The sequence below is a fragment of the Amblyomma mixtum genome, chromosome 1, assembly GCF_055824585.1.
Source record: "Amblyomma mixtum isolate Tamu chromosome 1, ASM5582458v1, whole genome shotgun sequence".
NCBI classification, from domain to species: Eukaryota; Metazoa; Arthropoda; class Arachnida; order Ixodida; family Ixodidae; genus Amblyomma; species Amblyomma mixtum.
This window is the reverse complement of record NC_143012.1, coordinates 162853631-162925719: the sequence shown is the minus strand read 5'-3', so window position 1 is coordinate 162925719 and position 72089 is coordinate 162853631. Positions and strand designations below refer to the sequence as shown.

The following is a 72089-nucleotide window of genomic DNA, read 5'->3' as shown; positions in this document are numbered from 1 at the left end:
TGCATTGAATTGACAGAACAGGTGCACACATCTTTTCTGAGAGTGATTTCTATACATTGAGAACTGTCATCCACTTCTACTTTGTGATGATGTGTCTGTAGCAGAAGCAAAAGTGTGAAGTGTTGGTGGCATGGTTTCCATGATTCACGTATGCTTGCAACAACTTGGACATCATGCTCGTGTGACGCATCACAGTACTGGAATAGAATATCAATGCACGCTCCTATATTCAGGCTTGGCTTATTGGGGTTTAACGTCCCGAAGCGACTCAGGCTCAATTGTGCATGACTGTGATATATTCTGTTTAACTGCTATATTTTCATTACGTGATCTATGATTCAGTGCATAATCTGTATAACTGTGATCTTGGCATCATATGATCTACAATTCAGTGACATAATCAGCATAACTGTGATCTTGTCATTATGTAATCTAGGACTCAGTATTATAATTTGTATAACTGTGATATTTTTATCATGTGATCTATGATTCAGCACCCAATTCCACGTTTTGGTTTGCAATAAACAGGTTTATTTTAATCATCATGACTTATAAACTTTATGACTTCTGCAGAATCTGCAACAGTCTAGACAAGTAGGCGAGTCTTGTTTTGCCAGAACAGTATTTATAGTCACTTCACTGCTAAAGCATTTTTTGTTATCAGAAACAATTAATACTGAGAAATGCCAGTAAACAATTCAGCAGTGAAATAGTTGCAAAGAGACCACAGAGTACAGCAATGAAAACATGGATACAAATATTCAGCAGCCTTAATACTCCAAAATCATGTTCGGTGCCTAAAAATGATAGCTCTTTTATCACCAGTCCTTCAAAAATGCAATCACACTTTAAAGATCGGTGCTTGCATGTTTGCCAGAACGCAACACATGTGCACCATCTTATCAATATGCACTCTCAAGTCCCATGACAACCGAGTACTCAATATTTTGTACACTTTAATCCTCTGGATGCATCGCTCTACACTGATGCGATGTGATGCCACCTTGTATGTCTGCTCAACTTCAGCAGATGTGAACTGCTCGTTCATGTGGGCAAAAGGCGACATTTCAAGGTCAACCTTGCGTGCATCTAAATCACACCTGATGTGAGGGAACACTTTGTCTGCCATCACCAGGTCATCTGGCTCAAGAAGTTCCAGCAGACCACAATTAGTGGCAATGTAGGTATCAGTTGACCTCCCACCAAAGAGATTTGAAACAAAAGTTATGAAGCCTGATGGAGTTTTGCCAGTTAGGAATTTCAATGTGAATGTGCTCTTATAGCTGCTACAGCAGTTGACTTGCTCGTGTACCTCAGCCTGTTTTTCGATGGGGACATCAGTGCAATCGATAATAACCCTGCACATGGAAAACTCATTGCTGAATGAAGAAGGCATAGTCTCCTGCACCACATCCCGCGAAAACCAAACCAGCCATCCCTGTGGCTTGCTGTACAAGGTATTCAAAATGGCATGGAATATACGTGAGGCAGTTGTGCGATCCGTGCCAAACAAGGCTCCCACCGCTGTAAAAGTCAACCCGTGCTTCATATCCATTACCAATAGCAGAAGCCGGCTTCCAGCAGTGATGTCAGTTGCTAGTGATGCTTTGGCCTGCATGATGTGAGAAAATCATGTCCCAAAATTATTCTTTTCAGTCATTAAACAACTTTGGTGTTTTAGAGCCAGTGTTACATTTACAGCTAGAGATTTTAATTCATTTCGCATCCAGAGCCATGCACTAAGTGTTGTGCATGTGTCAGCTGCTGTGCACGGTGAAATGTGGTTAACCTGCTCGCACTGGTTAGTACGAGATTCAGAACGCACCTGTGTCAGCATACCCAGAAGAACCGAAAAGCTGGCAACTGCAACACCAGTCAAATCCCTGAGGGCTTCACCATCTCCAGATTACACGGATTCATAGCCATTGACTCCTCTTGGCCTGATCTCATTCACGTTGATGGTTCCTACACTTTTGGCATATTTTATCGTGCCTAAAGGCTGAATATGACAGCACTGTACAGACGCTTCGAGTTCTTCTGAATATAAACAACAACTCAAAACCACACAGGATGCAGATGCGCCTAAGCTGCCCTCATCCGCCTGTGTAGAAGCCTGAAAGGGCAAAACATATGATACTATAGTTTTTGTAGTAAGACAAGTAAAAATGGAAGGTAACATTTTAAAGCAAACAGCATGCTACCTCTTGTTTACCTCCAGCATACATGTCAACATGTGACGACTCTGGTTGTGGCGACTCTGCGGCCACCTGCGCACCTTCATCAACTGGACAGTCTTCATTGCCAGCTGCCACACTGTATGCCCGTTTGGTCCACCTAAGTCACAAACATGAAAATGCCATTAATAGTGCACCTTAAACTGTTACACATCGTGTTCAGTAACGAAAATGCAGCTAGAATTCAGGCCAATAAAAAGCCCTTGACTGGTAACTGCAGTGAGAAAATTTCAGTAAGCAGTTGCATATTATGCTGCTAAACATAACTCATGGGCAAATATGCAATGCCTGCCAATAAGTAATAAATTAGGCACTGGCATCAAATTCATGAAAATAAATATGCTTAAAATATTTCTAGAATACTTAATGGTTTCTCTAACCTATCAGAAGGCTCATAAATGGGCACTCAAATGTCAATTTCTTCTCGGACAACTTTATGTAGAAGAGGCCTTTTCCCGAACATGTAGCTTCTGAATAGAAAAAAAAGAGGAATATGCATGGGGCAATTCGCGAGCAGGAACAAAATGTGTGCGCAAACAAATTCGATCAGTTCACCATAAGAGCTCCCAAAAGCTACACGCATGCAATCAACTCTTATGCTGCTATCGCGCGCGCCGTGCGGTCATTAGACTTTTCCAACTACTCAAGTAGCTCGGCGATTAATAGAGGTAAAGAATGCATCGCGAAAAACATCTTGCGATGGCGCGCGGAGCCGAGTTCTGCGGCAACATCTCCGCGCCCAAACCCGCAGCATTGCCGACACGGCAGCTTCCGTAACCAAGAGACGCGAGTTTTCCCGTCGTGAACAGTCAAGGGCTGCGTTTATGAACAGACACATGAGTTCTGTGCCAACGCCTCCGCGGGAGAAAACAGCAGCATTGCCGACACGGCAGCTTCCGTAACCAAGAAACGCGAGTTTTCCCGTCGTGAACAGTCAAGGGCTGCGTTTATGAACAGACACATGAGTTCTGTGCCAACGCCTCCGCGGGAGAAAACAGCAGCATTGCCGACACGGCAGCTTCCGTAACCAAGAAACGCGAGTTTTCCCGTCGTGAACAGTCAAGGGCTGCGTTTATGAACAGACACATGAGTTCTGTGCCAACGCCTCCGCGGGAGAAAACAGCAGCATTGCCGACACGGCAGCTTCCGTAACCAAGAAACGCGAGTTTTCCCGTCGTGAACAGTCAAGGGCTGCGTTTATGAACAGACACATGAGTTCTGTGCCAACGCCTCCGCGGGAGAAAACAGCAGCATTGCCGACACGGCAGCTTCCGTAACCAAGAAACGCGAGTTTTCCCGTCGTGAACAGTCAAGGGCTGCGTTTATGAACAGACACATGAGTTCTGTGCCAACGCCTCCGCGGGAGAAAACAGCAGCATTGCCGACACGGCAGCTTCCGTAACCAAGAAACGCGAGTTTTCCCGTCGTGAACAGTCAAGGGCTGCGTTTATGAACAGACACATGAGTTCTGTGCCAACGCCTCCGCGGGAGAAAACAGCAGCATTGCCGACACGGCAGCTTCCGTAACCAAGAAACGCGAGTTTTCCCGCCGTGAACAGTCAAGGGCTGCGTTTATGAACAGACACATGAGTTCTGTGCCACCGCCTCCGCGGGAGAAAACAGCAGCATTGCCGACACGGCAGCTTACGTAACCAAGAAACGCGAGTTTTCCCGTCGTGAACAGTCAAGGGCTGCGTTTATGAACAGACACATGAGTTCTGTGCCAACGCCTCCGCGGGAGAAAACAGCAGCATTGCCGACACGGCAGCTTCCGTAACCAAGAAACGCGAGTTTTCCCGTCGTGAACAGTCAAGGGCTGCGTATATGAACAGACACATGAGTTCTGTGCCAACGCCTCCGCGGGAGAAAACAGCAGCATTGCCGACACGGCAGCTTCCGTAACCAAGAAACGCGAGTTTTCCCGTCGTGAACAGTCAAGGGCTGCGTTTATGAACAGACACATGAGTTCTGTGCCAACGTCTCCGCGGGAGAAAACAGCAGCATTGCCGACACGGCAGCTTCCGTAACCAAGAAACGCGAGTTTTCCCGTCGTGAACAGTCAAGGGCTGCGTTTATGAACAGACACGAGTTCTGTGCCAACGCCTCCGCGGGAGAAAACAGCAGCATTGCCGACACGGCAGCTTCCGTAACCAAGAAACGCGAGTTTTCCCGTCGTGAACAGTCAAGGGCTGCGTTTATGAACAGACACATGAGTTCTGTGCCAGCGCCTCCGCGGGAAAAAAACAGCAGCATTGCCGACACGGTTGCTTCCGTAACCAAGAAACGCGAGTTTTCCCGTCGTGAACAGTCAAGGGCTGCGTTTATGAACAGACACATGAGTTCTGTGCCAACGCCTCCGCGGGAGAAAACAGCAGCATTGCCGACACGGCAGCTTCCGTAACCAAGAAACACGAGTTTTCCCGTCGTGAACAGTCAAGGGCTGCGTTTATGAACAGACACATGAGTTCTGTGCCAACGCCTCCGCGGGAGAAAACAGCAGCATTGCCGACACGGCAGCTTCCGTAACCAAGAAACGCGAGTTTTCCCGTCGTGAACAGTCAAGGGCTGCGTTTATGAACAGACACATGAGTTCTGTGCCAACGCCTCCGCGGGAGAAAACAGCAGCATTGCCGACACGGCAGCTTCCGTAACCAAGAAACGCGAGTTTTCCCGTCGTGAACAGTCAAGGGCTGCATTTATGAACAGACACATGAGTTCTGTGCCAACGCCTCCGCGGGAGAAAACAGCAGCATTGCCGACACGGCAGCTTCCGTAACCAAGAAACGCGAGTTTTCCCGCCGTGAACAGTCAAGGGCTGCGTTTATGAACAGACACATGAGTTCTGTGCCAACGCCTCCGCGGGAGAAAACAGCAGCATTGCCGACACGGCAGCTTCCGTAACTAAGAAACGCGAGTTTTCCCGCCGTGAACAGTCAAGGGCTGCGTTTATGAACAGACACATGAGTTCTGTGCCAACGCCTCCGCGGGAGAAAACAGCAGCATTGCCGACACGGCAGCTTCCGTAACCAAGAAACGCGAGTTTTCCCGTCGTGAACAGTCAAGGCCTGCGTTTATGAACAGACACATGAGTTCTGTGCCAACGCCTCCGCGGGAGAAAACAGCAGCATTGCCGACACGGCAGCTTCCGTAACCAAGAAACGCGAGTTTTCCCGTCGTGAACAGTCAAGGGCTGCGTTTATGAACAGACACATGAGTTCTGTGCCAACGCCTCCGCGGGAAAAACAGCAGCATTGCCGACACGGCAGCTTCCGTAACCAAGAAACGCGAGTTTTCCCGTCGTGAACAGTCAAGGGCTGCGTTTATGAGCAGACACATGAGTTCTGTGCCAACGCCTCCGCGGGAAAAAAACAGCAGCATTGCCGACACGGCAGCTTCCGTAACCAAGAAACGCGAGTTTTCCCGTCGTGAACAGTCAAGGGCTGCGTTTATGAACAGACACATGAGTTCTGTGCCAACGCCTCCGCGGGAGAAAACAGCAGCATTGCCGACACGGCAGCTTCCGTAACCAAGAAACGCGAGTTTTCCCGTCGTGAACAGTCAAGGGCTGCGTTTATGAACAGACACATGAGTTCTGTGCCAACGCCTCCGCGGGAGAAAACAGCAGCATTGCCGACACGGCAGCTTCCGTAACCAAGAAACGCGAGTTTTCCCGCCGTGAACAGTCAAGGGCTGCGTTTATGAACAGACACATGAGTTCTGTGCCAACGCCTCCGCGGGAGAAAACAGCAGCATTGCCGACACGGCAGCTTACGTAACCAAGAAACGCGAGTTTTCCCGTCGTGAACAGTCAGGGGCTGCGTTTATGAACAGACACATGAGTTCTGTGCCAACGCCTCCGCGGGAGAAAACAGCAGCATTGCCGACACGGCAGCTTCCGTAACCAAGAAACGCGAGTTTTCCCGTCGTGAACAGTCAAGGGCTGCGTTTATGAACAGACACATGAGTTCTGTGCCAACGCGTCCGCGGGAGAAAACAGCAGCATTGCCGACACGGCAGCTTCCGTAACCAAGAAACACGAGTTTTCCCGTCGTGAACAGTCAAGGGCTGCGTTTATGAACAGACACATGAGTTCTGTGCCAACGCCTCCGCGGGAGAAAACAGCAGCATTGCCGACACGGCAGCTTCCGTAACCAAGAAACGCGAGTTTTCCCGTCGTGAACAGTCAAGGGCTGCGTTTATGAACAGACACATGAGTTCTGTGCCAACGCCTCCGCGGGAGAAAACAGCAGCATTGCCGACACGGCAGCTTCCGTAACCAAGAAACGCGAGTTTTCCCGTCGTGAACAGTCAAGGGCTGCGTTTATGAACAGACACATGAGTTCTGTGCCAACGCCTCCGCGGGAGAAAACAGCAGCATTGCCGACACGGCAGCTTCCGTAACCAAGAAACGCGAGTTTTCCCGTCGTGAACAGTCAAGGGCTGCGTTGATGAACAGACACATGAGTTCTGTGCCAACGCCTCCGCGGGAGAAAACAGCAGCATTGCCGACACGGCAGGTTCCGTAACCAAGAAACGCGAGTTTTCCCGTCGTGAACAGTCAAGGGCTGCGTTTATGAACAGACACATGAGTTCTGTGCCAACGCCTCCGCGGGAGAAAACAGCAGCATTGCCGACACGGCAGCTTCCGTAACCAAGAAACGCGAGTTTTCCCGTCGTGAACAGTCAAGGGCTGCGTTTATGAACAGACACATGAGTTCTGTGCCAACGCCTCCGCGGGAGAAAACAGCAGCATTGCCGACACGGCAGCTTCCGTAACCAAGAAACGCGAGTTTTCCCGTCGTAAACAGTCAAGGGCTGCGTTTATGAACAGACACATGAGTTCTGTGCCAACGCCTCCGCGGGAGAAAACAGCAGCATTGCCGACACGGCAGCTTACATAACCAAGAAACGTGAGTTTTCCCGTCGTGAACAGTCAAGGGCTGCGTTTATGAACAGACACATGAGTTCTGTGCCAACGCCTCCGCGGGAGAAAACAGCAGCATTGCCGACACGGCAGCTTACGTAACCAAGAAACGTGAGTTTTCCCGTCGTGAACAGTCAAGGGCTGCGTTTATGAACAGACACATGAGTTCTGTGCCAACGCCTCCGCGGGAGAAAACAGCAGCATTGCCGACACGGCAGCTTCCGTAACCAAGAAACGTGAGTTTTCCCGTCGTGAACAGTCAAGGGCGGCGTTTATGAACAGACACATGAGTTCTGTGCCAACGCCTCCGCGGGAGAAAACAGCAGCATTGCCGACACGGCAGCTTACGTAACTAAAAAACGCGACCTTTCCTATCGTGGGTAGTCAAGGGCTACGTTTACGAACAGCCACAACGTATTTAATTGGCAACAAGACAAGCCTCACCGTTGAAAGCGCGATTTTTTCTCGTCGGCTGTAGTAGTGCGGTGACGGTATGCCTACGGAAAAATTGTAGGTGTGTATGAAGGAGATGCCGGGTTAGTTGACGGCTGACCGCTAACGAAATGCACGCTGCAAATATTCGACCACTCCTGTGGCTTCCACTCGCTCCCGTCGGCACTGAACGTCGTCAAATGCACGTGAAATGCAGAAGGAACGTCGTCAAATGCACCACCGCGCCTACGCCACACGTGAAAGACTCATTTCATGCGACGCACGCAGGAAATCCATTGGTCTCGCTGGTGTTGAAGGCATGACCTCGTAGAAAAACGGTAAAACCTTGTTCCAGGAGGGCAATTCCGGTATGTATTGTGGCAGTTTACGACACAGCAGTTTGCGCGCGACATTGCGCCGCCTCGAACGCAGCCATCACAACGCTCTCGTCTGTTATGGGGATCACACTGCCTGCTTCACTTGCCGAACGTCTGGCGGCGCCACCGTCGACCCTCTGAGCACCTGAACCCACGGTGCCAACACATCGCGAGACACCACATTGGAGAGGTAAGTAGTCTTGGAGAACATTCTCCTCTTCAAGTTGACCACTATGCTCTTATCTCCTTCAATATTGCGAGGCAGCTGTTTCAGCATCACATCGGTATCCACAGGGACGTTGATAACTCGTCCCTTTATACCGAACTGTCCGTTCCTCCAATTTAGAAGTCACCTGATGTGCACAAATGGTATACGTGGCGATATCAAACGTTCCGCCACAGCATTTAGCACCGGCAAAATCAACGGCTTCGGTGGGTAGCGATACCCGTTAGTCACAGTGTATAAAGGAATTTTCTTCCAAGAGAATTTTACTGGACCCCATGGTTACACGATAAGGGACCACAGTCCCTCAAAAAATACAAGAGTACAGTTCGCGACTAGTGTCGCTCGATTACGGAAAAGCGATCACTCAAGACACGACGGCGACTCCTCTCGCCCTGAAAACAAAAGTCATGTACTGCACGTAAGAATCTCCACAGTGTCCATAATGTCCGGATGCCGCGGGGGAAGCACGCTCCCTAACTAAATAAGAAACGCGCAACAACACCGCGCACTGCACACACTCAATAAGGCAGGAGCCGTACGGTCACGCGGCCCCTGTCGACGGCGATGAAGCGAGTGCTCCAACGCCGAAGGAACTCTTCCTCGGGGAGCATCACTCGGTCCAGGCACGCCTGTTGGAAGAGGCGCGCCCGAACCCGCTGGAGCAGGGGGAACATGGCTCGCTGCGGTCGGCCCTGTAGAGACACGACGCCACGCTGGCGCCACAACACAAAAGCGCCCACACAAAGGAGCACGCGCTCAAAAAAGTCGCGCGGCCTAGTGCGCGCGTCGAGAGTTACAAAAAACATGCGGGACAAAAGTCTCCAAAAAGTGCGCGCCACGACGCACTCGAACATGGCGTGCTCAAGGGTCTCGGTCGCACCGCACTGGGGACACCGCGAAGAAGGAGCGATACCCCACGCGGCGATGCGGACCCCCGTCGGAAGGACACTCCAGCCTCGCAGCCAGCCGAAGTCGCGGACGTCTGGTGGTAACGTGTGTGACGTCAAGTCCCGCCACCGTACCCGCCTGCTCCGCTGTAGCTGGTCGGGTGTAGCCTCCTGAATTGCCAGGAGCTCGCAAACGCGGGAGGCCTGCGTCTCAGAGACGTCGACCTCGGGCAGGGTGGCGGTGAGGGACTCGGCCGTCCGGCAGACATACCGGAAGAACCCCGGCTGCTGTTCGGCTGAACGACCTGTGCAATTACCAAAAAAGAGACGCCGCGAAGTCCCGAGAAGGTAGTCGGGGAGCCCTCTCCCCGGGTAGTCGGTGGCGTTGACTAGGTCGCGGACGCCTCGAACAGCAAGGACGCTGCACATAGTGCGCAGGTTGGGCAAGCTAAACCCGCCCATGCTCGTGGGAAGACGGAGGAGCGCGCGAGCGACGGACTCCATCTTTCCCGCCCAGAAAAAACTGCCACATAGTGTGGCCAAACGACGCGTAAAAGTGCGCGGCGGGCAAGCGACGCGGGAGATGTAAAAGAGCGACGCGCACGCGGACGATCTTATCACGAACGCGCGCTCTGACAGCGAGAGATGGAAATTCGCTGCAACTGCCAGACGTCGCTCTGCGTTCGCTCTCAGCTCGGACCACGTTTCTCGAGCCACCTCCCCTGAGGAGAGGAACAGGACACCTAACACCTTTACCGCCGATACCCACTCTACGTCGCCCAGCAGGTCAGACGAAAAGGAGCCAAAGCGCAAAGCTTTGCTCTTGCTCCTGTTAAGCAGGGCACCAGACAGCTCGCTATAACTCGAGAAAAGCCGTAAACACGCTACGTAGCTGTCCTCGTCCCGCAGAAATAGGGACACGTCGTCGGCGTATGCGGAAACCTTGACCTGACCTTGACCTGGTAGGGGGAATCCGCGCACCGATGGACTCGCTGCTATGCGGCGCAGGAATAGGTCCAAGCATAGGACGAACAACATTGGCGACAGGGGACAGCCCTGTCTAATGCCGCGTTCTATACTAAACGGGTCGCTGAACGAGCCGTTAAAAAGCAAACGGGCTGAGGCCCGAATACAGCTGCTCTAAACGCTCCACGAACTCTGGCGGAAAGCTGAAAGCCCCGAGGACGCCGAATAGGTAGCGGTGCTCGACACGATCAAGCCTGATCGAGCGAGACGAAACAACCCGGGATTCCCGTTCTCGAGGTGAACGTGAACAAGTCACGCGTTAGTGCGAGAGACGAGAAAACCGAGCGTCCGGGCACACTGCAGGTCTGCGCAGGGCTTACAAGCACCGCTAAAACCTTGCTCAACCTTTTGGCCAGCAGTGACGCTACGATCTTGTAATCTGCGTTAAGCAGAGTGATCGGGCGCCACGCTTGCGGGTCAGATGGGCACCCGCCAGGCTTCAGGATGAGCGCTACACGGCTCTCTCTAAAAGACTCCGGCCTCTCGCCGTCCCTGACAAAGGCGTTCACCATCCGGAGAAGGTGAAACTCCAAGACGGTGTAGAACCTCGCATAGAAGCTGGTGGGTATGCCTCCAGGGCCTGGAGCTGAGGCGGTGTTCATGCCTTTCACCGTGGCCAACAGCTCGTCGGGGGTGACCGGGGCGCTAAGCTGCGCGCCTAAATCGTCCGGAACTTGTGGTAGAGTGGTGCAAAAGCTACGGAGGGCGTCCGTGTAAGGGCTGGTGGCTCGCCTTTCGGTCCCAGAAGCAAAGAGCAGCGAAAAGTGGCGCGTAAATGCGTCACGGATGACAGACGCGCTGCTGCTCCTGGTCGATGATCGCTGATGCGCTGCGCGGGGTGCCCGGGGGAAACGCGAGCACATCACACGCTACTAAACAACACTCAAGTTCGCGCGGGAACAAAAATTTATCAATTCGACTGCCAGACATGCCCCGCTCCCAGGTGCCACCAAAACTGTCTCCGTGTAACTTAACCCACGCGTCTGTTAAACAAAACTGAATACAAATGTCCCGCAGAGACCGGGCCCCGGCGTAGGGTCGCCCCTGGCCTGGACCGCGAACGTCTCGAACGGGATCCAAAACACAATTGAAATCGCCGACAAGAAAACAAGGGTAACTGTCTAACAGAAAAGTATCTAACAGATCGAAAAAACTAGAAGAATCAGAGCGGCGGGCTGGCGCGTAAACCACCAACGCTCTGACGCGCATTCCACCCAGGAAGAAGTCGACCGCGAGGGTACGGCCGTCGACGCCGTAGGTGCAATGCGCGCCACCTACGCATAGAGGAATAGTGTATAGAGGAATAGTGGTGTATAGAGGAATTTTCTGCTTAAGTAAAGACCCCTTGCACGACATGCACACCCTAGTCACGGCTCCACTCATCTCGACAGATGCCAAACTCAATGTCTCACGGGTGGCGTCACTTATTGGCGTCAAATCCTTGAAGTGCCAGAGTCTCTCGCACACATCACACACATAGCCGGAGGGATTGTTCACAAAGTCAGGAAGAAGTCGACCGCGAGGGTGCGGCCGTCGACGCCGTAGGTGCAATGCGCGCCACCTACGCATAGAGGAATAGTGTATAGAGGAATAGTGGTGTATAGAGGAATTTTCTGCTTAAGTAAAGACCCCTTGCAGGACGTGCACACCCTAGTCACGGCTCCACTCATCTCGACAGATGCCAAACTCAATGTCTCACGGGTGGCGTCACTTACTGGCGTCAAATCCTTGAAGTGCCAGAGTCTCTCGCACACATCACACACATAGCCGGAGGGATTGTTCACAAAGTCAGGAAGAAGTCGACCGCGAGGGTGCGGCCGTCGACGCCGTAGGTGCAATGCGCGCCACCTACGCATAGAGGAATAGTGTATAGAGGAATAGTGGTGTATAGAGGAATTTTCTGCTTAAGTAAAGACCCCTTGCACGACATGCACACCCTAGTCACGGCTCCACTCATCTCGACAGATGCCAAACTCAATGTCTCACGGGTGGCGTCACTTATTGGCGTCAAATCCTTGAAGTGCCAGAGTCTCTCGCACACATCACACACATAGCCGGAGGGATTGTTCACAAAGTCAGGAAGAAGTCGACCGCGAGGGTGCGGCCGTCGACGCCGTAGGTGCAATGCGCGCCACCTACGCATAGAGGAATAGTGTATAGAGGAATAGTGGTGTATAGAGGAATTTTCTGCTTAAGTAAAGACCCCTTGCAGGACGTGCACACCCTAGTCACGGCTCCACTCATCTCGACAGATGCCAAACTCAATGTCTCACGGTGGCGTCACTTACTGGCGTCAAATCCTTGAAGTGCCAGAGTCTCTCGCACACATCACACACATAGCCGGAGGGATTGTTCACAAAGTCAGGAAGAAGTCGACCGCGAGGGTGCGGCCGTCGACGCCGTAGGTGCAATGCGCGCCACCTACGCATAGAGGAATAGTGGTGTAGTAAAGACCCCTTGCACGACATGCACACCCTAGTCACGGCTCCACTCATCTCGACAGATGCCAAACTCAATGTCTCACGGGTGGCGTCACTTATTGGCGTCAAATCCTTGAAGTGCCAGAGTCTCTCGCACACATCACACACATAGCCGGAGGGATTGTTCACAAAGTCAGGAAGAAGTCGACCGCGAGGGTGCGGCCGTCGACGCGGTAGGTGCAATGCGCGCCACCTACGCATAGAGGAATAGTGTATAGAGGAATAGTGGTGTATAGAGGAATTTTCTGCTTAAGTAAAGACCCCTTGCACGACATGCACACCCTAGTCACGGCTCCACTCATCTCGACAGATGCCAAACTCAATGTCTCACGGGTGGCGTCACTTATTGGCGTCAAATCCTTGAAGTGCCAGAGTCTCTCGCACACATCACACACATAGCCGGAGGGATTGTTCACAAAGTCAGGAAGAAGTCGACCGCGAGGGTGCGGCCGTCGACGCCGTAGGTGCAATGCGCGCCACCTACGCATAGAGGAATAGTGTATAGAGGAATAGTGGTGTATAGAGGAATTTTCTGCTTAAGTAAAGACCCCTTGCAGGACGTGCACACCCTAGTCACGGCTCCACTCATCTCGACAGATGCCAAACTCAATGTCTCACGGGTGGCGTCACTTACTGGCGTCAAATCCTTGAAGTGCCAGAGTCTCTCGCACACATCACACACATAGGCGGAGGGATTGTTCACAAAGTCGGGAAGAAGTCGACCGCGAGGGTGCGGCCGTCGACGCCGTAGGTGCAATGCGCGCCACCTACGCATAGAGGAATAGTGTATAGAGGAATAGTGGTGTATAGAGGAATTTTCTGCTTAAGTAAAGACCCCTTGCACGACATGCACACCCTAGTCACGGCTCCACTCATCTCGACAGATGCCAAACTCAATGTCTCACGGGTGGCGTCACTTATTGGCGTCAAATCCTTGAAGTGCCAGAGTCTCTCGCACACATCACACACATAGCCGGAGGGATTGTTCACAAAGTCAGGAAGAAGTCGACCGCGAGGGTGCGGCCGTCGACGCCGTAGGTGCAATGCGCGCCACCTACGCATAGAGGAATAGTGTATAGAGGAATAGTGGTGTATAGAGGAATTTTCTGCTTAAGTAAAGACCCCTTGCAGGACGTGCACACCCTAGTCACGGCTCCACTCATCTCGACAGATGCCAAACTCAATGTCTCACGGGTGGCGTCACTTATTGGCGTCAAATCCTTGAAGTGCCAGAGTCTCTCGCACACATCACACACATAGCCGGAGGGATTGTTCACAAAGTCAGGAAGAAGTCGACCGCGAGGGTGCGGCCGTCGACGCCGTAGGTGCAATGCGCGCCACCTACGCATAGAGGAATAGTGTATAGAGGAATAGTGGTGTATAGAGGAATTTTCTGCTTAAGTAAAGACCCCTTGCAGGACGTGCACACCCTAGTCACGGCTCCACTCATCTCGACAGATGCCAAACTCAATCTCTCACGGGTGGCGTCACTTACTGGCGTCAAATCCTTGAAGTGCCAGAGTCTCTCGCACACATCACACACATAGCCGGAGGGATTGTTCACAAAGTCAGGAAGAAGTCGACCGCGAGGGTGCGGCCGTCGACGCCGTAGGTGCAATGCGCGCCACCTACGCATAGAGGAATAGTGTATAGAGGAATAGTGGTGTATAGAGGAATTTTCTGCTTAAGTAAAGACCCCTTGCAGGACGTGCACACCCTAGTCACGGCTCCACTCATCTCGACAGATGCCAAACTCAATGTCTCACGGGTGGCGTCACTTACTGGCGTCAAATCCTTGAAGTGCCAGAGTCTCTCGCACACATCACACACATAGCCGGAGGGATTGTTCACAAAGTCAGGAAGAAGTCGACCGCGAGGGTGCGGCCGTCGACGCCGTAGGTGCAATGCGCGCCACCTACGCATAGAGGAATAGTGTATAGAGGAATAGTGGTGTATAGAGGAATTTTCTGCTTAAGTAAAGACCCCTTGCAGGACGTGCACACCCTAGTCACGGCTCCACTCATCTCGACAGATGCCAAACTCAATGTCTCACGGGTGGCGTCACTTATTGGCGTCAAATCCTTGAAGTGCCAGAGTCTCTCGCACACATCACACACATAGCCGGAGGGATTGTTCACAAAGTCAGGAAGAAGTCGACCGCGAGGGTGCGGCCGTCGACGCCGTAGGTGCAATGCGCGCCACCTACGCATAGAGGAATAGTGTATAGAGGAATAGTGGTGTATAGAGGAATTTTCTGCTTAAGTAAAGACCCCTTGCAGGACGTGCACACCCTAGTCACGGCTCCACTCATCTCGACAGATGCCAAACTCAATGTCTCACGGGTGGCGTCACTTACTGGCGTCAAATCCTTGAAGTGCCAGAGTCTCTCGCACACATCACACACATAGCCGGAGGGATTGTTCACAAAGTCAGGAAGAAGTCGACCGCGAGGGTGCGGCCGTCGACGCCGTAGGTGCAATGCGCGCCACCTACGCATAGAGGAATAGTGTATAGAGGAATAGTGGTGTATAGAGGAATTTTCTGCTTAAGTAAAGACCCCTTGCAGGACGTGCACACCCTAGTCACGGCTCCACTCATCTCGACAGATGCCAAACTCAATGTCTCACGGGTGGCGTCACTTATTGGCGTCAAATCCTTGAAGTGCCAGAGTCTCTCGCACACATCACACACATAGCCGGAGGGATTGTTCACAAAGTCAGGAAGAAGTCGACCGCGAGGGTGCGGCCGTCGACGCCGTAGGTGCAATGCGCGCCACCTACGCATAGAGGAATAGTGTATAGAGGAATAGTGGTGTATAGAGGAATTTTCTGCTTAAGTAAAGACCCCTTGCAGGACGTGCACACCCTAGTCACGGCTCCACTCATCTCGACAGATGCCAAACTCAATGTCTCACGGGTGGCGTCACTTACTGGCGTCAAATCCTTGAAGTGCCAGAGTCTCTCGCACACATCACACACATAGCCGGAGGGATTGTTCACAAAGCCAGGAAGAAGTCGACCGCGAGGGTGCGGCCGTCGACGCCGTAGGTGCAATGCGCGCCACCTACGCATAGAGGAATAGTGTATAGAGGAATAGTGGTGTATAGAGGAATTTTCTGCTTAAGTAAAGACCCCTTGCAGGACGTGCACACCCTAGTCACGGCTCCACTCATCTCGACAGATGCCAAACTCAATGTCTCACGGGTGGCGTCACTTATTGGCGTCAAATCCTTGAAGTGCCAGAGTCTCTCGCACACATCACACACATAGCCGGAGGGATTGTTCACAAAGTCAGGAAGAAGTCGACCGCGAGGGTGCGGCCGTCGACGCCGTAGGTGCAATGCGCGCCACCTACGCATAGAGGAATAGTGGTGTATAGAGGAATTTTCTGCTTAAGTAAAGACCCCTTGCACGACATGCACACCCTAGTCACGGCTCCACTCATCTCGACAGATGCCAAACTCAATGTCTCACGGGTGGCGTCACTTATTGGCGTCAAATCCTTGAAGTGCCAGAGTCTCTCGCACACATCACACACATAGCCGGAGGGATTGTTCACAAAGTCAGGAAGAAGTCGACCGCGAGGGTGCGGCCGTCGACGCCGTAGGTGCAATGCGCGCCACCTACGCATAGAGGAATAGTGTATAGAGGAATAGTGGTGTATAGAGGAATTTTCTGCTTAAGTAAAGACCCCTTGCACGACATGCACACCCTAGTCACGGCTCCACTCATCTCGACAGATGCCAAACTCAATGTCTCACGGGTGGCGTCACTTATTGGCGTCAAATCCTTGAAGTGCCAGAGTCTCTCGCACACATCACACACATAGCCGGAGGGATTGTTCACAAAGTCAGGAAGAAGTCGACCGCGAGGGTGCGGCCGTCGACGCCGTAGGTGCAATGCGCGCCACCTACGCATAGAGGAATAGTGTATAGAGGAATAGTGGTGTATAGAGGAATTTTCTGCTTAAGTAAAGACCCCTTGCAGGACGTGCACACCCTAGTCACGGCTCCACTCATCTCGACAGATGCCAAACTCAATGTCTCACGGGTGGCGTCACTTACTGGCGTCAAATCCTTGAAGTGCCAGAGTCTCTCGCACACATCACACACATAGCCGGAGGGATTGTTCACAAAGTCGGGAAGAAGTCGACCGCGAGGGTGCGGCCGTCGACGCCGTAGGTGCAATGCGCGCCACCTACGCATAGAGGAATAGTGTATAGAGGAATAGTGGTGTATAGAGGAATTTTCTGCTTAAGTAAAGACCCCTTGCACGACATGCACACCCTAGTCACGGCTCCACTCATCTCGACAGATGCCAAACTCAATGTCTCACGGGTGGCGTCACTTATTGGCGTCAAATCCTTGAAGTGCCAGAGTCTCTCGCACACATCACACACATAGCCGGAGGGATTGTTCACAAAGTCAGGAAGAAGTCGACCGCGAGGGTGCGGCCGTCGACGCCGTAGGTGCAATGCGCGCCACCTACGCATAGAGGAATAGTGTATAGAGGAATAGTGGTGTATAGAGGAATTTTCTGCTTAAGTAAAGACCCCTTGCAGGACGTGCACACCCTAGTCACGGCTCCACTCATCTCGACAGATGCCAAACTCAATGTCTCACGGGTGGCGTCACTTATTGGCGTCAAATCCTTGAAGTGCCAGAGTCTCTCGCACACATCACACACATAGCCGGAGGGATTGTTCACAAAGTCAGGAAGAAGTCGACCGCGAGGGTGCGGCCGTCGACGCCGTAGGTGCAATGCGCGCCACCTACGCATAGAGGAATAGTGTATAGAGGAATAGTGGTGTATAGAGGAATTTTCTGCTTAAGTAAAGACCCCTTGCAGGACGTGCACACCCTAGTCACGGCTCCACTCATCTCGACAGATGCCAAACTCAATCTCTCACGGGTGGCGTCACTTACTGGCGTCAAATCCTTGAAGTGCCAGAGTCTCTCGCACACATCACACACATAGCCGGAGGGATTGTTCACAAAGTCAGGAAGAAGTCGACCGCGAGGGTGCGGCCGTCGACGCCGTAGGTGCAATGCGCGCCACCTACGCATAGAGGAATAGTGTATAGAGGAATAGTGGTGTATAGAGGAATTTTCTGCTTAAGTAAAGACCCCTTGCAGGACGTGCACACCCTAGTCACGGCTCCACTCATCTCGACAGATGCCAAACTCAATGTCTCACGGGTGGCGTCACTTACTGGCGTCAAATCCTTGAAGTGCCAGAGTCTCTCGCACACATCACACACATAGCCGGAGGGATTGTTCACAAAGTCAGGAAGAAGTCGACCGCGAGGGTGCGGCCGTCGACGCCGTAGGTGCAATGCGCGCCACCTACGCATAGAGGAATAGTGTATAGAGGAATAGTGGTGTATAGAGGAATTTTCTGCTTAAGTAAAGACCCCTTGCAGGACGTGCACACCCTAGTCACGGCTCCACTCATCTCGACAGATGCCAAACTCAATGTCTCACGGGTGGCGTCACTTATTGGCGTCAAATCCTTGAAGTGCCAGAGTCTCTCGCACACATCACACACATAGCCGGAGGGATTGTTCACAAAGTCAGGAAGAAGTCGACCGCGAGGGTGCGGCCGTCGACGCCGTAGGTGCAATGCGCGCCACCTACGCATAGAGGAATAGTGTATAGAGGAATAGTGGTGTATAGAGGAATTTTCTGCTTAAGTAAAGACCCCTTGCAGGACGTGCACACCCTAGTCACGGCTCCACTCATCTCGACAGATGCCAAACTCAATGTCTCACGGGTGGCGTCACTTATTGGCGTCAAATCCTTGAAGTGCCAGAGTCTCTCGCACACATCACACACATAGCCGGAGGGATTGTTCACAAAGTCAGGAAGAAGTCGACCGCGAGGGTGCGGCCGTCGACGCCGTAGGTGCAATGCGCGCCACCTACGCATAGAGGAATAGTGTATAGAGGAATAGTGGTGTATAGAGGAATTTTCTGCTTAAGTAAAGACCCCTTGCAGGACGTGCACACCCTAGTCACGGCTCCACTCATCTCGACAGATGCCAAACTCAATGTCTCACGGGTGGCGTCACTTACTGGCGTCAAATCCTTGAAGTGCCAGAGTCTCTCGCACACATCACACACATAGCCGGAGGGATTGTTCACAAAGTCAGGAAGAAGTCGACCGCGAGGGTGCGGCCGTCGACGCCGTAGGTGCAATGCGCGCCACCTACGCATAGAGGAATAGTGTATAGAGGAATAGTGGTGTATAGAGGAATTTTCTGCTTAAGTAAAGACCCCTTGCAGGACGTGCACACCCTAGTCACGGCTCCACTCATCTCGACAGATGCCAAACTCAATGTCTCACGGGTGGCGTCACTTATTGGCGTCAAATCCTTGAAGTGCCAGAGTCTCTCGCACACATCACACACATTGCCGGAGGGATTGTTCACAGTCTGACGCGAACACTCTGGTTGCACTTCCACTCTCACCATGTTTCAACATGTAGTCGGTGTAGCGGCGAGTCTTTACCTCCTCTTGCGTAGTTGTTTCGTCGTTTTCACTCATTTGGCTGGTGACACTGGCTGTGGACGCGGCCCAAAGCCGCTTTTGAGCTTCTTTTCTGAGTCGTTAAGCAAGACGCTCCTCTCTTTCTGCGGGTGTTTCGGCAGCTCGTTTGGCTTTGGCCTTTTCATTCTTTCTCCGCAGCTGTTCAGCAAATCCCAGTTGAGAAGTTGTTTCTCCGTCTTAGCTCATCTGGCTACTCTCAGTTGACGCGGCCAAGAAGAGCCGCCGCTGCGCCTAACAGATGGTGTGACATCAGCCGCTCCCTTGCTATAGCGACGCGTAACGTCAGCTTGCTCTCCGCAGCCACGCGTTCTCCATCGCCTCGCCGACATTCTTCCTTTCCCTCTCTCTCCCTCTCTGATGCGCAGTAGCGATTGCGCATAGCCATCTGCGTGGTTTGTGGTGTATATAAAATTCGCAGCGGCTTAGCTCTGCTATGCCAGGATATACGTAGCGTGAGGTGAGGGCGAAGTGTTCACATCTCGGTAGACACCTGAACAAGAGGAAAGGGGCATAATTGCCCTCTTGGAAATGTGGACACCTCAACCATCCTTTAAGCTAAGTGGCGATAGTGACAGGCGTGCGCTGCAGCGTTCGCATTTACAACGTTGTGACAGAAACGCGGCGCTGAAGCCACAGACCGTCGGCGTTCGTCGTGTTCATTGGCGTTGGCATTGACCATGTTTTACACTCCGATCATTATAAGCAAAGGAAGTGCGCATAATGGCTCCACGGGTCAACAGACGCCTGAATCGTGCTTATAGGTACGTGGGGTAATGAGAGAGTTGAGTTGGGTTCAGTGGCGCATAAGCAACGGCGGCTATCATGCGCCAAACGCAGGGTTAAAATTTGAGAAAAGTTGGGTCGCCTCGGCGTGTCCTTGTCGGTGCAGAGCGCCGAGGATCCCAACGAGTTAGATGAGAACCTCAGCCTTCTTCTCAGTCTTGGAATGTTGAGGCGTGTCAATGAATTGTAAAGAACGGGTAGGCATTCAGTTTTTTTCGAGTACATTGGCTTCTTTTAAAAAGTAATAACGCTTCACTTATCAATAAGAGCTTCTTCACCTAAAATCAATGACGGATGAAAAGGGATGTGTTGGTTGTAAAGAGAGAGAGAGATAACTTTTATTTTTCAGCTCAAGTCCGAGCCTTCTTAGTTGCCCGTTTGGTGGGCGCTATTTATCGGCGGTGGCAGAGTAGGGCCACGTGTCCCTTGGATGCGTCGGATGTGGGCGGCGAGGAGCGGCCAGAGGGTGGGCTGCAGAGAGGTTGGTGGAGCGGTCCATCGGGCCCACGTGAGGTGAAAGGGGGGAGGCAAGGTATGCGAGGAAGGTATGGTGGGAGAGTTAGTTGCGCGGGGGCATAACCAATATGTATGAATGTTGGAGGGATGCTCTCCGCACACGAGACAGGCGGGTTTGCCAGGTTTATGAAGGATATAGTGGGAATACAGTTCGCAGGGAAGGGAGTTAGTCTGTGCCTGTCGAATTAGAGAGGCGTCAGCACGGCAAAGGAAATGGGAGGGTGACGGAAGGGTTCGTCGCATGTGCCGCAAATTGCGAAGGTGTTCGCGGCGGTCCTGTCGGTGTGTAGCGCGGTCTGCCTTGGGATTATAATGGGCTGGCCAGGCAGTCGGAGGGCCCGGTGGTATTTTTTCACGGGCCAGAGCATGAGCAAGCTCATTCTCCGGTATACCTTGATGACCAGGAATCCATTCAAGGCGGACATGGAGCGTAGGGTGGGCTGTTAGGTATTGCAGCAAAGTGTCTAGGATATGGGGAGGGAGTTTTTGAGATTCGAATGAGCGTATGGCAGCCTGAGAGTCTGCACGTATGGTGATGGTGGAGGACAGGTGGTCGTGAAGCGTAATCGCCTCTGCTATGGCCAGAGTTTCTGCGTCGGTTGAGGAGGGCACTCCTGTGTGGAGATGTGTGGAGGTGCTTCGAGGGCCGACTACTGCAGTAACTACTTGGTGCTCGAGGATATGGGCATCGGTATAGTAAGTGTCGTGGCCCAGTACGGGTAAATGGTTCGCCAGTGCTTCACGCCGCCCGGGATTTATCGTTGGAGACATGTGGCGTGGAATGGGTTTTACAGTAAGACGCGGGAGGCTTTTCCACGGGGGAGCAGATGGTTGAAGCGGGGGTAGTTGGGAAATGGTGTGTCCGAAAAGGCTGAGGAGGTCTCTGCCTTGCTCGGAGGTAGAGAGACGGTGTATCTGGGCTCGGTGGTGTGCTGCTGCGCGTTCTTCGAGGGAGTTGAAAATGGCGGCGTCTGCGATCAGAGCATTTGCGGCGTAGATGGGAACTCCCATGGCTAATCGAGTGAAGCGACGCAGAGAGGCTTCCAGTTTGCTTACTTGAGAGGATGTGAGGCGTTGATAGGGGTAGGCGTACATGACCCTCGAATAAACGAGTGCTTCTATAACTCGACGGAGTTCGTGTTCTCTGAGTCCATGCTTTTGACGAGATATGCGGGACAGCATGTGGCGAATTTGGTTCAGTTGTTGCAGGAGTTGGCTAAGCCACACGTTGCACTTGCCATCTTGTTGAAAAGTGAAGCCAAGGATCTTGATGTGGCTCCGTCGGGGAATAGGGGTTTGCGCGAGAGAGAGTTGAATGAGTTCGCGGTAGGAAGAAGCGGTTTTTTGAGGAGCGTTAGAAACCACGATGTATTCCGACTTTTCGGCGGAACAATTGGTTGTAAAACGGGGTAAAAAAAAATGGCTGAGGCTTAGCTAAGGTTAAGCCTAGTCAGATGCGAAGCATATTGACGGCTAGGCTTGGTAATACATGGCTTTCCTTGGTTGAATACTTGGTCATTTTAATACAACCACTAGAAGCCTTCGTCGTGGGGGAAGACAACGGCATGGCTACAGTTGAACGCCGACTAACCCCGAGACGCGCGTTGGGTGAGCGCCTGGATTGCCACGGAAGCCGCGTCTGCCTGCCCGGTGGAGCGAGCGTTTCACCTACACCGAGTTTGAACGCGCGTTCGAAATGCGCGGGAATGCCGCTCGAGGACATTCCGGCGTCTGTGCGATGGCATCGTTCTCCCTCTCCCAGCGCGTTACGGCGATCTGTCATGACGTCATCGTGTCACGTGGTGTGGCATCATCGTGTCGTGTAATTTGGAGGCGCACAACCACAGCGACGGCGCGAGGTGGGCCCCCGTTTCTCCACTGTCGTGACGTCATCGTGTCACGTGGTGTGACGTCATGTATCACGTGATTTGGAGGCGCATAACCACGGTGAAGGGCTGAAGTGGTAGCTAAAGTAGTATGCTTCGCATAAAACTTGTGTGAGTGTTTCAAGTTCTATGCATGAGATTAAGATATGTTACTGTCAGTTCATCTCTGCATTTTTCACAGATAGGTTTGTCTTGTTTTTTTAAGGCGAAAGCCTTTAATGTCTCATCGTTGTAAGCAGCAGTTGTCGACAGAAATGTCACGCTTTTCAATTGGTCGAAACGGTCTTGACGTCACAGTGCGCGAATTTCAAACGGGGCCAATTGTACTTTGGCTAGTAACCATGCAACCAATTGAAGGGATCATGTAGTGATGCTCCAAGTAAGTGGGACTGAGCTTAGTTAATTGCTTAATTACCCAGTTAGCCTAATTAACTTTGCTAGTCAGGCCATATAAATAAATAAGACCGAGTAGGAAATTGCTCGAGCTCGGCAATCGAGCCCCGGTCTTCGGAGTGCGAGACGAGCATGCTATCCACTCCGCCATTCCAGCTCGATGGTTTGGAATGAACAAAGGCGCGTCTACTGAATACGGTGTCTTCGCTCACTCCCATCCCCCTCCCTTCCCTTCCGGCGAGGTTTAGGTGTCCACCGAGATGTGAGAGACAGATACATTTCCTTTCCTCAAAAACCAATTTACCGACGAGCGCGGCGTAGAACCGAATGGGCGATGGCGTTCGATGGACTCCCTGGCAGCGTTGCAAGACGCTGTCGCGTTCCACTTAGAGGCGAAGCTTAACATCTTAACCACACATCAGTGGCCGCACTTTACGCAAAAAAGTGCCCCCCTGAATTTTGACGGGTGCATACCGAGATATGTGAGACCGTTACTGCGTAATTTCTTTTTCTTTCAAATACACTTTTTATTTTTTCCATTACGGCCCCTCTATCTCTTTCTTCTTTCACTCCCACTTCCCCCCTTCCTGTACGGTGCGGTTCAGAATTACGGCGCCATTTCCTTTCCTCAAAAAGCGTTGCGTTCAAAGGGAAACGCATCGCGCCGAACGGGTGGTGGCGTGGACTCCCTGGCAGCGCTACAACACGCTGTCGCGTTCCACTCCTAAAGGCGAAGCTTAAGCGTCATTAATTAGCAGTTAATTAGTATTCAGGCATTAATCAGTAATTAACCATTACTTGGTGATTTGCCATCACTTAGTAATTGGTACTGAATTACATGTGACGCCACCAGTGCCACAGAAGCAGTCAAAGTGGTGCGGAAAACGCTTTCGCCTCTACGCACTTTAGACAGTCAAAGTGCCCCCTGAATTTTAAGTACAAAGTTGTGGGTAAATACAAATACAAATACATTTATTTAAACATCAGGGATGTTAGGGGGTACACCCAAAAAGCCTATGACTGGCTTGACAGAAAGTGTTTGTGTCCAATACGTAAACGGCATAAAATAACTTCACAAAAGCGTTCCTGATGTGTGCATGATTTCCATTCTCCTAATATTGGTTTTATGAAGTGAAGCTTGTTATTTATCTGACTATTCCATGTGCTCTGACATTTGTTCCTCTGTCTGCTCTGAACTAGCTTCATACAATCATTATGTGGCATGCTTATTTTCTGTATTTCCTTGTTGGCTTGAGCAGCGCATGCGTCCGCTCTCTCGTTACCATCAATTCGAACATGGCTTGGAACCGAACATAATTTTATGTTATGCCGTTGTGTTACGATCCTTGTTATGTTATGTATGACATCACCTAGTGATGGCATGACTGCATTTCTGGACTGTAGTGCTTTCAGTACACTGAGGGAGTCTGTGCAGATAATACTGTTTTCGATGTTCTTGCTTATTAATTTCTACCTAGCAAGAAACACAGCATAACACTCGGCTGTAAAAACTGATGCACACTGAGGAAGCCTTACTATTTTTCCCAGTTCCCTTCTACTACTGCACTTCCAATATAACCTGTAGCTTTCGATCGGTCTGTGTAGAACTCGGTGTAGCTATCATATTTTTACTTTAGTGTAAGGAACTCTTGTATGATGTGTTCTGCTGGAGTTTGTCTCTTGTTGAACTCTGTAAGACATATCACAGACCGACGGAAAACTGTACCAAGGGGAAAATGCGTCGCAACGTTCTGCAACATTTGGTAATGTTTCTGGTAAGTCAAGTTCTCGCCAGATCTCCTCAAACCGCATTAGCAAAGGCCTGGTTGCTTGGGGCTTATTTTTAAATATTATCCGAGACGGGCGAGTTGTGACGATTGAATAACGCACGTGTTTTGTTCGCGACCTAATTCTAAGAATGTATGCACATGTAAGTGCTTTCCTTCTGTCTTCTAGTGATGGCTCATTTGCTTCAACATGAAGGCTCATTACCGGAGACGTTCTGTATGCTCCACAAGAAAGGCGGATACCTAGATTATGAACTGGATCTAATCTTTTTAGATATGAAGGCCTTGCCGAGCCGTACACTATTCTCCCATAATCTAGACATGAGCGCACTAGAGAACGGTAGATATGAAGGAGGCATGCTCTTTCAGATCTCCAGCGTTTCCTTGAGAGTACTTTAAGCATATTCATTGCACGGGAGGCCTTTACTTTCAAGTTGTTTATGTGCGGCAGAAATGTAAGTTTATCAAATCTTATTCCTAAAAATTAATGTTCTTGTTTTACCGGTAGTGTGACTCCATTTAGGTGTAAGTTCGGATTGGTCTGCAAGCCTCTTTTAAGCGAGAAAACAACAGCCACTGTTTTCTGTGGAGAGAACTTGAACCCATTTTTGTCTGCCCAGATTGCTAGCTTGTTTAATGTGAGTTGTACGTGCCTCTTACACGTTGACAGGCTGGAGGACGTGCAAGCAATCTGAAGGTCGTCGACATACACGGAATACATAACAGAGTTGGGAATTATTTTCGCTATGGAATTCATTTTCACGACAAAAAGAGTAGTACTTAGGATACAGCCCTGCGGTACCCCATTCTCCTGGACAAAGCTCTTCGAAAGGGCTGCACCCAAGCGCACCTGAAAAGACCTGTCTGACAGGAAATCCTTCAAGCAGTTCAACATCCTACCCCGGATGCCAAGATCTGCTAAGTCGCGTAGAATCCGATATCTCCATGTGGTATCGTACGCCTTCTCCATGTAAAAGAAGACTGCCAGACAGTGTTGTTGGTGTATGAACGCCTCTCGGACTGTGTTTTCTAAGCGGACAAGATGGTCAGTTGTCGAACATCCTTTTTTAAATCCGCACTGGTGGGTGTCAAGGAGTTCGCGTGATTCAAGAATGAACATTAGCCTTACGTTGAGCACACTTTCAAATGATTTTGCTATACAACTTGTAGGAGCTACGGGGCTATAATTATTAGGGGAGGTGGGCGGCTTTCTAGGTTTTAAGAACGGTACGATAACTGCTTTTTTCCAAGCCTCCGGCATCTTTCCGGTAACCCATATTTTGTTGAATAATTGCGAAAGTGCCCCTACAGCAGCTTCGGACAGGTGGGCAAGCATTTCATAATGTACATCATCCGGGCCAGGAGCTGTCTGTTTACCGGAGGACAGTACGTTTTGGATATAGTTGTAAATAATGTATTGTATGTTTCGTTAGTACTGCCAGTCGTTGGGAGTTTCTGCTTTTCAGTTGCGTGTTTTGTGTTTTAAGAATGACTGTGTATAATGTGAAGAGCTTGAAACGTCAGAGAAATGTTGTCCTAGTATGTCAGCCTGTTCATCTATACTTGTTTGCGTTTCAGGGGCTGTTAGAAATGGTACTGTAAAGGGAGAGAATTTGCCGTATAATTTATGCACCTGTTCCCACATCTTAACCCGTATCCATACTGCTCATCGACGAACAACAGCGTATCATCCCCGAAGCAATGGTCTAACGGACCGGCTCAACAAAACATTGGCGGACATGATCTCGATGGAGTACGTCGACGTTGAACACAAAACCTAGGATGAGGTCTTGCCGTACGTCACCTTCGCATATAATACCACAACGCAGGAAACCACCCAGTTTACCCCGTTCCGTCTCGTGTATGGCAGAGAGGTCCGCATGATGCTAGACGCCATGCTGCCGTACGGCGACGCAGAGCAACCCCCTGAAGCAGGCCACTTCATAGAACAAACAGAGCAGGGCCACCAGCTGGCGCGCTTGCACCTCACGGACCAGCAATCCGCCGATGACCGACACTATAACCTTCGGCACAGGAACGTGCACTACGAGCGGGGTGACCAGGTGTGGGTGTCGACACCCGTGCGCCGCAAAGGGTTGTGGGAAAAGCTTATACATAGGTATTTTGTCCCGTACAGCGTCCGGGAAGGTGGTGGCGAATCGCGGCTTCGGCCGCTTATCTGTTTTTTCAGCCAGCATCTGCTTCGGCGGACGCGGTTGTCGCTTCGACGCGCGTCTTTCTCTCTGATCTTTTAACTCTCCTCTATCTGCACGTGGCAGCGGTGGTGGTGGTTGGTTGGTTGGTTTATGGGGTTTAACGTCCCAAAGCGACTAAGGCTATGAGAGACGCCGTAGTGGAGGGCTCCGGAAATTTCGACCACCTGGGGTTCTTTAACGTGCACTGACATCGCACAGTACACGGGCCTCGAATTTCTCCTCCAAAGAAATTCAGCCGCCGCGGCCGGGATCGAACCCGCGTCTTTCGGGCCAGCAGCCGAGCACCATAGCCACTGAGCCACCGCGGCGGCGGTGGTGGTGGTGGTGGTGGTGGAAACTTTTATTGCCAATGATGTAAATCGTGGGGGCGAAGCCCCCTACATGGCACTTGGATGCCTCCTCAATGTGAGGAGGAGGCACCCTTACAAGGCGAACGATAGCCCCTGGAGCGCAATCCTTCTGTGAGCGCTGGGGATGATCCAGCGCTGGTCTTGAGCGGACGAGCTGGTCAGAAGAGACTCCCAGTAAGACTCCGCCGCGGTTGGTGATGGGGGATGAGGGAAGGTGGGGCATGTGAGGAGGGTGTGTAAGAAGTCTCCTGGTTTGCCGCAAACTTTGCATGATGACGGGAATTGGTCTGGGTATCGGGCATGCAGCAGTATTGGGTATGGAGCAGTTCGAGTTTGTAGTTGTCGCCAATGTGCAGCCTGCGCTATGGTGAGGGATGGAGCTGGGGGTGCGTATTCCCTCCGTTTGTATCGGTAGTACGAGAGAATATCACGGAAGGAGAGCAGGCGCTCCGAAGCTCGTAGAGGGGGCTCGACTCCTGCACGGAATGTGAGACCTCGGGCTAGGGAATGAGCCTCCTCGTTGCCAGGGAGGCCAGCATGTGCTGGCGTCCAGATGACGGTGATGAGGCGCCGGGGCTGCCAGAAACGTAGTAAACGAGCAGCGTTGCTGGATATGTAGCCCTTGGCATAATTTAAAATTGCAGATTTGGAATCGGAGATAATTTTTGTGGCAGATGTAGAAATGAGAGCAAGCGCGATGGCTGCCTCTTCTGCCTCTGATTGAGCTGGAGGTTAGAAGCTTTGCATGATTGTCGGCTACCGCCAGGGCCATACGGGAGCCTGTCGTATATTCCGCTGCGTCCACGTAGACCACCTCATGGTCCTCGCTATACTATTTGTGAAGGGCCCGAGCCCTTGCTACTCTGCGTTACCTGTCTCGCTCAGGGTGCATGTTCTTGGGGATGGGGGTTACGTGGAGGTTAGAGCGGAGGGTAGCAGAAAGGGGGACCCCCTCGGTAGGCTCTGTAATTGGGGTCAGGCTCAACTCGGACAATAAAGTACGACCAGCCTCTGAGCTGGATAGACGGGATAGTTGTGCCATAAAGGTAGCTTCTTTTAGCTCCTCAAAGGTGTTGTGTACATCGAGTTTGAGGAGTCGGTCGTTGGATGTGCTGGGGGAAAGACGTAGAGCCGTTCTCGTGCAACTACGTAGGAGCGCATTAACCCGGTCTCTCTCCTTCTGTTTGAGGGGTAGGTATGGAAGGGCATATGTTGTGCGGCTTATGATGTAAGCCTGGGTGAGGCGAGTGGTGTTTCGCTCGCGTAGGCCAGCCCTGCGGTTCGCTATGCGGCGAATCAATCGAGTGGTGTGTTGAGCGTGTGTTTGAAGTGTCTTTATGACTTCTCCGTGCGCACCGCGGGAGTGGATAACCAGTCCTAGCACGCGGATTTTGTGTACTAGTGGGATGGGATGGGTACCTAAGGCGAGGGAGATGGGTGCATTGACTGAATCGTGTTCCTTGGGCCGGTAGAGGAAAAGCTCCAATTTTGAAGGGGAGCAGGTCAGGCCACGCTCCCGTACATATGCGTCGATGGCGGTTAGTGCCAATTGTAGGCGTTCTTCCATTTCGGCATCGCTGCCATGGTTTGCCCAGACAATGATGTCGTCGGCGTAGAGGCTGAAATGGATGTCGGGAATTTGAGCTAGCTGTTGCGGTAGGTGTAGAAGTGCTATGTTGAATAAAATAGGGGAGAGGACGGCTCCCTGGGGCGTACCTCGTGCTCCCAGCGTGATCCCTGGTAGGCTGTGGTCGCCGAAGGTAAGCGTGGCTGTGCGGTGGCTGAGGAAGTCTCGGATGTAGTTGTACATCCTGGCGCCGACTCCCAGGGTCGTAAGGTTTTCTAGGATAGCTGAGTGTGTAACGTTATCAAATGCCTTAGTGAGATCCACCCCTAGGATAGCTTTAGTGTCGGAGGTCTGTGAGTCGAGAGTGTGGTGTTTTAGCTGCAAGAAGACGTCCTGTGTGGAAAGCCCTGGTCGAAATCCAAACATGCTAGTGGGCATGAGATTGTTGCTTTCTAGGTATTGGCAAAGCCTGCGCTGCAGTACATGCTCCATGAATTTGCCAACAGAAGATGTGAGGGAGATGGGTCTGAGGTTAGAAGTAAGCAGAGGTTTGCCAGGTTTGGGTATGAAAATGACTCTCGCCTCTTTCCATTGCGGTGGGAGGGTGCCCAGTCGCCAGCGCTCATTAAAGTATTCTGTAAGTGCAGCAATGGATTGTGCGTCGAGATTCCTGAGAGCCTTGTTATGTACCCCGTCTGGGCCGGGGCTGAGGACGTGTTAAGTGTCTGTAGTTCAGCCTGGACCTCTGCTTCTGTAATGGGTTGGTCAAGCTGGTCGTTAGGGGGGGCCTGCATAATCAGGGTGGTGTGCAGGAGGGTATGTGGGGAAGTATTGATTTAGAATGTCTTGGAGGAGGTCTGGTGGAGGTATATCTGAAGTATGTATGAGTTTGGTGAGGGCATGTCTCTGGGCAGTCTTAGAGTGAGTGTAGTCTATTAAGTACCGAAAAAGGTTCCAGGTCTGAGGCACACTCATATTGCCATCAAGCTTGTTGCAGATAGATTTCCAGTTTTGACGTGAAAGATTCGCTGCGTGTGTTTCTATCTCTTTGTTAAGGCGGGCGAGGCGACGCTTAAGTGTCCGGTTCCATCGCTGCCTTTGCCAGCGGCGCTCTAGGCCTGTTTTAGCCTCCCATAAATGTATAACACAATACGGCGGGCTTATTGGTGGGAATCCATACGATTTCAGCAGCGCGAACACGGTTAGGAAAAGACAGAAGGCGGACAGGACAGAGCGCTGTCCTGTCCTGTCAGCGCTCTGTCCTGTCCGCCTTCTGTCTTTTCCTAACCGTGTTCGCGCTGCTGAAATCCCATAAATCTAGGAGGCGGGAGTCAATTGTGTCATTTGGGCAGTCTTCAGGTAGAGTACAAGTTAGGGATCGGACATAGCTTTTTAGCTGCTCGGTCCATGCGGTGATGTCCGTGATGGGGACGAAAGTGCGTGCTGTTCTACATGAGCGGAAAGAGTCCCACTTTGTAAGAGTGGAGCCTCTGGGAGGCCTGCGATGTAGTTGAATGTGTAAGAGAATCTCGATGATGAAATGGTCGCTACCAAGATTCTCTTGCGTGTTGCACCATGTGGCGTGAGGGAGGCGATGTGCGAACGTGAGGTCTGGCGTAGTGTTTTTACAGACACTGTTTCCCGTGCGTGTAGGAGAGGTGGGGTCTGTAAGCAGGGAGAGACCGGCTTGTTGCGCGGCTAACCATACCCGACGTCCTTTCTGTGTGTCGTGTGGGTAACCCCAGGCTGTATGTGGGGCGTTAAAGTCTCCCACGACGAGTAAGGGGCACATGTTGGCTATGCGCTTCGCGAGGGTAAAGAGGCGTTCGAAGTTACTTTGAAGGAACTTAGGGTGGCTATATACATTTAGGATGAAGACTCTGTTCGCTCGAGCGTGTTGCGGCACAAGCTCCATAAGAAGGTGATCAATGTCTTCAATCACTATGGAATGGAAGATTGTGGTGATTGAACGACGAACCAGAAATGCTACCCGAGGGGGTGTGGGGGATGTGGGCAGAACAGGAGCATAGCCAGGTAGGGTGAATGGGTTTGAGGGTTCCTGTAGGGCAAGGATGTCGGGTCCTGTAGCGCAGGACAGTAGTTGGTGGATTACGTGACGCTTCTGACCAAATCCCCGGCAGTTCCACTGCCAGAGTGTAAGATTACGGAGTGGAACTGCCATCATGACAATCTATAGAGGAGGCAGCTGTAACGGGGGGTTGGGAGCCCTGAACTATGGTAGGGATAGGGTTGGTCTGTTCCTCCGGTGCTTTGGGCTTCTTGCGTCTGTTTGGTGTGGGGTCACGCTTTGGGAGTCGGAACTCAAGATCGTTACAGCGTTCAGAGAATCCTTGCGTTAGCACATCGAATCGGTGGTTAAGAATAGCGTGGTCTTGTGTTATGCGGATTACTGCGTCTTACTGTTATGCGGATTACTGATATGCGGATTACTGCGTCTTACTGTTATGCGGATAACTGCGGATTACTGCGTCAACAAAACCGCAACACGTACAGCGTCCTGCGCAGCCTGAACAGCGTCAACAACGAAGTTGTCCCCCATGGAACTGTGATCGTCGCCCCTCAGCGTCCACGGCCTGAAATCGTCCATCCATGTAGTGCGCTTAAAGCCGTACTTTTCGCGTGATTGAGCGCTGTGTTCACGCTGTGTTTCGTACCTTTTTCCCCTCACCCCACGTGTGAACTTGACTCTCCCCGCATCTCAACTAGCGCGAATTGTATAGTTCACCTCATCCCTATCCTTCTTTTTTTTTTGCTCCTTCTCCTCTCACTGTACATATCCCATTCCACATCGACACGATGTTTGCTTTCGCGGAGAGGGGGGGGGGGGGGGGGAGGGGGGGGGGATAATGTCACGCGCCTGACGCGCTGCGCGGCCTCCGCGCTTAGTCGGAGACGACGACGAAGCGGCGGTGGGCTCTCGAGGCGCTATGGCTCTGTTCTGTGTCCTGGGACCTGGCTCTGTAATTGAGGCTAAAAGAAGGCTCCCAGTATTGGGTTCTTCCCGACGCCTACCTTCACGGCTCCTTTGGTCGTGACAGTATACATACTGCTCTTTCAATTACAACTTGTTTCAAATGAAAAAAGCAACCGTACATGCTCACATAACAGAATCTCGCATGGGAGGGTGAACCCACCTAATATAGAGCAAATGGCGCATGATACTACTAATGCCATGCACACTGGTCGTAACCGGTCTAACGGCAAAAGCAAGCCACTATGGATTGTGCATCCTTCCATAACCAACAAAAGAACATTCTTGAAACACTAAAAATGAATACAAGAGCACCACACACTTCTAAATACCCCTAAAGTAAAGTGAAACTCAACAAGCAATTCAGAATCAACTACTGCAGAAATGTCTAAACTGGTCCTCCTTGCATAGTTGTCCAACTAGTAAGGCACATGTTCTAGTAAAGAATATAATTGGAAACCTGACAGTGGACCCGCCAAATGAGAATTACACGCAGGTTTTTGGTTATATGCTCCTAATGAAAAAAATGCTGGCTAGAGACGGCAGACTGAAAACACGTCAAGATACACGGTTGCATATTTTAGATCAAAAAGTTTAAAAACAAAACGTTTTAGATCAAGCTTATGAAACAAGCATCAAAGCTCATCAATCCAGCTTGCACTTTGTTGGGAAAATACAAAAACAGGAAATGTTAAGATGAAAGAAAAAAGAAAATGCTACAAAGTAGAGAACTACCAAGCATGTAACTAAGCTCCTTAGACTAGAACTCTGAACGCAAAACCTGAGAAAACTTGGCAATGGCCACCTGAAATAATTATTTGAGATGAAAACCGCTATTGCGCTTGCTCACTTAAGGGGGGATGCTAGGCTCAAGAGTCAACTTTTGAACTACTGCATCAACTTTTATCAAATTTTCAGCGACTGTTTATCTGCTCATTAGAATATATTCAAAGTTTCAATGCGCTAGCTCAAACAGACAAAAAGTTATAGCTCTCATATTCAGCAATCATGTGTCTCAGCTTAGGAAAACTATCATTTCAAAAATAATGGAGATATATGAACTGTTTGTAATTATATATCTTCTAGATGGTTCATAGTGCAAGATAAGAGCACTCGCATGCTTTTTATGCAATTTCTGTAAAAATGTCATCAATCTAAAAACGAAGTTCAATTTTTTTGTTGTCATTACATGTCAGACATCTCAAAATATTTTCTGTTAGAAACTATTTAGCACCCTAAAAAGTATCTTATCTTGTTCCTGAGAAAATTTCAGTCTAGAAACCACCTTGAAAGCGTCTTTTGGCAATGTAGTTTAGAAATGATAGTTTTCCTAACGGTTTTGTTTCCCCAAAAAGTGCAAACTCAGAAAAATGAGTTCAAAGATTTGAGAACATGCTATTTTATTTTGTGGTAAAAAAAAAATTAATCAAAGTGCCCTGCTCCATAGGTCGGGCCCTCCTCTTCAACGCGACGCTGTTCTGTGGCAATTGCTTCAAGCCTTCTTTTCTTTTTCTCAACTTTAGAGCCGTCCATCGCCCTTGCCTTCGCTCGGGCAATGCTTTGATGGGTTGCTTGTTGGACGTGCTTCATCGTCTGGACTCCATGTTCTAGTTCCAGCTTGTCAAATACTCTCTTGATGCCACGTGCACCCTCATTAAATTCTAGTACAGCCAAGGCTGCTGCAGTCTCCACGGTTCTCAGGGATGCGAATTGGGTCTTCGGGCACTTCTTCCACACTAGTGCATTGAAAGACTCGTTTGCATTCTGTGTCTGCATTCTTGAGCACCGTGCAAAGAGCTCTGGCTTACTAAGCCAGTTGTAGAGAGGCACAAGCTCTTTGGTAACGTCTCTGCTGAAAGCTGGACGATGGGGTCTTGGCACTGATGGCTTACCAGCTTCAACTAGGGCTTTGTGCCGATTGTAGTGGCACCATGAGTCCTCACCATGTGGACAAGCGTCATGTCGTGGGACTTCGTCCGTCGAGTAGGAATGAAAAAGTGTCGCAAATACTCCTCGTTGCATTTTTGTAACATCTGGAGCATTTTCTTTCAGGGCAGATGCATAGTAAGCAGTGAGTTTTTTACCACGCTTTGCGTCAGCTTCCCCTTGCCTCCTAGACCTTTCGTCGTTTTCTTTAGTTTTTCAATTCCAGCATAAACACGTTTTGCTACATGATTTATGCAGTCTTCCTTCACAATCTCTTTATCATACAGCTGCAGGCTGGAGACATGCAGGAATGATTTGCTGTCGCCATCACAGAGCACTGTGGTGTATTGCATGTTGTGAAGCTCCTTAGAGCGACTGAATATTATGCCTGCAGCTTCAACTTCCATGGCATTCGACGATCCACTGAAGTTCTTTTGGCAGACCTCACTGTGTGCTTTTTTCCAATCTTGATGTCCATCCTCACCTTCTTTGGGACCATAGTTGCAGCCATGGCAATAGCTGCATTGCACAGCAAAATCCAGCACCAACCCAGTTTCCAGCTCGATAGCAATGCCGAGCCCAAAGTGTGAGGTGTGGCCGCGTTTATGCCAAGTTCCGTCATAACTTACACACACGTCCAAAAGTTGAGTGGAGCCAGCAACGGAGTTGATTGCCCTCACAGCCGCTCCGGCTTCGCGCATGACATCAGACGCAGCTTCCATAGCGGCTCTGTGCACCTTCTCCGCTACTGTCTGGTATGTTTTGTGGTGCATGGGCATTGGCGCGTCCATACCCGCAAAAAAGTTTGCCATGGTTTTGTAGTTCATGCCGCAGTTACGGCTTGCAACCACGAGGCGCAATGAAAGCTCAGGCTGCCGACTGGACTTCACAGGTGGAGCATGCGCGGCCTTCTTGACTTCACCACACCATCTACACATCACGACAAACTCCAGATTCACACCCGCACCGACTTCTTCCAAGTCCAACGACTGTCCGCGACAATGCGGGCACAGAAGCGATGTTACCACCGCCTTGATGGCTGTAACTTTTACAAAACGGTAGCCGCTGGGCTCCGGCGTTTCCTCGCTTTCGTCGGCAGGACCCTGGCAAAGTAGCGCGACCTTTCTTTCAAATGTTGTCAATTGGCACTCACCACCATCAGCAGAACCAGTAGACATTTCCATAGGTGACGAACCACCATCGGAGCTTGAAGGGTTTGCATCGGCCGCCGGCAGCAGGCTTGGGCTTGGCGAACGCACAGGCAGACGCTCACTTGCTGGCGGTCGCCCAGTGCTGTTTAGGCCTCTCGCTTTCGTCGTGCGTTTTCGCTTCCCAAAGCTTTTCCGTGTCGAAGCCTTCGTTGCGGGCATCTTCGGGTCACACCACCAGCCACCCGATGATCGCAATAAGCTCACAGAAGGAAGATATAGCAACACATAGCAAGCGTCGAGCGCAACCAAAGCGGGAACGACTCTAAATGGCGCGAAAACAGCGTTGGGTGGTCACGTGGTACATTTCCGCCAATCCGAGCTCCTGTTTCGGTTTGCCACCCACTGCTTCGGGTCGAGTTCCTGTTTCGGTTTCTGCGGCCAGTAATATGCCTTTCTTTTTTAGTTCTTCGATAGTTGCCCTGCATAGTCTCGATGGAAACAGCGCGAAAAACAAACTTTCTATCACTGGCATTCACTTCACGTTCGGTTTTTTGCCCGCACCGCAGCCGCGTCTTGAAAAGAGCGTTCACAGACGCCTTCGACGGCAAATGCGCCCCACCGCGTCGTGAAAAGAATTCATTTTCTTCTTTTCTACTTCTCTGATAACAACCAAACTTGGTGAGAATATTCTTCATTAAACGAGCAATCCAAAACAACTCAAGCTTTAAAACACATTTTTTTTCCGAAAATCGGTATTTTAGCCCCGCATCCCCCCTTAAGAAGATTCCGCACATATGAATTATACATACTAATCGTAAATGATCTTGTCCCAACAAAAAAAATGGCTGAGGCTTAACTTGGTTAAGCCTGGAGAATGCGAAGCATCATCGTGTCGCGTAATTTGGAGGCGCACAACCACAGCGACGGCGCGAGGTGGGCCCCCGTTTCTCCACTGTCGTGACGTCATCGTGTCACGTGGTGTGACGTCATGTATCACGTGATTTGGAGGCGCACAGCCACAGCGACGGCGCGAGGTGGGCCCCCGTTTCTCCACTGTCGTGACGTCATCGTGTCACGTGGTGTGAGGTCATGTATCACGTGATTTGGAGGCGCACAACCGCAGGGACGGCGCGAGGTGGGCCCCCGTTTCTCCACTGTCGTGACGTCATCGTGTCACGTGGTGTGACGTCATGTATCACGTGATTTGGTGGCGCACAGCCACAGCGACGGCGCGAAGTGGGCCCCCGTTTCTCCACTGTCGTGACGTCATCGTGTCACGTGGTGTGACGTCATGTATCACGTGATTTGGAGGCGCACAACCACAGCGACGGCGCGAGGTGGGCCCCCGTTTCTCCACTGTCGTGACGTCATCGTGTCACGTGGTGCGACGTCATGTATCACGTGATTTGGAGGCGCACAAAGTGAAGGAAAAGAATTGGGGCGAGCACTGACCCTTGTGGCACGCCAGATAATACTGCTGCTAAATCCGACTGGCTGTTTTCAAAACAGACAAACTGATGTCGATCATTTAAGTAGGCTTTTATCCAATTAGTTATTGATCCGTTTCCAAGAAAGTGAACTAGCTTGTAGTGAAGTTTAGAATGAGATACCCGGTCGAATGCTTTTGAGAAATCAAGGAATACCATATCTATTTGCCCCCCTTTGTCTATTGTCATAGCTAGGTCGTGGACAGTTTCTACTAATTGCGTTGTCGTGGACAAACCTTTTCGGAAGCCATGTTGATTGGGAATAAGTAAATTGTGGTTTTCTACAAACGTCGTAATGTGCTTCAAAATTAAATGTTCTAAGATTTTACAAGCCGCACATGTAAGAGAAATAGGGCGATAGTTGGAAGCATTTGCTGTGTCTCCTGATTTATGTACCGGAATTACCTTGGCTATTTTCCACATTTCTGGGAGTTCTGCATTTTTTATTGATTTCTTGTATAAAATAAGCAAATACTTGGAAATCCATTGAGCGTAACGTTTCAGAAATGCGTTCGGTATATTGTCTCGGCCTGCCGATTTTTTCGTGTCAAGACTGAGAAGTAGGGCAAATATTCCTTCTTCAGTTAGTGTTATTTCCTCTAGTGTATTTCTGCTGTCGTTAATATGGGATTCTATCGTATGGGTGGTGCCATCATCCAGCGTAAACACAGATTTAAAGTAATTGTTAAAGGAAGTGGCTGTGATTGGTGCTACATTCGGATCAGGTATACTCTTTCTAGTCTTTGAGTTCAAGTACCGCCAGAATTTATGAGGAGCCGTCTTAATAAAGTTAGAAAGAGTGACGTTCATATACTTCTGCTTGGCCGCTTTCACAGCTTGTTTTAGTGCTTGTGAATGGATGCCGATTTTCGTAGCGTAACTTGACAAGTACAGTCTGCGTTTCAGCTTTCTTAGGCGTGCAATTTTGCGCTTCAGATGTATGATCCCTCTGGTTATACATGGGTTTGTTCAGTGCACTGCCTTGGCTTTCTGTGGGATATACATAGATACGCAATCTTGTACAATTGTTACGAAAGTGAGCCATAACTGGTTGACAGACATTGAGGGATTTTGGGAACTAACGCAGAAATTTGAGTATGACAGTTCCAATTGATCAAGAATGCTGACATCATCCGCGGCTGACCAGTCAAGAATCCATGTTTTTTGCCTTTCAAAAGAAGTCGATATGCTTAACGGGAGGACACATAATGTAGCCTTGTGATCTGATAGACCATCTACTACCTCGCTTGAATAGTTTGCAAATTGAACTATATCGCTAATAAACATAAGATCAAGAGTGCTAGTACTTTCTTTTGTAACGCGCGTCGGGTCGCGGATTACTTGCATGAGACCGAAGTTAAAAGAGATGTCAAGCAGTGCTTTTGAGCTAAGTATGTCTGCATTACCGTGATGGAGTGTTTCCCAATTGATACCGGGAAGGTTAAAATCGCCTGTAAGGATAACTTTTTTTGACTCGTTTAAGTGGTGTTCCATGTAGTCTGCCATCAGGCATAACGTTTCGTCGGTATCATCAGGCGGGCGGTACATCGTGCCTAGATAAACCAAGTACTGACCCACAGTGACTTTGCACCAAAGCGCTTCAACGCGAATCACGTGATTTGGAGGCGCACAACCACAGCGACGGCGCGAGGTGGGCCCCCGTTTCTCTACTGTCGTGACGTCATCGTGTCACGTGGTGTGACGTCATTTATCACGTGATTTGGAGGCGCATAACCACGGTGAAGGGCTGAAGTGGTAGCTAAAGTAGTATGCTTCGCATAAAAACAAGCTGGTGCAGCCTCTGCAAGTGGAAGCTTGTCAATAACACACATGCAAAGACTTGAGCATAAAAATAGCACACATTTAACAAAGACTGCTAAAAAGGAAATGAAACAGGACAAGAACAGATTTATGAGCCACAGAGATGTCTAAACTGACCACCTTTCAATAACTCTCAGATGCAAGGAGTAAGGCAGTCGTCCACGTAACAAAAATAAACATATTTGATATCAAGCATTAGACCTATCAGATGTGCTACATATCGGTTCCTAGTTTTCATGTTCCCCTACAGCACCGTGCTTCATGGTGAGTCGAAAGTTACTAGCGTAAAGAAAATGGTTTGGACACCACACTCCCGTCGTTAAAAAACGTGGATTTTTCTTCTCTGGCTATGAGGACTTTAAAATGAAGGTTGAAATACAAGCGTCTTGTAGGTTAGTTTTTGCTGCCCTTTAAATAAATGGGTAGAGAACACCTCATTCATTCAGACTGTTTGGTGCCCTCACATTCACATAATTTCACGATGAAAGATACAAAGCACGGTATTAGTTGGTTTACTCCATTTAAGCATATTAACATGGTGATTAAAGGCTGTACTTCAAGTCAGGCTAGAGTGTGCGAAAGTCCCTGAATAGAACTCCACTGCAGTTGTTGAAATATGCCCAATGATTACTGACGTCGATGGGTGTGAGGGCCGAACAGAAGAAAAAAAAAGGAAATTCACCGCACCGGAGAAAGTAGTTATTCCGCAGCGATGCACCACTGTTGCGATGAATAGGCGCTGTCGACACATCAGCGCAACCGCGTGCGAAGACAATGAAACACCACGACAGACTGCGAGCGCTTCGTAGATTCATCGGACGATAGAACTATTACTGAGGCCATTTGATAGTGATGAACCTCCCTTTTACCTTCAAGAATATTGCTGTCTCGTGAGAACCGTTGTCTGCGGTACGCTTGACAACCTCAGCGAAAGATTTATCTTAGGGAAAACAACACGCATCAGAAATAAAGACACACTGGGACATGTTCTTCCATGAAACAATGAAGAGTGTATGTATGTAACACAAGCCTCTCTCGAGACAACTATTTAAAGCTACACGAGTCCAATATCGGCCGTGGACGATAGTTTTCTGAGTTTGTTTTAGTGCGAAGCGGCGTTCGCGAGTTGCAGGTCGTCAGTGTAACTGACAGAACCATTCTCATCTGTGCACGTAATTGTGAAGCATCACAAAAGCGTTTTAACGCGCTCTTGACGAGGTGCCTATATATACGAATGCGCTGACCTTCATCAAAAGAAGGGAGCCACTCACACACGACCACTGCTTCAAAGCCATCCTAGCTGTAAGTTGCGGCGACAAATTTGTGGCAGGTCGCTAAGAATCAGGCATTGCGAGGGTTCAGGGCAGAGTTTCGTGCACAGCGCGAGGACAACCAGCGTCTTAGACACAAAGTACCGTGGCGTCAAGACTCGCTATCGTCCAATAGGTCCAGACGTTTCAGTGTAATGCCACAAGCCCGATGGGTTTCGTTAGCAGCCCTAAATGTCAGCCGGCCACAGCAGAAATCGCCCCCACGTGCCTCGTTCACTAACCGCTCGTTCTGGCGTGCTTTTCAGATATTGCTTAGTCATGGAAACAGACCTGCCAATGCGCACCTAGCGAGCATACTAATATTGTGAACGATGCACTCCAACGAGCACTGCAGCAGCAGATTGTGCATTAGAGTGAGCTCCATTTGATCTAAACATAGAATTTTGAGCTGAGCAAACATTTAAGACATTCACACAAAGGATGACAGTAAAGCTCCACAAAATATAATGTTGTAGCAATGTACTGCAACTGCACTGGAAGTATTAACTTCGAGGAGCATTCTTAGAGAATAAATCTACATATTATACGAAGAAAATTACCGTATTGTGAAATTGTAGCGAGATTTGGAGTGTGACAAAACAAAGTAGTCCTTAACTTCTAGCCGCATGCAAATTAGTGAGTTCATGACCCACAGAAGATAGTATAATTTATGTGAATCAATACTTACTGCGGCCCTTCTTTCTTCACAGATTGACCGTAATGATGAGAGTCCGGAGATTCATCGCCATAGCAGTGCTTGTGCTGACCCTCCTAATCGCCGTGGACGCCCGCCGAGTATGTATCACACATTTGCATTTCTGATGGTCCGCACTTCCATCAGCTGCAAACGAAGCAATGCAAACCATTGCGACAAATGCTGGTGCTTCTAGTCAGCAACGCATAGTTTCGGAATTACGTACATTGACAAGGTTGTTGATCAGGGACCCATCGCGCACGCACCCCGAAGCCGGTAGCTTGGCCCCCTTGGCTTAGCGTGTTAGCTTTTTGTCGCGGCTCCTCGAGCGGCCCCCATACCGGCGCCGCCGAAATGGGCTTGCTTTGAGACAAACGCGGCAGATGGCGGCAACGACGGTTAACCGGCAGGGAGGAGGCCCGGCCTTGACAGGTCGCGTTCGGGCCACAAGACGCGGCCGATGCGCGAACCCCTGGGGTTTCGAAGGGGGGGGGGGGGGTAAATTTATTGTTTTTGACAGCTGGGCGCATGACCGACTGAATGTACAGGAGGCGAGCTACGAAAGGACGAGCGCGACCACGGCAGCGCGCGGTTCGGACTGAGTGTTCGAATTCCCTGTGCTTTGCTGGCATTTTTGCGCGTTTGTGTCTCTGTGCTGCATCCAAGCGGAAATTCGTAACGTCTTCTTGGAATTCGCGCGGTGCTCTTGAGACAACAACTTTGTCGTCACCCGCGTGCTATTGGCTCTTCGGTTTAAATGAAATTCTCCTGCTTTGCCCTGACGCACATTTTCTATTGATTACAAAAAGGGTCCCCAGATTGCTGGCCAAGGGGATTTAAGGGCGAGTTTTTGGCGCGAAAAGGGGAGATCGAGAAAGGCCGGGGTGACCGGCTGAGAACGGCTGTGCAAAGGACGGGTCGCTGGTGAGCGCTCGTGCAATAAAGTTTATAGGGTCCCGAAGAAGTTGTCCAGTCTGTTCCACAACGCGTTGCCGGTTCACCGAACCATCACAAGACTTCAAGATCACCACCATCGATCTTCGGCCACCCACATCGATCAACACTCAAAATTAACTGGCGCTACCAGCGACCTCTTTCTGATCTACTCTGCTCGGCCGGTCTCCGCCGGTCTCCCCGTCCTCTCTCGATCTCACCCGGTCTCTCCTCCCGTGCCGGTCTCCGCCGATCTCTTCAACCTCTCTCAATATCCCCTTTCTCGTACAGCTCGATGTTTGAAAAGGAACGGTGCGTGCAATGGGTAGCGAATATATTTCCACCGAGACGGCCACCGCGACGGCCACCGCGGCCACCGGCTGAGAATCTTCATTTCTATCAGTGGGCGTGGATATAGGCGCTCGAGCGCAAGGTAGAGAGACTGCCTCTCAGCACTGTATGCAGAGCGTTCACATAGGATGTGGACTATATTCTTGTCGCATGCGCAGACGGTACATGCAGGGCTATCCGCTACACCAATTACAAATGAATAATGGTTGGTGAAAGCTCCACCAAGCCACAGGCGATACAGAAAAGTTGCGTCACGTCGTGGTAGGCCGGGTGGAAGCCATGGCTTCAGATCAGGGTCCAGGGATTTTAAAAGGGAGCCGCAGAATTGGCCGCAATTCCAAGCGGCAAGCATGATCTCCAGCGCAAGTGCGCGAAGCCTGCCCGCTGCGTCTGCTCTCGAAAAGGGGATCGACACACAATCGCCTGCTATGCCACTGTGTCCTGGTAGTCATGGTAGATAATGTCGTGCTCTTTATTGATGGCAAAGTGATGTAGTTATTGGATTTCCCCGACCAGTTGGTCATGGGCTCCACGGCCAACAACAGCTTGTAAGCCTTGGAGGGCTGCTTTGCAATCGGTGAGAATAGATCACTGCTGGAGGCTTTGCTGATTAATGTGCTCAACGGCGACACGAAGAGCGGTTAGTTAGACACCTGTCGGAGAAGCCTGGTGAGCTGTCCTAACTTTGGTTTTTGTAGTCCTTGAGGGGATAACCACGGAGCCCGAAGAAGTCATGGTGTTCACTAAGCCGTCGGTGCAGACGTCCACCCGGTTTGCATGGTGCTCCTGGTGAATACTCGATTCTGGTGAATGAATACTGGTGGAATTCACCATGAGTATTAATGGTCAATGCTCATGGTTTTTAGTTCTGTCGCGATAAATCGATCTTCTTTCTGACGTCAGGTATTGAGAGAAGTACATAGTGTTGACGCAGGTTCCACAGTGGGGGGACGGTATATAGGTGGCTGTAAACTGGGCCGGCAGAATGGCGCGATGTGCATCAATGGTGTTTGTAAACGATGTGCGCTGTCTGTTGATAGGAAGACTGGTAAGATTTTAGAGGGAACCAGGAAGGTGTGCCGAAAATGTGCCCTCAGTACGTCAACTGTTAGGTAGGTAGTGATTGGATTTTCTTGGGCGATTAGTACGGTTTCGGTAGTAGAGGAACATTTCCGCATTCCTAGGCAGGTCTGGAGAACTTGAGCTTTACGAACTGGAAAAACAGCGCAATGAAAGACGACACAAGAGAACGTCAAAACACCAGCGCTGACTAACAACCAAATGGTTTATTGCTACAGGTGAGGCAGCATATAAATGAAATGGCACGAGTAAAAACACAAGAAAAAGCATGAGAAAAAAGATACCGCGCCACGACACAACCACATTGCGCTGTTTTTCCAATTCGTAAAACATGTACAAACCAGCCCGTATTTGCCCTCTCCTGGAACTTGAGCTTGAACACTTTGTAGACTTCGTATGTCGGTTCTTCTAATGTTTCCAAATGCAAGGAGGCTGTGCCGAAGGAAGCTTCGTATGAAGCTTCCCGTTTCGCCAATATAGGTAGCGTGACAGCCTTGACACGGTATGTTGTACACCACAGCAGGGTATCTTGAGAGATCTCGGCGGTCTTTTACTCGGATCAGCTGTTTTTTTTTTTAGCTTTGCTGGCAGGCACATCATAAATGTGCAAGCCATAACCTTTGAAAATGCGTGAAAGTGCTTCGTTCACCACGGAAGCGTACGGGATCATCGCTCACTTGGTTTCTGGGGTTTTCTGTTCTAGGCCAAGTTTTGAAGCGTGAGCGGAGCGCTCAAGGATTTTCAGTAGCTGCTGAGGTTTTCCGTTGTTTTCAAGATTTCGCTTCACTTTGTTCACTTAGCGGCGGCGTTTTTCCGGGCTCAAGCATGGGGTGAACGCGCTTGTGTCCAGTAAGATGTGCTGAAAAAGTTCAGGTACTTTCCAGTATGCCTCGGTTTTCCATACACAAAGGTTTCAAGCATAGTGTTTTTCCTCTGTACGAGAATATCAAGAAAAGGAATACTTCCGTTTATTTCTTCTTCCACGGCAAATTGCACTGCTGGCTGGATTCAGTTAAATATCGTAGGAAAGGCTGTACGTCCTCGCTTTGTAAAATGCTCAGTCTTCCACGTAGTGCAGGAATAACTTCGGTGCCAGTTCGAATGTCCAAACAGCTGTGCTCTCAATGGCTTCTAATGGAAGGTTATCACAGATTACAGAATACGAGGTCTGTTAGAAAAGTATCCGACCTTTGGCCGTTGAAAAAAAACTTGCATAACTGGAGCGTTGCAAACCTAGTCATCTTTAAAGTAGTCTACTTGGGACTCCACACACTTCTCCCAGCGGTGCTGCCATTGTGGGAAGTATTCCGAAAAGGCCCATTTCGGAATGGAGTTTAGCTCAGCTGTCGTTGCAGCCATAATGTTCTTCCTTGTCTGAAATCGCGCTCCTTTCAATGGCCTTTTGATTTTGGGAACCAGCCAGAAATTGCAGGGGCCATATCAGGACAGTAAGGAGTCTGTTGAACTACAGGAGTCTGGTTTTTCAAAAAAAATCTGATTCGAGTGCGAGGAATGTGCAGGAGCATTGGCGCGATGGGTGCGCCAATTTCCTGTTGACCTCAGCTGCGGGTTCTTGCGCCGCACAGCATCACGTAGGCAACGGAGGACATCCCTGTAGTACTCTTTGGTCATTGTTTGACCCTGTAGAGTGCGTACTCGTGGTCTGCCACACAGAGGGTGTCAAAGAAAGCAGTCAGCATCACTTTCACATTGCTGCGCAATTGGCGTGCCTTCTTAAGTCTTGGTGACGTGCAATGCTTCCACTCTGACGACTGGGATCTGGTTTCCGGGTCGTACCTGTACACCCAAGACTCGTCACTAGTGATTATGATGTTGATGAAGTCGGGGTCACTGCTTGCGGAATCCAGCATGTCCTGTGAGACTTCAACACGAAGCTGCTTTTGCTCCACCGTGAGCAGCTTCGGCACGAATTTCGGCGCAACTCTCTCCATGGCCAAATCTTCGGTGAAATGGAATGTGCGGAGACATTGCTCATGTCCACCTCTTCCTCAATTTCTCGGATAGTCACGCGACAGTCCCGCATCACCATAGCGTTCAGTTCGGCAATGACCTGGTCATTTTGGCATGTTGATGGCCGATTGGAGCGTGGCTCGTTCTCCACCGATGTGCGGCCATCTTTAAAACAATTGTAACACTGCTTAAACTGTGTGCTGCTCATAGCAACTTCACCGAAAGCCGTCTGAATATTTCGAATGGTTTCCACTCGGGTGTCGCCAAGTTTATGGCAAAATTTGTTCCAGTAGCGCTGCTCCTTTCACTCCGCCATTTTCCTTGCAATAAAAAACCGACGAGAGCACTGCACACTCCCTCACTCAAACGCTGCTTCCCAGCGACTGACGCTATCGGCAGGCGGGAAAAAATTCATGCATGCGCATGAAGGTTCAAGGTCACCTGATGCAAGCGCGCTTGTCTCATATTCATCAGGTGTTCGCAAAAAAAAATAAAGTCGGATACTTTTCTAACAGACCTCGTAGATGCTCCCATTTCTGTGCCGGGGCGCTGCCTGCAGAAGGTTCCGTTGAAAACAAAATACCAGGTTATTGAAGTTCCGCCCACGACTGAGTAGGGAATGCTCAGTAGAATCTAGCTTGTGCGAGGAAAAGTTGTAGTCCTTCGCCCATTACTTCTACAGACGACGACCTACATTAACGGCTCTCGTCACTTTGAGGAAGAACTAAAGCAAATATGGATTGGAGAAGAAGACGTCGTGATTTCATTTGGCGTGAAATCTATGTTCCCGTTAATCCCTGTGGGCTTCGCAATACAGTTTTGCAAAGAATCTCTTTGCGCGGAGACACATTGCCTTCAATGGCTCTGTTCGATGTGCACGAGCCATGCCGCCCCTTGCAATTTTGTCCCGACAATGCATTTCTTTTCCGACGGAACTTTCTACAAGCAGCGCTTCAGCATAGCATCGGCAGGATCTATTTCCGTGGTGTGGGCTAATTTCGCATTAGAAGCCAGTGAGAGCGCAGACGTTTCCACGTTGAAACTGGAATCGAAGTCATTCCTGCGCTACGAGGACAACTGTTTGAGCATTATATAGCGCGAAGACGTTCATCCATTCTTACGACATGTAAACTCAATCCAGCCAGCACTGAAACTTACTGTGGAAGAAGAAATCAACGGATCAAACCTTTTTCTTGATGTCCCCGTCCAGAGGAAAAACACCATGCTTGAAAATTCAGTGTATCGAAAACCGACGCACACTGGAAAGTACCTGAACTTAGCACCACCCCTCACTGGACATAAGGGGTCGGTCGCCAAATTGTCCTTTGATTGCTCATTCACCCTATCTTTGAGTCCGAAAAACAGCTGCGAAATCGACAAAGTGAAGAACACATCACGAGCTAGTTGGTTTTCCATCACAAAGAAAACAACGCAAACTTCACGAAGGACGCAGAAAGGGGAGACGAGACGCAGGCGCTGACCAACTACTGAAATTTCATTGCTCTGACACATTGGTAAATATGCTCAAGGCATCAAAAACAACAAGAAGGATAAGACATGACTCATAGACAATCGCAGCAGGAAACGAGCAGAAAATTATGGCTGCTGAGCTGTCGAAAGGAAACTACATTTCTTATGCAGAAGGGCCACGGATGGGGTGCTGACACACGGTCTTATAGGCTCGCGAGTTTTTTGGCTCCAATTATCTCTCGCGTGATTTGGTCACTGCACCTGCTCAGCACGCTCGTGTCACTCAAGTGAGGAGTGCATTTACAGTCGCGGCAATGAACGCCCAGATGGCCCGAGATTCGTGTGCTTACATTGTAGTTGTGCTCTGATAGCCTTTTGTTAAGGCATCTGCCGGTTTCGCCTACGTAAGCGTGACCACAAGACAAGGGAATTGAGTAAACTACGCCTTTAACACAGGAAAGAAACCGATCGTGATGATTTGTGGTGCAGCTAACGTATCTGCGGCCCATCCGATTTACACGCTTGCACAGGCTTGACAGACGATCTCAGCTTGAAATGCTACATCTAGTCCCACTTTTTTCCCGATCTTTCTCAGTGGATGTGAACTCCCGTGTGCGTAAGGAATCACGACGATCTGCTTAGTGAAGCAAGATCTGCAAAACAACGGGAAACGTCAGAAGCTAATGAAAAGCCAAGAGCGCTCCGCTCTTGGCATCGTCAACATCGCTTCATCCTCTACTTTTCAAGAACATGTAACCGGTCACGTTCAGTGCTAAATAATATTCGATGTTTTGTTTGCTCATTTCATTAAAATCCGACCCCTTATGTAATAACCACGTTACAAGGGGGCATTTAAGGAAAACAAGCTGAACTGAACTGAACTCACGCTTCCAGACTTGGCCAAGAACAGAAAATCGCCGAAACCAAACGAGCGAGTATTCCGTACGCTTCAGGGGTGAGCGAAGCACTTTCATGCATTTACAAAGGCCGTGGCATGCACGTTTCTCAAGTGCCTGCCAGCAAGTTAAAATAGCAGTAGTAGGGCTCGGTAAAAGACCGTCTAGATCTCTCAAGATACCCTGGCGTGGTGTACAAGATAAGGTGTCAAGGCTGCGATGCTGCCTATATTGGTGAAATGGGAAACTTCAGTTCAGACGAAGGCTCCAAGAACATCATAATTACGTCAATAACGGCTGCTCTACATTTAATGCTTTGGAGGAACACAACGTATCAACAGGACATACCACTGATTTGGACGAAGTATCCGTCATTGCTCAAGAAAAAAACATCATCGCGCCTTCATTTAGAATCATTTCATACACATCACACGAAGCATGGTCTTAACAGAACACGTGGAATCTTCCAGAAACGGACAACCGGTCACTGTTCTGTTTTAGCCGTACTTCAGCCACCATCGTTCCATGCAGAGCTCTTTGTGGTCAAAGCAGTCTTACAGGCCCCGAAACGTTGTGTTTCTATTTCCTTCAAGAACCTGCAAGGGCGTGTTAGGTGCCTGGGGCGGAGTCTAACACTAGATGAGGTTTCTAGCAAGTCCTGAGCATACCAAGTGCACAAAACATTAAGCACACAAAGGGCTGTGCGAACGTGGATACCTTGATGAGGCCGACAAACCATTCGGAACTCTCAAGCTTTCCGAATCCAAAATATTCACAACGTAGTTGTCAGTTTCCACGCATGCGGCAAATAACTTTCGGCGTTGCGTTTGTTCTCTGAAGCCATGATTCTCAGGATATCTAAGATTGGGAATTTATCAGTCAAAGTGGTTCAATTGTCTTTGTGGCAGCTTCTTCCCTGAGGAAGGCGGAAACTATGAGAGAACTGTCCAGTACCCGTATGCTGCTTTGCTTTTTGCCAGCGCATTCTAAAGAAAGACAGTGGGCTGCTTCTCTATCGCGCTAGCCTTTCGACTGCTGCTTTTTGAAATTTAAACATCCGGTCAAAATTAAACTCACCCACCAAATCGTAGTAATCACAAACCGAGCAGACTTCTGCTTTAAGTTAGCCGCAACCTCCCAACTACTTCAGTCCCAGTGAAAGGAAATATTTGACTTCCGCAAGCATTATGGCTAAATAACAGAGAAAAAAAGGTGGCACCGTCTTAGATGAATAATTATGTTATGTCTGTCCGGCTATCACATGTTCATAATGATTAAGCACTGCTTTTAAAGAACCAAATATACTTCATTTCCCTTATTTCTGTCAGAAGTCATTGAGTTCACAATAGACATTATGATAAAGGTTTCAAAGTGTCAATGCACGCAAAAATAGCAAGCTATAATGGCATTTCTGAGACGTCGCTGCGAAAGGGGTGCGTCGAGACGACGAAAGGCTGTCTGGAATGCTGGTGGCGCTTTCATGCTGCGGGCTGATTTTCCCGACTTGAGTGACCTTAGTGTCAGAGAGGTCGCCACCAAACCACTGCGCACAGCTGTTTTCAATCAATCAATCAATCAATCAATCAATCAATCAATCAGATAAATTGTTCTTCTCTTCACCTTAAGTACTTTCTGTCTTCGCCATGTAGTAAGCCGGCCCTCCCACTGCAAAGAGCATAGCCGTCATCACCATTATTCTCCCATCCTTATGGGCTGCGTGATTGTAGGCCTCATTTTTAATAACCAGGCTTGCCTCTGCTAAGCTTTTCCTCAAGGAGTTCGGCACACCTGTCGCTTGCAGTACTGAAAAGTCAATTATTTGCACTTTCCTTTTTTTCAAACGCCACCAGAAAGTCAAACCCAAAGAATACAAGGGAAAGTTTACGCCATTCATGAAGAAGTTCCAGAGACAGGTTCTGGAGCGGCACAACGTACTGAGACCAAAGCACGGTGTTCCGAAGCTCAAGCTCAATGAAAAGGTGAGTTTCGGACAGATAACTGCTTAGCCGCCCCAGGCGCACTATAGAGGGTGGCAAAGCGGTCTGGAGCCTCACCAAGAAACATGCTGTAAAGACCCATATAGGCCCTCCTTTCCATCTTGCTCATGCGAACAGAGTGCTAAGTATCGACGAAAATAAACACGGGGGACACTTAAGCTCCGCCTCCAAAGGTATGCAGCGATAGCCTTAATGGTCTGGTTTAGTTTGGTGTATGGGGTTTAACGTCTCAAAGCGACTCCGGCTATGAAGGACGCAGTAGCGGAGCGCTCCTTGTAATTTCGACCACCTATGGTTTTTTAATGTGCCCTGACACTGCACAGCACACGGACCTTTAGCATTTGCCCTCCATGGAAACGTGGCCACCGCGGAGGCCGACAGCATTAGTAGGTCCCGCCATGGGCTCATATTGCCCACACAGACATGGACACTGTTTCCACATTATGTGAAGGACCGCACGACATACATGTAAAACCTCGCTGTAGCCAAGGCGTACTACTCTGCCTCTGTGGGCTAGCGGTAGCGTGTCTCACTCGCAACACAACGTTCAGGGATTCATTCCTAGCACCTTAAGTTCAAAGAGGCTCATTTAAGCTCCCTGCACGAAAGTCTCGCCAACAACGACAGGCATATTTACGTTAGAAAAATCCACGATAGGCCGTCAGAACACTCATCAGCTCTACTGAAACACTCCAAAATCACACACAAACACCTGCAAGTCGAACCTGTGCCTAACAACATTCATCTGGAGCGCAATTAGGGTAAGAGTAAAGCTATAGCCATCTAAAAATAGTTGTCCTCTAAACCCAACACAGCAAGCGTGGATGCGGCGGCGTACTATAACCAAAATGCTTTCTCCGTAGCATAGGTCGACCGCACAGGAAAACTGGTCAGCGGCGTCACAATCACATACGCCATCCACCCATCAGAAGCAGAAGCTTCTATTGCTGTAAACAATTATAAAATCATAATAAACGACTCTAAAAGGGAAATTAGGAGCTTTGCGAAAGGCACCGCATGCAAGACAGAGTTCGAAATTCTATCCAAATTGTCGCCACACAATTTAGAGCCAATTAAACTTGTACAAGTTCCAGCTCACTCCGGCCGTGACGGAAACGAAAACGCCAACCAATATGCCCGAGAATTCGTCGGCCGGACGGTGCGTGATTTAGATCTCTGATCGGCTCGAGAATCGTCTCCCCCCCCCCAGTGGATCACCCACTCCTTAGCTCGACAATATGCAAGGAGTATACTTGACGCAACTACAAACAGGTGCCTTTAATAAGCCGTACATTTATTCCTAATTTGCCCTGGACGAATTGAGACCAGACTGCTTAAAGTGCACGACACGCAAAGCCACTCTCGATCACGTTCTTTTTGAATGTCCCGCTGACAGACCCCCGAAGCATTACGACTCTCCAACCTAGAGCAGAGGGACACTTCGTTGTCCAGCTTGATTCTAAGGTGCAACTACGTGCGACATACAGGGCCGAAGAGGTCGCTGCAAGGCTGTGCTCTGTAGCCACCTGCCATCCAGACTGGAAGGGAGGCTACCATGAACTTTAATGTAAACATCCTGCGATTCCTATCCTCACACGCGGGTTCGATCCCAGCAGCGGCGGTCGAATTTCGATGGAGACGAAATTCTAGAGGCCCGTGTACTGTGCAATGCCAGTGCACGTTAAAGAACCCCAGGTGGTTCAACTTTCCAGAGCCATTCGCTACCGCGTCCCTCATAGCCTGAGCGGCTTTGGGACCTTAAGCCCTATAAAACGAACGAATTTTGCGATGAATAAAGCTGTTTAACTACTACTACTACTCACATTGGGGCTTAGTACTTGTGCTACCTGTTTTAGGCATGAAGTTCTTCTCGGAACAACAGTTCTGCTCGGAATAGTTTCGGATATCTTTACCGCCTTCACTAACATCCGGAAAATAACGCAAGCATTCAAATATCCACAAGTGGGTCCGTTTCTCCTGAAGATAAGTCAGTGTTGCGCGAATTGCCATGGGCTGCTTAAAAATATTAGAATAGTACTATAAACAATTTGATGCTTGAAACTGGTCGCTAACAGCGGACGGTTTCTCTTTCTTTCTGATTTCTTTTGCGCAGCTAAACCGCTTCGCTCAAGCAAGGGCCATCGAAATGGCAAGGAGGGTAACAGATGACCAAGGTTGGCGAATATGGCACATACCATTCTATCCATATGGTGAAAACTTATATTGGGCTGAAGGACAACATCCCACAGGTAAGCTTGTACTGGGTGGCGCTTTCCATTGCTTTCTTCAGTAGCAGTTGCATCAGAGACGACAGCAACGTCTCAGCGGCACCAACCACACTGTTTCGAAAGCAGTTTCCGTATAAACTGCTGAGCACAATAGAAAGAGCCATATCTCGACCAACGTCCCACAGGAGAGAAAATTGACGTACCGGCTTGAGGGTAAAACCGCTTAGATCTTGAAGGTCCAGAGCGAAAATCGACACGATTGAAACATATGATTCTTTCAACACACGGCTGCCCCCACCTGGTCCTATCGATTCTTGCCTGGTATTCTCAGTTCCGTCGAGGCTGCACTCGGGGTACTGAGGCACTAGCTCTACCCCTGCCTCAGTGCTGAGTGGCAGCGGTGGAGGCGAAGGCACAGCATTAGCCACCACGTGATGGCACAGAACAGCTGCGCAGTAGCAGCCGCACCAGTTAGGACAAGGCAACGTGGCTCACATCAGTCGCGTTGTGGGAGGGGCCATGGACGCAGCCGAGGTGAAGCGGGGTGCTATCAGTCCTGCACGTAAAAGGAAGGCTAGAACCAAAAACACGCTCTCGGGGCGCTTCGCAAACGCGTTGCAGGACAAGATACTAAAGTTTGTGCCAGCGCACTTCTCACACCATAACGCGCTCGTTGTACCCCTCGTTGTATCATCCCACACTAATGCGGCCACACTAATCCCACACTAAGAGCAGTCACAATGTGGTTATGCTAACCCTGATCATCTGCTCTGTGACGAGTAACATTGCCATTTATTTATGAAATGCGCAAACGTGCTAAATGAACACTCAGGACAAACTGACGTAGGCCAGTTTCGTTTGTTTACCGCATAATAATGAAAAGGAGGCTGCTTTTAAGAAAAGCATCGCCATCGCTTTCTTTCCATAGCTGGGATTTTCTGTACGATCTACGAGCACACACGCACGCACGCACGCACGCGCGCACGCGCGCACGCGCGCGCGCGCTCACGTCACCATAACCACTGCGCTACCGCGGCAGTGATGCCCATTTTTGGCAAGTCACAATTTCTCCAATCAATTGAGAAAAGGCCTTTGACAGCGTCTGCGAAGCCATTCTGTTTATGATTTCTAGAAGTGTGTGATGAGAGGCTAGTTGGTAAGACATTCTGAAGACATAAAACTACGCAGGAGACAGGACACAGAAAAGATGCAGACAGGACGAGCGTAGACTAACAACTGATTTATTTGACGAAAAAACGACCTTCCTTCAAGAGCAACGCATGCGCAACCAAACTTAACGCCCAAAGCAAAAGTACACAATCTAATCAACCCAAAAAGTCAAGTTCCTTCTGATACAGGTGAATTGCATGCCTCGCTAACACATTTTTCCGTACCGTATCTAGCAATTTGCCAGGCTTCAAAATCTCGCGTGCCTTCCGGTCCTTGGCGCAGCCTATAATCTTCGTTTGCTTGAAAAGCGGCGTACAAAATACTTTTTTCTTCTTGTCATTGATCTGACAAGACTGGCAGTGCCTTGCTAAATGCTACCCACCGTGCTGGCTCAAAGAGTTGTGGTCGCATGTGGTGAGATACGTTGACGATTTCCTAATCCTTTTGAATATTAACCCTGACGACAGTCTACAAATGATTGTGAATGAAATTTTAGCGACCTTCAAATCCGCAGCCACTAATCTGAATTTTACTTTTGAGCTCCCGGAACGCTCTTGTTTGCAGTTTTTAGACTTAAAATTGTTTTTTCATACCGAGGGCCATCTATGCTGGGCCTGTGTACCAAGATCTAAGAAGGCTCTTCTACCTTATGATTCGTGCCACTCAAAGCTCGTAAAAAGGGGAATCGCAACCTCATGTTTAAGATCCTCGCTTGTCAAGTCATGTGCACACATGGTGAAATGTAGTTTTACCAGTCAAGTAGACCGGCTTTACTCTGCTGGTTTTCCTCCTGCTCTTCTGAAAGCTGTTGCAGAATCTTTGCTGAAAACCCTATGGTTGAAACAAAACCAACAAGAACTAACTCAAAGCGAGAGGAGGAAGTTTGAAGTCCTTCCTTATGTGCACAAGACTTCGCACGGTTTGAAGAAGGTGGGAGGGAAATTTGGTGTCAACGTGTTCTTTTCCGACCCATGTAAACTGTCTCGTTTATGCCGATTAACTAACAATAACCTGCAAAAGAAAGTAGGGTGCGGAGTCAACCACAGACCTAAGTTTGTAGACTGTAAGATGGGAGTTATTTACGAGATCCCATTCAGCTGTGGTTCCGTTTATGTAGGGTAGACGGGGCGCTGCATTAATAAACGCCTTCAGGAGCACAATAACTCTTTAAGCCAGCACGGTGGGCAGCATTTAGCAAGGCACTGCCAGTCTTGTAAGATCAATGACAAGAAGAAAAAAGTGTTTTGTACGCCGCTTTTCAAGCAAACGAAGATTATAGGCTGCGCGAAGGACCGGAAGGCAGGCGAGATTTTTGAAGCCTGGCAAATTGCTAGATAGGGTGCGGAAAAATGTGTTAGCGAGGCATCAATTCACCTGTATCAGAAGGAACTTGACTTTTTGGGTTGATAAGATTGTGTACTTTTGCTTTGGGCGTTAAGTTTGGTTGCGCATGCGTTGCTCTTGAAGGAAGGTCGTTTTTTCGTCCAATAAATCAGTTGTTCTTCTACGCTCGTCCTGTCTGCATCTTTTCTGTGTCCTGTCTCCTGCGTAGCTTTATGTCTTCAGACTGTTTATGATCCTGGAACATGTCTGTACTGGATAGATAATATTAAAGAGGGTTAAAATGCCACATTGGTCACGAAATCGAGCACAGTCGCGAGCTCGCAGCACTGGGGCAAATCCTCCTCAATGGGTACGAGTGCGCGCATCATTTGCTATTAGTGGTTTTTGAAGAAGAGAAATGGCGCAGTAACTGTCTCACTTCTAGGTGGAGACCGCAACTGCTCCGGAGGAGTGAAAGGAGAAATGTGCTCCTGTGGGCTCCGGAATAATTTCGACCACCTGGGGATCTTCAACGCACACTGACATCGCACGGCACACGGGCGTCTCTTGCATTCCGCCTCCATCGAAATGCGGCCGCCGCGGTCGGGTTCGAACCGGGTACTCCGACTCAGTAGCCAAGCGCCCTAACTACTGCGCGATCGCGCCGGTCATCAGTGTTTACATGCGTGCGTGCGGCATACATTCTTGGCGTCTTTTGTTTTCTGCCGCCCTTTCAGTGCATTCCTATTCACTTGACTGCCTCTTAGGAAAGAAATGTGAACACGTTATCATCCTAGACTGAAATGAAGTTTATAAATGTCCATATCGAGTATGTTGTGCTGGACCAACATCCTCCGTCGGTCTTCGGCACTTCATGTTGTTTGCCGCGCGGCATCGTGAACGCGACGAAGAGCTAGTCGAGGCACAATTGATGGGCCAATACCACCGACTCTCTAGGACAACCGAACAGTAACTCTTAAATCGACTACAAATTAACCTCCCTGGTCAAATCACTGCTTCATATTACCCTGGACTCGATTACGTCACTGCTCTGAAATAATTGTCCTCCTGTACACCCGCGTCCCCTAAACTTTTGATCACAATAGTACAATGCTCATTATTTAGTTACATGTGCCACCGTTTGGAACTCGACTCAGTCCATTTAAGCGAAGAGACGGCAATAGAAGAGGGCAAATATACGGGCTGGTTGGTACATGTTTTACGAATTGTAAAAAACGACGACACAAGAGAAGGACAAAACACCAGCGCTGGTGTTTTGTCCTTCTCTTGTGTCGTCTTTCATTGCGCTGTTTTTTCCAATTCGTAAGACGGCAGTAGCCTTTGCGGTTACCCACTGCTCCGCAGAATGCATTTTCTCTGGTGCAGAGACAGCCATATTCATTTTTTCAAAACGAAAAATCCACATACAGGCCGTTAGCGACGTACAGTCTGCTCCACCTTCCAATCGCCACATCGCCCTCCTCTGGGTTCCAGCGCACTGCGGACACCTGGGCAGCACGGCCGGCCACGAGCAAGCCCGAGCTCTCGTCAACCGGCCTTCGTTCAGGAGTGCGAGTAAACACTTCCTCTGCTATCACGACATCCCTTAGCAAAAACTAATACGTTTGGAATATACGGAGGTCTATTTAAAATGTATTTTAAACATATTTTGTATTCATGAATGCACTAAAAATATGTAGGAAATACGTGTCTGAAATTTCATGCTTGGTATTCGAAATATATTTTTAAAATGTGCCAAAAATACCTCACTTAAAGCATACTTCGAGCACTTTTCAAATACATGAAAAAATATGCATGCAGTTTTAGCATCTTGTCAGTGTATTAAAAGTGTATTTTCGGAAATATGAAATTAATTCATCGAAAGTATACTTCAATTCTAGAAAACGGGCAGCCCTTGTAAACGTATATGTATGCAGTTTTAGCATCTTGTCAATGTATTAAAAGTGAACTTTCGTAAATATGAAATTAATTCATCCGAAATATATTTCAATCCTAACAAACGGGCAGTCCTTTTAAACGTCTTTGCACACTTCTAGCTGCCATGAACAGTCGAGTGCTCGAAATCGTGTTTCGGGAAATGGCATTTGCGTGTCGTCAATGTATTTGAAGTGTACTTCCGTAAATACGTAATTAATTCGTCCAAAGAACACTGAAATTCTAGCAAATTGGCAGTCCGCATTAGCATATTTGCAGCGCACTACAAGCTGTCGTTGAACAATCTAATGCTCAAAATCGAGTTTCGGGACATCGCATTTTGGTGCTGGCCATCTATTTAAAGTGTACTTTCGTAAATACGCAATTAATCCGTCTGAAGTATATTTAAATTCTAACAAATGGGTTGTCCATGTAAACATATTTGCATTACACTTCAAGCTACCGTGGAACAATCTAGGGCTCGAAATGACGTTTCAGCGAAGAGTGAAAACTTTCCCTTTCTTGTCATCCTTTCGTTTATGGTAACTTCTAGCAGGAAGGTGATCACCACTTATACCCCTGCTACACGGGCGCTTCGAATGCCTTCCAGCCGAATGTCATCTAACGATGCTACACGTGTTCTGTCTAAGGGAGTGCTTGAAGATAATATTACGCCAATGAATATTAACCGCGTCAGCATGAAATTTCCCCGGGAGTGCGCCGATGAGGACGACTGCACTCATACTGTTGTTTACATCGCTTGTTTACATAACATAAAACGCAATCTGCGCTTTGGTTCTAATAAACAATCTGTTTTCTTTTTTACTGGTTGTACGTGATTGTTTACGCAGTGCTACAATGTGTGGGAAGCGATGATGCGATCGCACGCCTGAGAAAGCCGGGTTGTTGGCATCGCGCAGGACTGGCGCTTCTCGCTTCTTGTCCCGGCTTTCTCCGACGTGACCAGTACTTTTTTTTAAACTACTTTATCCAGAAGTATGTATGGCGACTGTTCGCTTTAACTGAAACGGCCTAACTTGTTATCCACAAGCTAGCGACGGCGACGACTGCTGCTGGCCGTAAAGCACGGCTCGGCAGTCTGGGTCACACCGGCGATTCCCGTTCATCGTACGCGTGCCCTGCGATGTAAGCAATAGTTGATTTCAGGTCACTGTTGCCAAAACTACACCTGGTGACCATTTGCATTCGCTAAAGCTTGTGATTCGCTCTTCACAACCGCCGAAATCACAGATCCAACCCTGCGAACTCGCTGGGCCTAGTCGTCGCGGAAGGGAACAGAGCCGTCGTCGATTGAAACTGATTTGGCAAGCGCTTATCGCTGGTGAGTGTTCAGGTATGCACACGTGAAATATAGCCGTTCGTTTCGCTCATTTAGAAGCGCGAGCATGCACACACCGCCGCCTCATCACCGTGCTCTCGCTCAGCCGCCGACAAGGCTGACCGTCCGCCGACCGGATTCGTCGGTGTCGTTGGCCTGAAAAACGTGTCCCTCTAGAATCATATTATAGTAAACTAGATATTTCACTATAATTACATGCTGTTGTTTAGCGTGATATATACTGTCGTTGTCGGACTAGTGTGACCGCTGTCGTCGTCGTCGCTGTACACTGAAAACGAGCTGAGGCTTTCGAATGCGTTTCGAAAGTGTCGTGCAGCACCGCGGCAGTCCATCGAGTCCGAATGTCATTCCTATTCTCGAATGCCATTCCACTCAATGTCATTCGAACATTTCCGTGTGAGAACGTGATAGCATTATACCAGCAAAAGCGCCTTGGGTACTTCTGGGTCCGAATAAGCCAGCGGAAAGGACCCCGTGTGGCAGGGCAGACCGGCTCCCTTACACGCCCATGTATCTGTTGGTTGACAGTTCGACTCCTGACCTGTGCCTGACGCAAGTTTCAACTAGCAATTCCGTTCTCAATTAATCCCAGATTCGAACGCGACCAGTAGGGTACTTCTGCGATAATTTGGAAGCCCACAGTATTTGCGCAAAAAAAGGTATCACCGTGCAAAATAGTGCGTCGCTTTCGCTGGGTATATATACGGCAAGCCAAGTATAGCGCTTGTCGTAGGATTTGTTGTTTGCTGTGTCGTTGTCTTGGTATGCTGTATTTAGGTATCTGCCGTTCCCATTCAATCACGTGACCTTGTAATATCGGACTCCTTTTGATTAATGATAAATACCCGTGTACGATTTGTTCTCCAGTTGATGAATTAACCCGTGTCATTCGATGGAGCCGCCCAGTAGACTTTTTTTAAGCCCGAGTCAACACATTTTCAATGTATTAAATGTATATTTTTAGTATATTTCTAATGTATATTTTTATTATATTTTTAATGCATTATAAATATGCTAAGCGGGCAAAAATGTACTTTTCATGTATTTTTAAGAACGTTTAAAATATTATTCCTAGTATACTTAGAAAGCATTCGTATTTCAGTTTAAGCATAGGGACAAAAAAATGCGAAATAAATATGAAATTAATACAATACGTTTGAAATGCATTTTTAGCACATCCTCTTTTCGCTAAGGGATTACTCTCTATTATAGAAACTCCCAGCAAATCTACCCCCCCCCCCTCCTCCTCACCCTTACCTAACCAAAACTTTCAGTTGTTATGGCGTCGACTACAAATCGCCACCATGCCATCCCGTCTCCTACTCTCCTTTACAGAGAGAGAGGGGGAAAAACCTCCACCTGCCAATTATGCCCAAGCACCAGAGCGGATTTTAAGCACACTTGCCAAACGTGCCCCGAAAATTGGAGGGGACACTTAAGCTGTGCCTTAAGGGTAATGATTTACTGCCATATATGCAAAATGTCACTCTCTACTTTACGTTTATAGACCCCTGGGAGACCTGCTGGCTCACTTGTGCAGCGGTTAAGCGATGCGCCGCTACCTTGCGATGGCAGCTGCTCCCAGGGGTGGGTCTGTGCGACCAATCATTAAAGGGGTGGAGATACCATATTTTTCTTTGGCGTGTTCTTTGTGTCAAACATATATGCGCCGTAACTAATTATTTATCCCATTAGTTATACTGAGCAATTTCGGCTTCAGTTTATGAGCGCCGGGGTGTGTTATGACGACACTCCCAGGGAAGAGCACCGACTCTGGTTACGTGTGCTTCAAAAGCACTGACACACGGACCATTGCGTTCTCCTCTCTCGCGCAGTGCCTTTCGAAATGCCGGCCGGTACGGCGATCTGTTGAACAAAGCCAAGCGAGCGTGGGACGACATGGAGTTCTGAAACCAAGCGCCTCGCTTGGGCCGATCACAGCCGGCATACCGCGTATTCCAGCGCAGTGTCTGCGTTGTATTTATCTTTGCACACTACGCCGATGCTCGGCGGACATCTGTGTCGGTGGCCAGTAGCCGAGAGCTCGCCAGTCGGCCGATCCCCTGGTCACATTACAACGACACGGTGCCTCACTGTTCGTACCGACCAATATCCGTCTCCGTCTTCACATCGCTCTGCCCGCGCCGCTGGACTGTTCCGGGTCCCGTGGCTGCTGATTCTCGGTACCTGCTGTTCTGGTCTTCCTGCTGCTTGTTCAGCGAACAGTCCATGTATTCGCTAAATGAACGCTTTAAGATAATTCTACAGGATTCGGCATGTGCCGCAGAGGTTTGGAATTCCCCCAGCAATGCTCCAATCACGACGACTGCACCACAGCGCTACTTTTGTTTAGGTTGCTGCCTAGGCAGCGCCTGCGCGTTCGTTCGCCATTAAGTGTAACGCTAAGTTCTACTTAAGGTGAGTAATCTCTTGTCTTTTGCGCAGGTTGTACTTCCGTTTACTTGTTTGCGCAGTGCAACAACTAACCAAGAACCATAGGTGAAAGCGAGCGCCAGCTTTGCATCGACGTCACATCCGCAAGCCAGGAAACCGGAACCCGTCATGTTTAAGAACACTTGCTGCAGTGATCGTGCTGGGTTGTGTACTCTGCAGTAGTAGAAAACAGACAATCCGGCTTCACGATGCCGATTTGTGCCATTTTTGGCTGCAGAACGAGAAGTGATTCTCCTGCTACCAAAGACAAGGCACAGCCGCTCATCGGACTGTTTAATTTGCCCGCGGTTATTAAGAACCAATGTGAACAAACAAGGCTCTTGTCTGAGTAGCGCCGGAGCATTTGGCTGTCAAGGATAAATAGAAAGGACTTGAGGAATGAGAAGCATGCCAGTGTTTGCGATCTTCGCTTCGTGAAAGGTAAGGGCAGTTTCAGATTACGCCGTTTTATAACATTAACTCGTCTGGCTGCTTAGCTTTTCTGCTGCCCGGATTGTTTATCCGTGGCTTTCAGATGAGCTTTTTCTGAAAGCGCTAGTCAAATCGCTAGTGAAAGCGCTCTGTATATTGCTAACTGTGCGCTTCACATTGAAAATAATACACAGTACATGTGCAGTTAATGCATTTGCATGTGTGTTCTTTCAAAGGGAAGCCTGCTGCCAACTCGATGGATGATGGAAATCCGGACAGGGAGCCGAGTCTGCGGCTGGGCCACGGCTGTTATGACTGTACTACTGTGGCTGCATCCGCGTGTTACATGCGGTGTAAACGGCGACAGCAGAATAAGCCACATGCTGCTGCAGTGTGCAAGCAGTCCATGAGGCCTGTAACGTCATCTGAGCATGCCACAGGCTCGGAACAAGATCCTGATGAGTCCACTCCAATGTTCCCCATTCTGGAGTCTACTACAACGACAGGTTCGTGTGCATACGATTCCCAAGCTTGTTAGTCTAAAGTTTTTGCAATTTTATTATGTCCAGACTTTCACACTGACATGCAATTCCGTTGATCCGTTTCTTTTTCCAGAGGCAGAAGTTCAAACTAAGCTCACGAGCAGAGACCTCCATTTGCTAGAGGAAGATTACAGCAAAATATTCGTTGAGCTGGCCACGGTGAAAAAGCAAAAAGAGGGAATGGAAATGTCGGAAGCGTCCTTTCGAGAAGACCCCAACAAAGTGTCATTCTACATAGGTCTTCCAAATTTTGTAGTTCTAATGGCTGTGTTCAATCTCCTAGAGATGTTTGTTAAGCACACACCACAAAACTCATTGGGAAAGTTTTAAGAATTTTTAGGGTTCGTAATGAAGCTGGAGTTGAACCTGCCATACCAGGACCTCGCTTACCGCTTTAACATATCAGAATCAACCGTATGTCGGACAAATGGCTACATGTTGCATTTTGCAGACTGAAGGCTCTCATTTCATGGTCTTCAAGGCATGCAATAAGGAGAACAATGCCTCAAGCCTTTTTTGGCTCACTCGGAGAGAAGATAGCGGTCATAGCCGACTGTTCTGACTATGAACAACCGTCATCCCTGCAACCAAGATGTCAGACTTGGTCTCAGTACAAGTCTAGCAATACAGCCAAGTACCTCATAGGAATACGTCCTCAGGGAGTGATCACCTTTATTTCCGATGCTTGGGGAGGGAGGACACCTGACAAACACATTACTGAACACTGCGGCATTCTTGACCATTTATCTCATGGTGATGTGGTGCTGGCCGACAGAGGTTTTGATATTGCTGACAGCATTGGCAAAGCGCTCGAGCTCAACTCTCCGGACTTGCATAGGATTGCCGAAATGTGCCTCTACGGCCGCATCTGTACTTATCGCCCAGGAGCATCCAATCCCTACCTACTTAACAGTTGACGCACTGAGGGCACATTTCCGGCACATTTCCCGGGTTCCCTCTCACCATCTTGCCAGTATTCTTATTACCAGGCCGCGCACATCGTTTACAGGCATCATTGACGCACATCCCGCCATTCTGCCGTCCCAGTTTACACCCGCCTCTAGACCGTCCTCGCCACTTTGGAGCCTGCACAATCCCCGTGTGCTTCTTTCGATACCTGGCATCAGGAAGAAGATAGACTTATGCCCGACAGAACTACAACAAGTCACCCTTGAATATTTACATGAGCACCATGCAAACCGGGTGCACGTTTACACTGACGGCTCAGTGAACCCTATCTCTTCTTCTGGCTCCGTCGTCATCCCCGCAAGCACTACCGAAATTAGAGTTAGGACAGGTCACCGCACTTCTTCTACGGGTGCAGAACTCACCGCTCTTCGTGTCGCCATTGAATACATCAGTCAGCAGCGCCCTCAGCGGTGGTCTATTTTCACCGATTCGAAAGCTGCCCTCCAAGGCTTACAAGCTGCTCTTCGCCGTGGAGCCCATGAACAAATGGTCGCAGAAATTCGACAGCTACATCACTCTGCCATCAACAAAGGACATGACATTATCTACCAATGGCTACCGGGGCACAGCGGCATAGCAGGTAATCACCGCGCGGATGAGGTCGCGCGAACTGCTCACGACGACGGCGATTTTGTGTCGATCCCCATTTCGAGATCGGATGCAGCGAGCAGGCTTCGCGCAGTTGCGCGGGACATCACGCTTACCGCGTGGAATTCCGGCCCATTTTGCAATTCCCGTTTACAGTCCCTGGACCCAGATCTGAAGCTCCGGCTACCATCAGGCCTACCACGACGAGAAGAAACTTTGCTTTGTCGCCTCTGGCTTGGTGTAGCTTTCACCAACCACTACTCATTCTTAATCGGTATGGCTGATAGTCCTGCATGTTCCATCTGCGGGCATGACGAGACCATAACCCACATTCTTTGTTACTGCCCTGCCTACACCACCGAAAGGCAGTCTCTCAGCCGTGCGCTGGAGCGCCTAGATACACGCCCTTTCACGGAAATGAAGATTCTCGGCCCCTGGCCTCGGCGGTCGTCGGCGGAGAATGCCTCCAAGGCACTGCTCCGCTTCTTGAGAACTTCTGGCCTGCACGATAGGCTGTGACTTTAACGAACAGTGACGTTTTATAGTGACTTCAATTTTCTATTCCTCCCCTTTATCTTTCTTTTTTATCCCCTCACCCCCTTCCCCCCGTGTAGGGTAGCAAACCAATTATCATTCCGGTTAACCTCCCTGCCTTTCCTCTTCTATTCCTCCTCCTCCTGACAGCATGGGCTTGTACTGTGCAAAACTCTACATACCTGCATTCAGCAAAGGCAAAAGATAATTGTCAGCAGTGGATGTAGAGGCAGCGAGAAATCTTGAAAATGTCAGAATTAACTTTGAGGGGGTGATCGGCTTGGTTCGTAACAAGTGCGTCATAATGAAATCCGTTCTACCCCTAGAGTATGCGACTCTCAAAGAGGGGCACCAGTTCACACCTCTAGATAAAATCGTCAACGCTTGCTGTGCACTGACAAATCTCTGTCAATCTGTTGTTCCTGCAAATCCAGAACCATGTAGCTAAGCTTGCCGAGTATGCGTGGTATTTGGAAAGGGCTATATATATTGTGCAAAATATGTTTGCCTGTAACAAATTTCTACCTGTATTTTTTTTTACTGTACACAGCATAGAGACTGCCTGTTCTCTCTTGCTTCTACGACCCCCCCCCCCATCTAATGTTATAACATTCATTCAGCACTTAGGAACAAGGACACAAAAGAAACATACCGCAGGACGGACGCTAACTACCCACTCTTTATTGTTGGCAGCGTGATATAGTGATTGAAGCTAACTTTTTTCCTTATACCGCACTGACAAGGCAGTCGTGCCTAGTGAGCTCTCAAATCTGCATCACATCACATCACATCAAAGACAAATGCGCCTGAAACCACCGTTGCAACTTGAAGGGGAAAGTTCTTGGACATTGAGAGTTACAGTTGTCTTTCAATCTTTCTGTCGTTCGCCTAGATTGTACTTGGGCATAGCATAGTTTGATTGATCCCCACATGCGTGACGGATGAGTATGACCTGCTGTTTCGGTGTGTGTTCCAAGAGACATTGCACAGGAAAGCACGAGGCACCATCTCGGAATGCATAGCGCCCCTCGAGGAAATCATTGTAACAGCCACTGGTAACATGGCAAAACTTCTTTTGGAGTTTCTTCTTTTTCTACATGTGATCTTCGCCATACCATTTGTATGTAGGTGACGAGAGCTTGTCGCCATGCAATAAATCCCTAGTTAGCTACAAGTCTGATTTGAAGTACCTTCTACAATCTCTGTCACAGAACAACTGATGGTAAAAGGTTAATGAAAGCTTGGGGCTTGTGTTCCAGGGACTCTGCTACGCTTTCTTCAGCTGAGCGCAATCTGCGCAATACCAGTGCTCCTGCTTTGGTGTCCGTTTTATTCCAATGCAAGAATAGTGGAACCAATTGTATGGGCAGTGTTCCCCACCACATGCCACCATTCTTCCTGTTTCTGGGCCTGGACAGTAACAGAACACAGATCTTTGAGCACTAGTGCCAGCTTTTGGTGTATCTTTTCGGGTGAAGTATTGTGAAAACATTTCAGGTAGCACAACATGTGTGAAAAATCATGTTTCCAATTCAAGAATTCCTTGAAAGAATGCACAATCTTTCATTATTCTTTCAATTGTGCAGAGGTTGGCGCCCAAACAACAAAGTCGCAGTATTTCCCCGCACACATCGCCAGCTGTGTTTGGACTTGATCCTCTTTAAGTGAGGTCGTTATGGACTAACCTCCAGACAGAAATCTTTGTTGCTCAATGCTGCTTCAAGTCTTTGTACTGCAAGTGAATAAGGGCATTTTACTTCAACAATGCCATCACCGCAGCATAGACAGCTGACAACAGCATCTGGCGATGCTGCAAGATGGAGATATTTGGAATTTAAACGCGGGCCCTTCAAAGTGTCACATTAGTGTGGCGTTGCACTGCATTTACTTAGTACGTGGAGAGGGCAGCGCTTTTATGCTTGAGTCCCTATTCTGTGGCTTCAGATGAAAACTTGTTTTTGAAGCGAAAAGCTTCACTAGGCTCGTCAACACCGCGCTTCGCGTGGGCCACCCCTGGGCGCCGCCGCGGCGCACCCTTCCTCCTCCTCGCCACCCCCTCCGTTCTCCTCATCGCCACCTGTTTACCCTTCGCCATTGCTGTGCGGTCTCCGGCAACACCCTCTAAAGTTTTCTCTAGAGTTCAAAAGGGTTGAAAATTGGGCGAGTTGGTACGAATTCATACTGGTGTGGCACCACAACCACAGGGACAGGGACAGAGACAGAGTGACACTTGTGTTGTTGTCAGTCTGTCTCTGTCCCTGTCCCTGTGGTGCCACACCAGTATGAATTTTCTCTAGAGGGTGTTGTCTCCGGCCGTCCCAAGAGGAGAAGGTTCTTTCGCAAGGCGTTGCGAGAACGCACGCATGAGCGGCGGCGGCGGCCGTAGAAGAGGCGCAGGACATTCGCCACGGAAGGAAGAAAAGAAGACCCAGACGTGGTAGCGAGCGAGTTGGCTCAAAAGCAGCGAGCATATGAAAAGTGCAAGGCTAGACAAGCGGCTGAAACACCAGAAGCACGAGAGGCACGCCCTGCTAAACGGCGGCAAAGGGACGCTGAATTGCGGCGCTTGGCTGCGTCAACTGCGTCACGTCTCCCATTGAGCCCACTAAACAATGGGGGGGCAACTATAGACCTTGTCTATCAGAGACAGGGTGTGCGTTCTGTATACTGCGTAGCAGCCACAAGAACAGCTGCTTGCTACTACTATGATCACCGGGCCATCTTTATGGCTATACAGAAAGTGCAAGACATTGTGTCCATTGAAGAAGAACAAATAAAGAGATTTGAATAGCCTAGTACAGGGGTTCTCAAACTGGGTTCCGCGGAACACAGGGGTTCCGCGGGCTGTCTTCTTGTGTTCCGCGAGAACCCTCACCGGCCCTTACCCAGCAGCTGATATGAGACTCGCTCTGAGTGCTACTCAGCCACGCTTTGACTTGCTCTTAAAAGGGAAGCAGTACCACCCATCACATTAGTATTTGTATTAATCTGTGCAATAAACATTTAACCTTTGCAACTCTCTCTTTGCAAAAATGCACTCGACAACATTCTGGTAAGTGAAAGCGGGGAGGGGGGGGGGGGGGTCCCTGGAACTTATTGAAGGCTTTTGGGGTTCCTCCAAGCAAAAAAGTTTGAGAACTCCTGGCCTAGTATAACGACTACAAGCTTTGTATACCTAAGACAACACGTTTTGTAAAAGCTAGAAAGCTATGCCCAAACTGTAACCCTATGTATGAAACTTTAAGCTAAACAACGAGCATCGCCACGAAGCTTTTCGCTTCGAGATGTGCAGGCTTAACACTTTAGCTAAGCCTCAGCCCAACTTTTTCTCTGGATAGCATATTCTTCTCAACAAGCTTATTGACGTGTGGTCCACGTTTGTCCTACACACACTCTTCATAACTGAAGCTGTTACTCGTCCAGCTCTAAATGCTACTCACTTTGTATATTTTGACTGCTCCCTTGTTGCGGCTTCGACATGCTGTACCATACCTTCTGTTATGACCATTTCTTTCAAGAACTCTTCGGCTCGGCTCACCAGAGCAGACAAATCCTGAGGCGGCGTCTTCACACATTAGTGTCCGAAGAAGTAAAGGCTCTATTGCTCGTGGTGGATTAAAAAGAGAGCTATATTTTTCATGCAGAGTAAACAACGCTGGCGTCACTCTTACATCTGTAATTGCTGAAAAGCACTGCTCTAGCTCTCCATCTGTTGCACCTGTGATTGGCCGCAGCCTATGTGATGAAGGGGCTACATCTCCAGTAATATTACTGTTTACAATGTTGTCCATCTTTTTCTTCTTTGCTCCTGCCGAAGAAAAGTTAATCTTCCTTAGCCATCGGAATTCAACATTCCGGCTATGAGCTGGCAGCCATGTATTTTTCTTCTCTGTACAAGTAGCGGAGTTCCTCAGCCTCATAGCTGTCTCTACGGCAAAAAGTGTAGCAGCAACATGCGAGCACGCTTCGCCTACACCTGCCATGCACCTGCAATGCTCTGTCCCGACAGTTCCATCTAGATTGGCAAGAATCCACACATTAGGGGGTACCTGCCGGAGGCGCTGACAGTGGTTGACCTGAAATGTCAAACGAAATTATTTCAGTTCTTAAAATGTGAAATGTGAAATAAACTAATTTCCTCCAATGCTGTTTGTGAAATGTGAAATGTCGGATAAAATGAGCTTAGAAAATACTCTTTTTCCAACGACCACTTTGCTGAGCGCCAGCAGCAGTTTGTTGTGCGGTCCTGCGCCACTTTATCCACAAAATGTGGCAGAAGCAACATGGTTTCACTTGCGCTTTACAAGGTTCAGAAAAGCTCTCTAAAGCAAGCAGTTGTGAAAGTAATTTTTCTAACAGTTGTGAAAGTAATGATGCTTTGCTAGTAATATGTCAAGAATTTATGCACCATTTTAAAACCACTTGCTCACTTGTTCTCAAGTTGCTGCTGTTACGTGACTTGTTGAAAGCACCTAATAATTGACGATGTCGGCGTGCGTCACGGTGGGCAGCAAGCCAACGTTCGGCGTAGCGTCCTTGCCGATGCACAGTTCATAAGGGTCGATGCCGTCACACGTTTCGATCTTCGCTCTGTAACGTGCCCGAGTCGGTCCTACAAGCTCTTCAGAGTATGATGGACAAAGCTCGAGCAAATTTTCTTTCGCGATGCCGCAAAGACAAACCGAACGACATCAAGCCCAGGCGCGGCGTTAGGCGGTAAGCGTGCAGCCAGACGCGGTCGTTCTTGAAGATGCCGCACGCGCAATTTGCAAGCCAGAACTGACGACACGCGCAACCCATGTATACGCCCGGCGTTTCTCGCTCATTGTAACTGTTTTTTTCCTAAGTGTTAAAAACCTGACTTTAAATTCCTTTACCTAGCAATATGTTGACGCCCATTGTAATTAAAATTGCTTAATTTTTTATCCACGTGCAACACCGACAGCTCCTGCCGGGTGCTGCAGCTTGTCTGCACACTGGGTCACACCGCTAACAGCGGCGCTTCCCGTTAAATGTATTTGCGTCCTAAGATGTTAGCAATCCTCGATTTCAGGCCACTGTTATCAAAACATTGCTTGATGCCCATTTGAATTCACTGAAACTTGTGAATTCGCTCTCCGAAATCGTCGACATCGCACATACGAACCTCGCGGACTCGCCATAAGCCTATTCGTACCGGAGCCGCCGCGGTGGCTCAGTGGCTATGGTGCTCAGCTGCTGACCCGAAAGACGCGGGTTCGATCCCGGCCGCGGTGGCCGAATTTCGATGGAGGCGAAACTCTAGAGGCCCGTGTGCAGTGCGATGTCAGTGCACGTTTAAGAAACCCAGGTGGTCGATGTTTCCGGAGCCCCTCACTACGGCGTCTCTCATAGTCTGAGTTGCTTTTGGGACGTTAAACTCCATAAAGCAAACCAAACCTATTCGTACCGCCGGTGAGTCGAAGGGTAAACATACGAAATGTAGTCGCTCGTTTCGCTAATTCTTAGTGCGGAGAACAACGATAGTCATCGTCCCATGGACGTGAAAGTTTCGCTCGGCTGCCGATACTGCATGGTGCCGGCTGGTACGTCCGCAACGGTGTACTTGCCGGTCAGCACACCGACCGCCGAGTCGCCGACGTAGCGCCTAGCCGATGTTGCGCGTCACCGTTCATAGTACGTTACGATCGTGAGAAAGAACATTTAGGGACTGTTTAGAGCTGAATTAAAATATATTTTAAGCGTTTCTTGCATCCGATAGCTCGCCGTTTATGACCTTACATATAGAGGAAGCCCGTACCAAGCTTTCTTGAGCATAAAAATTTGATGTCTCAACCCCTTTATTATAACTTACACCTCCACGGCTGGCAGTTTTCTCAGCAGCTTGTGACGACGCCGCAAGGTCACGTGACCCATGTGACCTGCCTCCTAGGTTGCTCTCTTGGGACTACTTCCAAGAGCTATGCCCGCGATTTTTCGCTCACAACCCTGCCACCGACAACATCGACACCGGATTTTCTGTTGAACGGTATCTTTAACGCTATTGCCTTAATGCAACTCGGTCGTGATAAGTGCATGCTCGCTCAATTGGCCACAGGAATTCAACCAGGGGTTGAAATAATTACCTTCCTCAGTTACGGAATTGTCGCGAGCATTGGAACTTAAACAGCATGTGACCCTTTCACGCCCCATGTGGGTAAATATTTGGTAACAAAAGAAAGCGGGTGTGCATTGACCGAAAAGGTGAAATCTTCTGCAGGGCTAACATTTTCAATTCCCCTATTCATTACAGGCAAGACGGTCACAGACTACTGGTATTCAGAGATCAAGATACATAACTTCGACCAGGAAAACCCTCCAAGGAGCGTGGCGCATTTCACGCAGCTCGTGTGGAGAAACTCTCGGCGTCTTGGTGTTGGCATCGCCAAGGGAAAAGACGGCTCGTATTATGTCTCAGCCTTGTACGATCCTGAAGGAAACAAAGAAAATCAGTTCTTAAAGAACGTACCCAGGCCTATTCGTGGCCGATTTTCAAGCAGACGGAGCTGTTAGTAAACGAATAAAGAAGATAGCGGCTGCTCCTTTCATCTTCAGTAACCGTTGCTCCGGGCCTGCCTCATTTTCTGGCACCGTGTAATCGCGATTGTAATACTGCAAATATGGACAGTTTCAGCAGTGTGGTGCTTCCGCACTCAGTGGCATGGCCAGCGCTATACATGTATAAAGGAAATCTTTCAAGTTTTGTTTACTTATTTCATATACGTACAAATCCCCCAATAGGCGATTAGTGTACAGAGGACCAACAAAGAGTTGCAAAAGCACTGTAAACAAATCTAAACACAAAAATGCCCAGCAGGAATGCAGCTGCAAACAGTTCCAAACACATCAGAAATTGTGTACAACTCCTGTAAAGCATGCAGTGTTAACTTTAACACGTAAAACTGTAATAATGCACAAAAAATAAGATAAGGGAAACAGTCAATGACTTATGATAATGGTACGACTGCAGGTTAGTTATTGCCAGCAAATGCCTTGTAGAAGCTGCCGGAAAGCTATTCTCATATCATTTAACTATATTTTTTGGGAGGCTATTCTGTTTATGTACTGTCCATGGAACAAAGCTGATTTAAATACAGATGTCCGACAAGTTCGCGACATTTCTGTCTTTGTCATCGGCAACTAGCTGTAGTCTTTGTAGCTAGCTAATCCAAACAGTAGGCTGGGATATTTGGCATCTATTGATAGTGTCTTATCTATTTTAGACCCAATTGGCCACGTTTCAGCTTCTAGTTGCCGCCGGTTATTCTGTGGCTGCGGTCCTCGTTTCACTGCGCTAATTGACCTCGACGCGCTCTTTTGGGCGGACGGAGCAGTAATAACCTAGTAATCCCGCGTCCACCCATTGGCCAATCTGCTCGGGAGCTGTACCTCATCGATTCGCACGACTTTTCATCGTATTTGGTTGTGGCTCAGTAACTCTTATAGGAAGCGTGATGGCTAACGACCTAACACAGAGTTCACGCCTCTCCCTACGCAGTGACAGAAAAGAATAAAGGCAATGATAAAAGATGCAGTGCTACTGTTTTAAAAGCTCACGATACCACTAAAATGCGGAAAGCGAACTGTGCTATTGTTTCTAGCTAATTGTTTCTAACCTCCACTGCAAGGATAGCCTCGAAGGAATACGCAGCGGCGCATAAGACAGCTGATCACAGGCAGGCGCGTTTTTATTACTGCATTCGTTACATTACTACATACGTATACCCAATGGCCATCGTGTCACAGTCCAAAAGCCGTACTTTGGCGGTTAACACAATTTTTCATTTCATTTTGCTGGGAAGCCAGTGGCGACTAAAGGACGCCTAAGTGCGGCACGACAAAGGACCGAATTCAGAGGCCACACACCTTCCAAGACAAATCATGCAAGAAAATATAGGCAATGTTTGAAGAAGCAAAATTGTTTTGTAGCGACCATCACCATCGCGGACCGCGCCCCTCGGTCTGGGCAGCGCGAGCTTACTATGCTGACACTGCAGAGCAGGAGCATAGGACACAGAGGAGGCCTGTAGGACGGCGAACAGCTCGGACGCATCGCTCCTCAGCTGCTTAGGCCTTTCAGTGCCGGTACACTACCGTCGTGCTCAATAAATAAGGCCGCTTATTGCGGCCACAGTCTTAAAACCTGATGGAACCATGAAAATGCGGGGATAAAACAGTGTTTAACAAAACTTCGTGCTGGGCTAGTTGGTGGGACATAGTTGAAACTTGGTTCAGCGCGAAAGACGAACACATAGAAAGGAAACGACACACAGGGAGCGCTACTAGCAACTGATTTATTGATATATGCAAGAAACACATTTATGGTCTTCACACGCATGCGCACAATCGGGCGGCTCCAGGCAACTTTAACAGTTTTAGATGGCTCACACTTATCTAAGCTCACATTATGTCACTGAAAAAAGCGCGGGAACCAGATAAGGAAGATAACTCTGAACATGACAATGACAAAAGGAAAGAAAAAATATATGGATGCGATATGACCAAAACATTTCGAGAACAGCTCCTGGAGCCGCCCGATTGTGCGCATGCGTGTGAAGACCATAAATGTGTTTCTTGCATATATCAATAAATCAGTTGTTAGTAGCGCTCCGTGTGTGTCGTTTCCTTTCTTTGTGTTCGTCTTTCGCGCTGAACCAAGTTTCAACTAAAACAGTGTTATTTTTTAAAAGCATTATTTGTAATCCAAAATGCAACGACAGAGTCGAATGGGAAATGCGTATACGCGGCGGCGCATAGAACAGCTGACCGCAGGACGTTCTTTATTAATATATTCCGCAATTATTTTAAACGTGTATGACTAATCCCAATCTACTATCGTACAGCAGCTGAGGTTCACCCAAAAGTGCTGAAACCCGCATAGCCCTAAATTCGTCACCCCACCTAACTTCATGGTAGCTCAATCCTCGCAATGTTTCTTCCCGGCATGGTAGGAGCGTCAATGAAGCTCATCAACATGATATATGCGTCTTTGAGCTAGCCATGTGATAGTGTCGGCAAGTTCCCACAAAAAGAGAGGTACCGCAGCCGGTCCACGCGTACGGTCAATGGTATCGTAAATTTGAGCCTTGTGAAATGACGTTACCCGTCGACAGCCAGGCTAGTCTTGAATATAATAACCATGCCTACATGGCCTTGTTTATGCGAATAAGCTTGTCGCCGACCGCCACGGCTACGTCTCCGGGAAGCCGCCAGGGCCGACAGTGGACAGTATGAGTGTAAAATTCAAGGAGTTGTGACAAGATACCGCACCAGATGCACTCCTACAGTGAGCTCATGTAGGCCTGGGAGTCCAAAACGTCCTATGTGTGCGTGTCATGGAATTCGTTCATTGACAAACTGCGCGAAACCAGGACAGAGCAAGAAGGACACATCAGATGGAGCACGTGTATGTCCGCCTTACTCTGTCCTCGGTGTTTCGCGCAGCTTGACAATGAACGAAATGCACCAACTAGTCCGCCAGAAGACACTACTTCTCATGGAAGGAAATAAAATTGATTAAAATAGGCAACGGCCCACTGAAATCGGTGGGAGCCAGTGGCGGTTGCGTCGCGCTGATTCCTCCTACGCTCTCGTCCTAACGAAGCCATTCTAGCACGAACCTCTTCCGAGACGGCAGTTTCGGATGTTGAAGATTCGCCCACTACCTGCCGTTGCCGATCGGCTTCTCGCTGGGCGGCGAGCCCAGCAGGTCTAGTCAATGGCGAGCTTCGCGTGCGCAGCAAGCGACCTCCGCACCACCCATAGCACTGCGGCATGGCAGCTGAGGCGCCATCCGCGTGGGTTGGTCCTTCGGTTTGCTATTTTCCTTCTCTAAGAATGTGGTTAAG

General features: G+C 49.1%; 1 protein-coding gene and 3 pseudogenes across 1 annotated transcript; 2 read left to right on the top strand and 2 right to left on the bottom strand.

The window, feature by feature from the left end:
- Nucleotides 1-841: 841 nt before the first annotated feature.
- On the bottom strand, nt 842-8244 carry LOC149369600 (uncharacterized; annotated as a pseudogene).
- A 31796-nt stretch (nt 8245-40040) lies between these two features.
- LOC149369597 (Golgi-associated plant pathogenesis-related protein 1-like) lies at nt 40041-68754 on the top strand. The gene is made up of 4 exons (XM_089575977.1): nt 40041-40112; nt 48563-48691; nt 50823-50973; nt 68495-68754. Exons 1-4 carry the CDS (start codon nt 40041-40043, stop codon nt 68752-68754), a joined length of 612 nt encoding a protein of 203 aa, XP_089432103.1.
- Nucleotides 59368-62671, top strand: LOC149369599 (uncharacterized; annotated as a pseudogene).
- LOC149369598 (uncharacterized) lies at nt 63491-68394 on the bottom strand (annotated as a pseudogene).
- Nucleotides 68755-72089: the final 3335 nt, after the last annotated feature.

Excerpts from the sequence above, each read along its gene's own strand:
- LOC149369597 (XM_089575977.1), top strand. The coding sequence starts at position 40,041 with ATGAGAGTCCGGAGATTCATCGCCATAGCAGTGCTTGTGCTGACCCTC. Across the intron at positions 40,113-48,562 it reads TCGCCGTGGACGCCCGCCGA|AAAGTCAAACCCAAAGAATA; the intron begins GTATGTATCACA and ends AAACGCCACCAG. Across the intron at positions 50,974-68,494 it reads CACAGGTAAGCTTGTACTGG|GCAAGACGGTCACAGACTAC; the intron begins GTGGCGCTTTCC and ends TATTCATTACAG.